General features: G+C 41.6%; 1 protein-coding gene across 1 annotated transcript; it reads right to left on the reverse strand.

Moving 5' to 3' along the window:
* Nucleotides 1-9,512: 9,512 nt before the first annotated feature.
* LOC117715169 (pregnancy zone protein-like) lies at nt 9,513-50,824 on the reverse strand. The gene is made up of 36 exons (XM_076940623.1): nt 50,664-50,824; nt 49,248-49,431; nt 47,447-47,600; nt 47,246-47,298; nt 45,992-46,012; nt 45,292-45,460; nt 44,370-44,454; nt 42,813-42,936; nt 38,796-38,910; nt 38,026-38,135; nt 35,353-35,514; nt 33,729-33,956; nt 32,538-32,601; nt 30,012-30,154; nt 26,716-26,865; nt 25,446-25,610; nt 23,224-23,311; nt 21,107-21,287; nt 20,447-20,675; nt 19,806-19,932; nt 19,291-19,412; nt 18,932-18,986; nt 18,097-18,180; nt 17,435-17,611; nt 17,102-17,192; nt 16,488-16,644; nt 15,988-16,062; nt 15,533-15,710; nt 14,721-14,971; nt 13,732-13,953; nt 13,428-13,558; nt 12,684-12,774; nt 12,117-12,185; nt 11,569-11,671; nt 10,819-10,860; nt 9,513-9,683 (listed from the first exon to the last, which is right to left on the reverse strand). Exons 1-36 carry the CDS (start codon nt 50,747-50,749, stop codon nt 9,661-9,663), a joined length of 4,509 nt encoding a protein of 1,502 aa, XP_076796738.1. The 5' UTR covers nt 50,750-50,824; the 3' UTR covers nt 9,513-9,660.
* Between the last annotated feature and the right edge of the window lie 12,014 nt (nt 50,825-62,838).

Consider the following 62,838-nt stretch of genomic DNA (forward strand, 5'->3'; position numbering starts at 1 on the left):
AGGACTTGGCCTAGGAGGAGATACTGTGGAATCTATCCTCCCTGCTAACCTTAGAATCAGGAGTTGGATTTTGAAATATTAAGGAAAAAGTAAATAAAATTCAGGAAGCAGTTCAGAAGGAGTATTCATCTTTTCGTTCTGTCTGGTCACAGAGGCCATTGTTTGTGGAGACAATGGCAGGGGACACTCCATACCACTGTCACATCTGGGGAATTCCCAAAGCAAAATGAGAACAGCATACCTTGCAAGAACAAGAAGAGGCCTAATCTATAGGAACTGAGGGATGAGAAATGAACACAAAAGGTGTAGACAGAGGTCACAGTCAGCCTGAGCCTAGGCTAACCTAGCCACAGAAACTCTTATTTATTGATTTTTGTTGTTTCTTTCGTTTTTAATCCTGGGAACTGGACAAGTCTCTGGCCATGTCTGTGCCCTATGACCACAGGCCCTGACCACATGAGACACAAACAGAAGATCACAAGATCTGACTTAGTTAAGCCGGGCGGTGGTGGTGCACGCCTTTAATCCCAGCGCTTGGGAGGCAGAGGCAGGCGGATTTCTGAGTTCCAGGCCAGCCTGGTCTACAGAGTGAGTTCCAGGACAGCCAGGGCTACACAGAGAAACCCTGTCTCGAAAAACCAAAAAAAAAAAAAAAATCTGACATAGTTGAGGTGTGACCACATCAAAGCCCACAGTGAAGTGAGAACCAAGTGACCACAGCCTTGTTCACAGTTGGTTCCCCACAGCCTTTCCTCTTCTCTCTTGACACACATTCAGCCTCTCAGACTCACCTCAGGCTCTCGAAGATTCTTAATGGTCTGTTTACTTCTCCCACCACACTTTAGGAAGTTTCTCCTTTAATTAACCCATCAATCTCCCAGGTCAAGAGTTTGGAAAAATGAGTTTATATTCAGATTCTTCCCCTCCTCCCCATATTCAGATTCTTATTTTTAGTAAGAAAAGACCTGCAGCTAAGGGCACCATGAAGTTGATTTGGCATGGAGACACACATCCCTGCTGTGTCTGTGCTGGAATAGGCAGGCTGGTTGTGGAAGGGATCCCAGAGATCACAGGAATGGGGTGCTGAAGGGCAGAGGTGTGTTGGTCTCACTAGTTCTTCATGTCTGCTTGTGAACACACAGATTCCTTCAGACATTGATGCTAAAAGCGGGGAATTTGGGGCTTCCTGGGGTGACAAGGGAGTGACCTGGACATATTTTGTGACATGTTTTGTGCTTCTCAGACTCACACAAGACAGCTCATGCTACATACAGAAGGAGTCATGAACATACTGAAGCAAGTCACCATAGAGGTGACATCGCCAACAACCCACCTCTCACTTCAAAAATTAAAATCTGAGAATCCTTGTGACTTGTCCCACCCCTGAATTCAGGCCCTCAGGGTGTTGCCTTTACATGTCCTGAGAGAGAGAGAGAGAGAGAGAGAGAGAGAGAGAGAGAGAGAGAGAGGAGGCCACTGTCCCTATATAGGGTGAAAATCAGCGGTAGCAGCAGCAAGACGAGCTGGTCAGATGCCTGAGATGGTGTGGCTGGAGGAGGGATTGCTGTCTTTCTGTGTTCCCATTGAGCCTCACTGACACCATCTCTAGGCTCCAGGGGTTCACCCAGACTCCCCTAATTACTTGGAGTTTCAGCATGGCTCCCTCATTTCCCATCTGTACGAAGAAGAAAAAATTACAAGAGAGATCAGAAAAACTCCGTGCCCTGGAAAACTCCAAACCATGACTATGGACTCAGAGAAAGGTGAGTGACTCGGGAGGAAAGGACTGATGCAGATTCTTACCGGTCCCTGCAGATCCCTGGTTGCTGTCAATAAGGCTGCCATCCCCACAGTCACCAAGTCCTCTGTTTCTCATGTGTTTACAGCACCAGCACAGGCCCCAGGCTGGAAAATCACGCACGAGATGCTTCTCATTATTGAGGTAGAACACACTTCTAGAGTGTGTTCATCTCCTAGATCTGGACTCTTCAGAGGTAGTGGTCAGGGCCCTGGTCTTCAGTGCTTGTATGCCTGGTCCCTTAGTTTGGGGTGTTGCTTAATGTTCAACCCTGTGCTGGTTGAGCTAAGTGGAGGGTTGTTCAAAAGAAGCTCTGGACAAGACACGGAGGGTTTCCTGGTGGTCAGCAGCACCTCAGTCCTTGTGATCCCAAGAGGCAGGACAGGCTGCACCCTGGTGATTGTTCTTACTCCAGGCTCTTCGGCTCCAGATGTGCCTTGTCTTTCCCGTGTCTCTGTCTAGCATTTAGCAGGCTATACATACTTAGATCTGCATGCAAAGTGCTCTGCTGAGTTGGGTGTGAGTTATATCTCAGTTCTGTGAGAGCAGCTGCAAATAGGCATGTTTTCCAAGGTAATAGTTTGGAATGAATTTTTTTTTAACCCAATGGCATTCTATCCACAAACCCACATGGGATGTTTCCTCAGATACATTATTTTTTGTCTCCCAAAGAGTTTCTTTCTTTCTTTCTTTCTTTCTTTCTTTCTTTCTTTCTTTCTTTTTTTTTTTTTTGGCTTTGATAAAGTAGAGGAGAGGTCCATCTTGGCTCATGATGTGAAAGGATGCAGGGCATCATGGTGGCTATGGCAGTGGGGAATTCCTAGAGGCAGCTGTGTGGCTGGGACCAGAAAACAGACAGAGATGAGTGCTTGTATTCAACTGACCTTTGACATTTTTTAAGAGGCTCAAAATATCCAGATTTTGTTTATAAAGCTTTTTTTTCCTTGCTGTTATACTGAGAGTTGCTACAGTCACAGCGTAACTGTTAGATACAGATGGCCCACTCACCCATCAGTTGTCCATTCCACAGCAAGTATCACATGAAAATATTTACAGTTTCCTCCCCCCCCCCATAGATTCTTCTCTCATACAATACATCCCGACCACAGTTTTCTTTCCTCCACTCCTCCAAGCTCCCAACCACCTTTCCCCCTCCCCCAGATCCACTCCCCTTCTCTTTCTGAAGAGGTCAGCTCAGGAACTTTGGAAAGGTCATGGGACACTTGCCTCTCTGGAAAGGAGAGGCTAATTAACATTCCTCAGACTGGGGGTGGGGTGGGACCAACCTTTGGGTGGGGACACATTCTGCAGGAAGGACCTTTAGCCACCTACAGACAAGGGAAGTCCACCTTATTTCCTAAAGACCAATCAGTTTAAAAAGTCACACTGTTCTGCCAATCACATTGTGCCTAATGGATGCTGCCCTAAAAACTATAAAAACTGGCCAAATGATCTGCCTGGGGTTGCCCACCTCTCCTTCTGTGTAGGGCGACCCCAACACATTGGAACAATAAACTCCTCTTGCTTTTTGCATGGATTCCTGGCTCCACGTGGTTCACATAGGGGGTTCCCGGTAAGCCAAGGCTCACAAGAGTCTTACATTTCCCTTCAGAAAGGAGCAGCCTTCCAAGAGACAACAACCAAATACTACAAAACAAGATACAAATAGCTTTTTTCTTTCCCTTTCATTATTCAGTCTGTGGCTTATGGTATAGAGCAGTATACATTTGGAGTGGGTCCTCCCTCCTCAGTTATTTTCTTACTGGAATTCTCTCACCCCCACCCCCAAGTGTATCTCTTGGGTGACTCTAAATTCAGTTAAACTGATTATGAAGATTAGCTATCACTCAGATCAGATGCCACATTGATCACGTGTGTGCAGATTATACCTTTGGGAGCCAGAACCGCAAGGTGGGAGTGATGTGCCATGCTTGCTATCTCAGGAGGCTGGAGGCTTCGGGTTCAAATCTAAGTCAGAGCTTGTTTTCAGTAACCTCTGGAAAATACAATGAGATTGGGCTTTGACAAACTCCTAAGAGAGGAGTGCAGGAAACTAGTTTTTCTGGTCCTCTGCCTGTTGGTATCTGTCACTCAAGACTCCAGTTGCTAATCCCTGCTAATCTGATTTCCCCGTGAGAGCTCAAAAGCTGCTTTGTTTTTGATTGAGATCAACCTTTCAGACAATCATGAACACCCCCCCCCCCAAAAAAAAACCACCTCGAGAACTCCTCTTACCGATCTCAGAAACAACCTGACTTGTTCCTTTGAACAAATCAGAGAAAGTCCAACAGAGTAACAAATGTCTTTTTGGAAGTTGTGTAAAAACTCGAGCGTTGTGGACACGCCTTCCTTTGACTTGCCCGTTTAGTTGGTAATTCCTGTAACTATCCTCGTTCATTTCCTCCAGAATTCAACAAATCCAGCTCCAAATGGTTTCTTCACAAGTTGACAATGTCCTCCTGGTATGTGAATTCAAATACCAGTCTCTGACCCAAAGGCCTTCTCCTGATTACCCACTGCCGAACAAGACCTTCTAACCCGATCCAGCTGGATTCAGCTGGAAGTTGACTGCTTTCTGACTTGGATGCTTACTGATCTTTGGTATCTCACCGCTTCTATAAAATAATTTATCTTTTTCACATCTGAAAATGTTAGAGACCCCACGTCCTCCAGTTTACTAGGTCGTAAGCAGAGAAAGTTACAAGAGAGCAACCACCGCCCCTGCTCTCAGGGGTCAGTGGCAGCCTGCCTACTGTTTATGGCTCACACATTAACTAGGCCCCATTCCCTTACCCAGCTAGATTGACCCCTGTCATCTAACCCAATGACCTATTCCCCTAGCTTGGTCATGCATCGTAGGTCACATATTAACTAAGCCTGCTTCCCTTCCCTTCTGTTTGAAACCTTAAACGGCAGACACCCTGCTCTGCTTGTTTTGTGTTACCTCAGTACCCTGCTGCACTGCCTGATCCCCTGTTGCTGCTGTTAATAAATCTGTTGAAACTCTTTTCCTTTCCCACCCCAAAGCTAAACAGTAATGCTTTGAGGTAGTGATGTTTACTCAATTTGGGGGATCCTGTTTAAAATAAAGAATACAAAAACAAACAAATAAAACCAATAAACACAAAGTCAGATACAAAACTGTGTAATTGACCAGAGGAACGTGGACAGTTGAGGGGCCTAGGTTGTCAGTCTCACTGGCCTCGGGTGACTCCACTTGAGGCTTCAGGGTGACAGGAATTCCCAAGGTCTTCACCCAGAGGAAGCAGGAGGTGGCTGAGTAGTGATTTCTGGGGTGGGGAAAGGGGGTGTCTTTCTCCAAGCCAGTGTCTGAGAATCTCTCCTTGACTCTGGGTCTCCACTGTCCCCTGTCTCAGGTGAGAGGCACAGTCTTCAGTGACTGTCCCTTCCTTTGCACGCTGTCAGCGTCCCTCGCCTTCTCCCCCGCCCCCAGCATGTAATGGAAGCAGCCACACACTAACATGATTCTCAGTGTAGGTAAGAGGGTTTAGAGCAGGCAGATGAGGGACTGGGTACAGCAAAAGACATCTTGTCTTATGCTGTAAATATCTTTCACTGGAGATTTTATTTGAAGTTGTAGCTTGTATCAATGGTACCTCAACAAGACAATAATACTTCTCCAGGTCCTGATAACCTGGGTTATTGCTTTTTAGTTCTGACAAAGACATTTTAAGCAAACATGTGAACACAGAGAGAAGATTTTGAGGAATGCCCTGACACCCCAAGTTCAGCTACAGCTATCAAATGAAACCTCCCTCCTCATCCATAGCTTCAACGAATCCCAGAGAGTAGGTTTCCCTCCTGCTCCCGAGCAGAGCTCCCGACCCCCTCTCACTCTTTTTCTCTCTTCCTTTTTTTTTTGTTTTTTGTTTTGTTTTTTGGAGACAGGGTTTCTCTGTATAGTCCTGGCTGTCCTGGAACTCACTCTGTAGACCAGGCTGGCCTCGAACTCAGAAATCTGCCTGCCTCTGCCTCCCAAGCGCTGGGATTAAAGGCGTGCGCCACCACCGCCCGCCCGGCAAGGCTCTCTCTTCCTTAAAGAGAAAGTGAGTTAAGGGGACCGGAGAGGGAGGTAATTACAAAAGGAAAAGATGTTTTAAGGAAAAAGAGCTCAAAGACTCCAGTGCGGATTTTATGTCGACCTCTCTGAACTTCTAGACAGTCAGTGAAATGAAGATCAGCTCCGGGCAGAGAAGTCAGGGAAGGAGAGTCTGGTCTATAAATGTTTTTCAGAGCCCTGTTTTTACTGATTTGAATCTCCGGCAGAGACTCTGTGCTGAGGACGTCAGTCTCCCTCTAGCTCCCCCTTGCGGCTGATTTCCTCTTGGTAGAGGGGGCGGGAGTCAGGGACACGAAAACAGAATGGCTCTTACCCCCTCTGCTGGCAACCCGCATTGGACGACAGGCAAAGGCCCACAGCAGGGGTGCACCTAGGAGAATGTTTCTTGACTTCCGTTTCCTTCAACTACCCCCAAGCCCCCAGCAGACAGACAAACGACGGGAACATGGTGTGAGGAAGGGTCTCCTCAAAGTTTTATCCTCCGTCTTATCTACAGGCCTGCAAGGCTCCAGGGATGGCAAAGCTTCCAGTGGGCCACAGCGGACCAATGCCCATGAGGGTTAGCACTGGACAATGCTGGGAGGAGCAGACTCTTGCTGTGTTTCTGACATTTGCATGACAGGCACCTTTGATCCCATCATCCCTTTAAATTAAAACTCAGTGGCAGAGCCTAGTTGTCTCACCGTGGATGCAACTGCAGGACAGAAGAGTCTTTGTCACTGGATGCAGCAACGCGTGCCAAGGGCAGGGGTCACTCATCCAGCAGGAAGTGCTGCTGACCATGTCCTCTTCCCATCCCCCCCCCCCAACCTTGCTCCTCCTTCTTTAGACACGCTTTCTCTACCCACTGGACAGAGCAGGCCCCTAGTAGCTGTTGAACTATTGGGCTTGTTTTTGTCAGAGAGACTGTCTCTGATTTACCAGGCCTCACAGCTGAGCAGGAGAGAGCTTCAGAAGAAGGCAGCTGTGTAAACAGAGCCAGGATGAGATTGGCCTGGATCCCCCTAGGCCTCCCAGTGGGATCTCAAAGATGGCATAGTCCAATATGGATCCATGATGGAGACATCCTCCCAGCCTTGTCACACAGCTGCCTGGGATTTGAAGGCAAGACTTATCTTCCTTTTCAGTGCTTGCCTTCTTTATATTGCCTCAGACAAGTACTGTGGGGCATTTGAACAGGTTTCCTCTGTGGTCCCCTCCCTGTAGGGGACTCCACTGAATCAGTTCGTTTTCAGACATTGAACGGCATGGAAAAGGTGACATGTTAGTGAACACGGAGGATCTGGGGCTTTGCAGTACCACACTCTGTACCTTCAGTTAGAGATAGAAGGTGGCAGGTGATCACTGTCACAAAAAGGCATTCTTGGAGGCCAGCATGTGCCTAGGACTCAGCTTGGCTTCTGAAGACCATGAAGAGTGGAGGGCCTGACACAGACATCTGAATCTCTCCCCAGACCACAGCTGGATTCATTTCTTCTTAGTTCTCAGGTGTACACGATTCCGATTCCTGACATTTGAAGCCAGTACCTGTGCCCCTCATCCATGCCAAGATGCTAGGATACAGTCCACAGTCCCTCTCCTGGTTTCTGTACACACTGCTCCTTCCTCAGGCTCCTCCAAGTGGAGAAAGGTGGGCTCTGCAGGCTCTGGCCTTTCGTTGCCACACTCCCCTCCCTGTCAGTTGTCATCTGAGTGTTCCACTCTGCTGCTAACAGGATCCTCATGATGGCAAAGCACGCCAGGCTAAAGCAGGACCCACTTTCCACCTGAGGCCTGGCTACAGTTCCTCTGTTTCCAGTCACTGTGTGGAGCCTGAGAGCACCGCCCAGATTCCTTTACCAAAACACTGCAATTGTGAAACTCTTCAGAAATGTCTCTTAATGAGAAGCTCAGTATTGGGCAAATTGATGTGACTGAGCTGTGTACGACCTGAGTTGATGCACCCAAGCAGGCTTCACATGTGGTTACAGTACAGATGTGATCAAAAGGGAGAAGCCAAACCCATCTTGCATTCTGGACTAGGCTGGGTTAGATGACAGCAGGGCACCACCAAAGGCTGGTTATTTGATGCCTGGACAGATGGCTTCATCAGATATTTCCTGAATCAATGTGTACATCTATGGTTCATGCTTGGTGCCCTGCCGAATTGTGAAGGAAGCACAGGATCTACATACCAGAGTTTAAAATGCATTTAGAGTCTTCCATGCCTTGGTTTCCATCCTCGGGCAGAGCTCACGAATCTTGAGTGACTGCTATGCTACTCATCTGACGTTGACTCTGCGGCATATCAGAGGATGAGCAGACACCCTCGGAAATGCCTCTGCATGTTCCTGCTGTCTATCCGTGGGACTTCGTGACCCACCCGTGTGGCTTTCTTTGGAAATAAGTATCCGTCCATGCCTCAGGCTGAGTAGTTGTGATGAGCTTTCCTGAGAGGTAGGCAGTGACTTCTGGGAGTGAACATTAATGAGACAAAGAGAACCAAAAGTTCAGCCCGAGAGTTTAAGTGTAGGTTCTCTCATCAGCTGAACAAAGCATCCAGGATGGTCATGAGCCCACGAGTGGGCTCCACCTGCTCCTCCACAGGGAGACAATCCACACTGAAATCAAACAAGCTGTCCCAAAGCCAGAGGACGAGGCTGCTCAGAAGACAAGATATTCTAGAAGCAACCAAAGCAACAAAACCTTCTGGGAGCACATTAAGCATAAAAATATGCAAATAAAATAAAGTTCTTGCCTTAGGGTTTCACTGCTGTGAGCAGACACCACGACCAAGGCAAGTCTTATAAGGAAAACATTTAATTGGGGCTGGCTTACAGTTCAGAGGTTCAGTCCATTACCCTCAAGGTGGGAACATGGCAGCATCCAGGCAGGCATAGTGCTGAAGGAGCTGAGATTTCTACATCTTCATCTGAAGGCAGCTAGGAGAAGACTGGCTTCTAGGCAGCTAGCATGAGGGTCTTAAAGCCCACACCCACAGCGACACACCTACTCCAAGGCCACACCTACTTCAAGAAGACCACACCTCCAAGTAGCACCACTCTCCGGGCCAAGTATATTCAAACCACCACAGTTTTGTTGGTTGTTTTGTTTGTCAGCATTTTAAGTGTCCCCATGAGATACATCAAATGAAATTATATATTTAAGTTAGAAACAGTTTTAAGGATAAACTGGAAAAGAAAGAAAAAAATAAACAACCTGGTCACCCTCACTTCTGATACTATCTCTTTATCTGGAGCTCTTTTAGTTTACTGAAAACCACCTGTAGGCAGGTGAGTTTATTGATTGTTTGCACCATCTAATATTGTGCAATAGTACTCTGATATGTATATGCCACTCTGAGATATATATATATATACACACATATACTCTGATATATATGTATATATGTATGTATGTGACCATTATTGGCCTTATTGATGAGCATTTGACCCATTTTCCAATGTTAGAAAACAGAGGTTTGCTTTTCCCATGTCCTTGTGGGCTAAGCTAACAAACACTTTTTAAAAAAATTTTTCCTTTGTAGTATTTCCTATTGTTTCTCTTTTTGTAACTTACTTATTGTTAAAAGTGCCACAGAGAATAAAACCCTTATTTAAGAAAATAAACGTAAAGATAAAAACACAAAATGAAGACAGTTGTAAATGTCATAGCTTTATTCAACGTATAAATTGTATGGGTTTTTAACTCCCTCCCAGTTATCTCGCTGCCTTTCTTCTGACGGGTCTTGGTTCTTCATGTGTGGAAGAGTACTTCTGGGGAAGTCTATAGGTTCCTATTTTTAAGCATTTCCTTGTTCAGAGCCTAAAGAGAAGAATAGTTAGAAGACATCAAGGAAAGTTGCACACCTACCGAGAGAACTAATTTTAATATTCAATTATAAATCTTTAATTGTCTTCAACAACGAAACAGTTCTCAGGTCTTCTTCAAAGTTTAAAAATGAGAACCAAAGTATTGTAGAAAATGATTTGTTGTGCAAGAGTGATCCTGCAATCAACCTAAAGGATTTTTTTTGTTTTTTTTTTTCGAGACAGGGTTTCTCTGTGTAGTCTTGGCTGTCCTGGAACTCACTCTGTAGACCAGGCTGGCCTTGAACTCAGAAATCTGCCTCTGCCTCCCAAGTGCTGGGATTAAAGGCGTGCACCACCACTGCCCGGCACACATTTTTCTAAGATACTTTTAAATGTACATTGGTAAATTCAACGTCACTGCAATTACCCATGTGGCACAGCAGGGGAAATCTCATATACAAGAAATTCCTTGCTGGGCGGTGGTGGCACATGCATTTAATCCCAGCACTTGGGAGGCAGAGGCAGATTTCTGAGTTCGAGGACAGCCTGGTCTACAGAGTGAGTTCCAGGACAGCCAGGACTACACAGAGAAACCCTGTCTTGAAAAACCAAAAAAAAAAAAAAAAAAAAAAAAAAGTGTGTGTGTGTATAATGGTATAATGTAAACACTAGATGGTTTAATTTTTACATCTCATGAATTATATATATATATAATTATATATTATTATAATATTATAACATAACATAATATTATATATTATATAACATATAATATATATGTATTTATTTCTTCATTTGAAGAATTTTATGTATTTTGGCCATATTCTTTCTCCTATTCAACTCTTCCCAGGTCCTTTCTACCTTCCTCTCTACCCAACTTCACATTCTCTCTCAAATACATCTCTCAAATTAAAAAATTTAGATAAACACAGATCACTTCGGTACTAGTAATTATATTTCACTAGTATTTTTTCTATTAAGAAATTCTACAATGTATCTGATACAGCCCAGTTAATAATACAAAATGTTACACTCAAAAAAAAAAAAAAAAAAAAAAAACCAAAAACCCCAAAACAGCCTAGCATAAACACTCAAGCAGGTGCTCATTTGCCTTCTTTAAGTTGGCATAAGATTTGAGTGTACTGTACCATCACTGAAAGGGGCACTGTATTCTTCAATGGCGAATTCATCTAGAACACAGAAATTATTGGGCAGAAAGTGGTTAGTTGTGGGGAAACCCATACAAGTGAAGAAAGAAGGCATAAATTGTAGCTATAGAATTCATGAAAATACAGGCTAAACTAAGTTATTTTGATTGGGGGTGGAGCCTAAGAGACCCAGGGCTAAGGAGCAGAACTGAGGGGCAGACTCCAGCCTCGCTCTGACCACGTGTTCCCTGTGTGTGCTCAGTTAAGGAGGAGACATCATCAACACTGGTATAACCAAGCATAGTATAATCAAGTTCAGAGTTGGGACCAAATGGAAGAAACTCTTGGGGGGTGGGGTGGTGGATTATCTATAGCACATAGAAAATAGATCAAATAAATCAAGGTTTTATGTCACACATAGGTAGCAAGATGTGATTTTAAAAAATATTGCTATTCTACCTTTCTAGAAAAATCTAGCTCTGAGCAAGCAATTTTAAAGGGGATTTTTGAATTTAAAGGGAAAATTTAGAAATTTTATGACTAAATTTTTCATGATGTCTTCATCAGAATGGCTCTAAGGCTTGTTTAAGGTGCACCCAATAGGTCAATATACAAAAACACAATTATAAGTGACCACAATCTCACTTTTTTCCAGTGAAATGTTTTGGTGTTTTGTTTAAGGTAACCTTTTATTAAACTAGGCACTGTCTCCTATCAAAGCTCGGCGTGTCATGTCTGGATTCCACTCACCTGTTTCATAATAATCGTAGACTTTTACTGGGGCTGGTTTTAGGTTCTTAACGGGAATGTCTTGTTCCACCATGAAGGAGAAACCCAGGGTTTGATTGGTTAGCTGAAGAGGTGAGAGGACAGAATTGGGATCAATGGTTAATTTAGTCATTAGTCATCCCCTTGTATTCTTAAGATATACCAAGATGTATGAGTGTGCTGTCTCCCACTTCACAGCCTGGAAGAGAACAGGACATGTTTTGATCTGTATAACATAGCTACGTGCATGCGTGTGCGTGTGCATGTGTATGATAAAGAAGTAGTGCGTAGCAAGACTGACTCTGAATTCTTAATGGGCTTTTATTGTTATTGTTGGTTTTCCCTATGTGACCCTGGCTGTCCTGGAGCTCACTCTGTAGACAAGGCTAGCTTGGAACTCACAGGGATCCTCCTGCCACTGCCTCCCAAACACTGGGATTATAGGCATGTGCCACCATCACCTGGCTCTTGATGGTCTTGTTAGACTCTCCCTCACTTCTCACAGGGCCCACAGAGTCACAACGTCTTACCTTTTCAATGTAGGCTAGAACATGGTTGGTGTTCGTTTCAGTCCTCTGAATGTTAGGATGGTCTTGGAGCTGTTGATGGAGTGAGGGACATTTATGGTAGGAGCAGTCTGCAGGTATTTATCAATATAAAAGGCTTCTATGGAGAATATAAACTGGTGATTTTTTTCTTTAGGAATACTAGTCATAATGATGATACTTATTGAATGCTTCCTATTCATATGTATGTGTGTAGATACATATATGTGATATATACATACACTAGGGATGTATAAGGAGATTCATATGTGTGTGTGTATACATGTTTTCGAAAGTGTGTCCACATACCCCATAGCCAATGGTTTGCTAGTACATTGGGTGTGAAGCTAGAAATTAGACACCCTAACGAGTACAAACAGTAGCTAATGAACTACACTCTGGAGAGGCAGGTTTGCGGAGTAAGCTCTGTGAAAACTACATCAATAAAATTAAATAGACAAATAGTACGGCATTCCCACCAATGGTTTAAGGTTTTCCCTTTTCATCAATGGTTTAGTGTTAGACCTCTTCTACTGGTGGCCCAGGCTTTACCTTTTTCACAGATGGCTTCACAGGTATGAAGCCTGATACCATCTTCACATCAACAATGACCATGTTGGAGCTGGGTCGTTCTCCAGTGTAGCTGTGTAGATAACACACAGAGATCAGTCCTTACAGCATCCCCAGGACTCACTGAAGCCAGAAGTCTAAACTTCACCACTCGGCTTCTTTCTATTATATCTGTGTAGTTGTTTGGAAATCTCACCATTTTTCTCTCTTCAGATAGAACACACACACACACTTGTGTGTGTGTAGGTGAATGTTTATGTATATATATGTGTGTATTCCTGAGATATATTCTCAATGCTAAGGCCTTTCAGTAAGAGTTAAGAAAATGTACTTGTTAACAAATACAAGAGCGCCGGGCAGTGGTGGCGCACGCCTTTAATCCCAGCACTTGGGAGGCAGAGGCAGGCGGATTTCTGAGTTTGAGGCCAGCCTGGTCTACAGAGTGAGTTCCAGGACAGCCAGGACTACACAGAGAAACCCTGTCTCAAAAAACCAACCAAACAAAACAAAACAAAAAAACCAACCAAAAAACCAAAAAAACCAAAACAACATCAAAAAAACAAATACAAGAGCCCATTTTTAAAAAAACTTTGCACAGTGTGTTTCTTTCACAGAAGTTAACACACTTTAAAAAGCATAACTTTGTACAATGAATTTCTTCCACAGAAGCTAACCCATTTTTTTAAATGTGTTCTACAAGTGGACTGGTTGTAATTTAGGATTTACCTTACATTGATGTGAATCTGGAATGTTCTGTGATCTTCTGCCTTATTAAGGTTTAAGGGGAGAGTGTTGACCTGCAGAATGAAGGGTGCTTCTCCTTCTGTCTCTGGGAGGATGTTGTACTTTAGAGATGTCTGAAAACAACAACAGCAAAATTCTTTATCCCAGTGCCGGAATACCTCGCAGCCTCTTTTAAGTAACTCAACTATTCCCTTAGCACAGACTTGCGTTTTGGCTGTGCAATGAAGTGTATTCATCCACATATCCTCTCCCACATGCCCATTCTCTTGGGCCCTGGAAGCCTCACCTGGAGGTACACACATCCTGAGCCGGACCCTTTGGTGATGTAATTTCCGGGCAGATTTGGCAGCTTGACTTCCTGCAGCAGCAGGCGATTGCCATCATTAACATGGAGAGTATGAGAGAAGGTCCCTGGAGACTCGACGATGGTGACCTTCACTTCTTTCTTACTTTTCGTAAAAGTGGCAGCTCCATATTTGGAGAGGGCTTGAAGAGCCACCACTGTGTCCTGAGAAAAACGAAAGATACAGAAATTGCAGCGAAAGCAGCAACAGCAAAGCCACACTGAATGTACAGTGTTAGCACTACTTCCCTTCAGCATTCAGTCCTGTGTACTAATGGGGACCCAATCTAGCTACTTCGGGAGGAATAAGTTTTATCATTTACACAAATTACAATATATACAGAAATATGAACTGAACATATGACCCCAGTAATTTATAAATCTGTGATGCAATATTTGTTGCAAGTTAGAAATGGGGAAGAGGATGTAGGCTAAGAGAAAAAGGAGACTAAAGATGAGAAATAAGATAATTCTTGAATAATAAAACATATTTATGTAGAAGGAAAGGAACATTTTGGAGGATGTTTCAAATGGTCCCAGAAATGGCAGTAAGCCCTTTTCAGAAACAGCATAAACTACTCTGGACAGGAAATAGCTTAGGTAGAATATTGGAGAATTTTAGTTTGTGGATGAAAATAAAGTTACTTTTTTTCTTATGGAGGTAGTAGGGATTTTTTTGTTTTTTAAATAAAAACAGTAAATAAAAACTGACCCATGGTGATGTTGAGGACCCATGTGAGGAGAAGGTAAGGGGAGGGTAAGGAGGACCGAGTAGTGCTCCCCATGTGAACTAGGTGGGACTTGGTGATGGAGGGATGGAGAAAATGTAAGTTAGAAGTATTGATGATCCAGCTATTTAGTTCCCAGAGTATGTCTGTGTTTATGTATAGATTCATTGATTTCTCTTTCCCTCGTAGGGTCTCTCCACAGACCTGAGTGGAGGAGAAGCCCCCATTGGAGTTTTGCTGCTTGCTGATCCAGTTCACAATCTTGGATGCTGTAGACAGGTCTGATGAAGACAGGTCCCGTGTAGGCCGGGAAGACTCAGAGGCAAGATAGGCAAGAAGCACGTAAGACGTCATCTCCACTTCAGCAGAAGGGGCCCGTGGTTTATAGGGTAAGGTTACAGACCTCCTGGCCTGAACATTCCCAGAACCAGGACGTTCCCAGTGCATCGAATCCTCTTTCAAACAGAAAGGATGGGATTTTAAGCTTAAAACAGGTTTTAAAAGCTAGCCTATGAATGACAATTAGCTCAGCTAATGAATGGGCACAGATGAAATTCACAAATGTTTTCCACAGTCACAAGCACCCCCCCCTTTTTTTTTTTTTTTTTTTTTTTTTTTTTGTTTTGAGACATGTTCTCACTATCTAGACCCATTCTGGCCTTGAACTTGAACTCAGAGATCCACCTGTCTCTGCTTTTTAAGGCTGGGATTAAAGCTGTGAGCCACTTTGCCTGGCCTTGAGCAGGTCTTTAGCAAGGGCATACACCAAATGCCCAGATGATCACAGGGGGAGTGTTTGCGTCTCTTATATACTTGTGTAGCACCAGCTGATTATGTAAATACCGATTATATAAAATTAGTAGTGTGTGTGTCAATAAACTGGTTCCTGTCACTCAGGTGTTGGGTCAATGACAGTTTCTCATGTTCTCCTTCTGGTAAAGGTTGGACAAGAGGGACTCTGCCTTTGTATCACTGGCGATGTCTTGTTAAGTATACTCTGCAGCGGAAGAGCCTACCTTCCTTCACAGCGTCTTTGTTTAGAGATTCAAGCAGCTCGCTTCGCTTGGCTTTGTTTCCTGCCAGGGCAAAGGCATAGGCGAGCAATGCCTTAGTATAGACATGACTTTCTTGGCTCTGTGAGATGGACGCCCAAGCCGTTTCCAGGCAAAATAGAGCATTGCGAACAACACTGTGCTGTAAGAGAAGATGAAAGGCAAGTTCAGAATTACAGGACCAGGCTAAGGAGCTACCCACCAGGCTAACCCCAGGTCGAGAGCCACTCTGTTACAACCAGGGAGGAGTTTCCTCTAAATCTTCTTAAAAGGACTTGCTCAACCCTGTCGCAGTGAAATATACCAAGATTGAAGACCATCAAAACTGGAGTTTTCCTCAGGGGGTTATGGTTCTGTGATTTCTTTTTTTCTTATTTCTTACATTTGTGAAGGAGGTATAGGGATGGGCATATACATACAGTGACAGGCAGGTGCATCTCCAGCAGAGTGATGGTGATGTAGGCTGAGAGAGTCACTTCATCATCCACACCGCCCTGGAAGGAATGGAGGGAGAACTCTCACACACCTCAGTATTTGTTAGTTAGAGTCTGCTAAGTCTGTTTTAAAAGCATTAGACCCTCTGGGTTATGTCATTAGGACTGGAAGACTCTTCTCTTTTTCTTTTTAAGATTTTAAAATCATGTGTATATGTGTGTATCTATGTGTGGGTTTGTGCATGCATGCAGTACCCACTGATGCCAGAAGAGGGGGGGCAGTGGGTCATCTGGAGCTGTTGTTAACAGGTAGTTGTGAAAGGCTTGAGAAGGATGCTGGGAACCAAACAGGTCCTCTGCAATAGCAGTAACCACTGTTAACTGAGGACTCATCTCTCCAGCCCGAAGGACCAGAGAACTCTTACAGAAGCCTCCCTTCCTAAATATCACAACCTTGAGACTCTAGTGGGGAAGCAGAGCCTCACCTTCATCGCATTGTGGAGCAGGTATCCAGACTGCTGGAAACAACCGTTCTCCTTTTGTTTCATCGAGAGCCAGTTGAAAGCATTTGTGATGTGTGTCTTCTCTATAAAGATGTATGACTGAGCTTGAACAAAGGCCTTAAGCACAAATGCAGTGAGCCTGTCCGGCAGAAAAAGAGAAAAAGACAGCAGGACAATGTTACTCTTAAAGCTCACTATGTGTTGTCTGTGGACACTGATCTTCATGGTTCAGTGGGACTCATTTTGGGGGTGTTAGTTGATAGTGTCACTCCTTTGGTCTTCTAAAATAGATATATTTTTTGAACTGTTATAGCACCCTCCCATCAAAACTGCCTTCTCCAAAGGGCAGTGGGAACCCTTCCCCATCACTGTGGACAACTGCACTTCCCACCTCACACCTCTGTCTCTTTGATTTCACTGTTAATAGCTGTGCTGGTGGAGCAGGCAGGTTTTTAGGGATCAGTAGGGTTGACATTTAAGGTTTTAATAATAAGTAAATCTTCTAGAAAAGAATTCCAGGTGCAAGAGAACAGCTATTTCTAGACTCCTGAAGTGACCTCAGATCAGCAGAGCAGGAAGAGAATATTTCATCTTACCAAGTATTTCCGTGACTGTTCCTACCACCACGGTCCCCGAATGTGCTGTACGAGCCATCGCTGTGCTGATAGTTCAGCTGCCTCTGATACCCTGGAGAGGGAATGCCAGTCATTTACAAAGTAGAGTGACATTAGGCAATTACTATTTGTTTATCTTAACTCTATGAAAGAGCCATTGAGTAAAGATGTTCTAATCACATGCTTCTAAGGTAATCGACACTATTGAGAATCCTTATTCTCAAGAGGGGCATTTGATTGGAAATCACACCAACAATAATGACCAAAAGCGTAACCGAACAGAAGGCATTTAGATGTGTTGGTAAAGTTGCTTACCACTGGTGAGGTAGCTAATGGCTTTGGACTTGATCGCCTCTGTCAGCTGTTGTGTCTCATTCAGATAGTTCAGAACATAGATGTTAGGGACAAAAAGGACCATGTTTTGTTCCCCACAGCCATAGGGCATCTGGAGAAGATTCTGGAGGTTTTGGAGTGCAGAGCCTAGTATATCACCTGAGGAATATAGAGAAATATATAGAGAGATAGAGATGGCTTGTCTTGTAGTAGGAAAATATAGCCAAGGGACTATGCTATTAATAGAAGGAAAGACAAAAAAAGTTATATAAAAAATGATAAAAACAGATGGCTCCAGGACACACAGACAGCAGGAAAGAAACTGAATGCTGAGAGGTGACATCTTTTCTGACGGGCCATGATGTCTGGAAAAAAACGGAATTATTGTTTCCATATTCTTTCAGACCCACTGTCACCCCATGGGTTACTGCAAGATGAGAACACAGCCCATCTTAGCTGTCAGAGTTGACCAAAGCACACTGCTGCGTACAGCATCTGTTCAGCCCGCTGCTCATTCATGCACAGGGTAGGCCTGAACTTGCTGCTCCTTTTCTTAGTCTAACATCCGGTGGTCAGTGATGTCATTAGTCACACATAGTATTACAGTGAGGGACGGCTGCTACAGCTTGGGCTGAGAGACTTACCCAAAACGGAATGTGTAGCCCTGGCAGATCCTTCAACCACATTGGGTGGAAGATCCAGTGACCAATTATCTTGTAACTCATTATCTAATGAAAGAAGACATTAGACAATTACAGTGTGTGTGTGCTGCAGGGGGGGGGGGTCCCCCAATTACGTGTGTGTGCAGTCCTCTGGGGTTCTTCTGCCCCTGTTCCTCAGGTCCCTAGAGATACTCTCAATCAAAGCACAAGTATTGGTATATTTAAATTATGAATGTAATAGTGCGACAGACCAATGTCACACCCATCCTTCCATCCTCAACAGTCTGAGGAGTTTTATAGACATGATGTATTAGAAAGAATCCTGTCCCAGTCAAGGGTTTAAGTTCTCATCACTAAGAAGAACATCCTGGCAATGTCTTCACCATGCCTCTTCTTTATTCTTAAAATATGGTAATAAAAATGGCAATAATGAGAAGCCTCGATGGAGCTTATCCTGATTACCCTGGGGAAATGCGCCCACCCTGACTCATTTCACCCAGAAAGGGCTTCTCTCCATGAGATATCTTTGGGTGTGTGTGGAAAGAGCATGCAACTTTCTGTTTTATTTTCTTCTTCAGAGTAATCCATATTCCAGAGATGATTTTTCCACAGTTAGAAATTCTACTAGTCGGGCAGTGGTGGCACACACATTTAATCCCAGCACTTGGGAGGCAGAGGCAGGCAGATTTCAAAAAAAAAAAAAAAACCAAAAAACAAACAAACAAACAAAAAAAACAAACAAAAAAAAAAAAAAAGAAAAAGAAAAAGAAATTCTACTAAGTGGCTTAAGCTGAGGATTCTGTTTTGTCACACTTACCACCTTGTGGGCATAACAGTGTGTTGTACGTTTGCTCCTTCTCGATTCCTTCAGGCTTAGTGTTGGAAGAAAAAAAAACCAGAAGGTAAAAATGACAAGCAAGTAACATACAAGAAAAAAATGACACATCATGTAAAAGTAAAAAACAAAAACAAAACAAAACAAAACAAAAACCCAGACCAGTCACATTTAAGTATTAGTAAAGAGAGAGAGAGAAAGAGAGAGAGAGAGAGAGAGAGAGAGAGAGAGAGAGAGAGAGAGAGAGAGATATGTAGGCCCATACACAAACTTGGAAATGTGATACAGAAATGTCTCCCAGAATATAAACATGTCATATGTCAGACTCAGTACTCACACACCTCGACTATTACGGGCTTCACTACAGTGTCCTTCTGTCCAAGGGTTGGCACTTCTGTCAACTTATTGCCACACAGTTCTGGAGACTGCAAAGCTTCTGCAGTAGCTGTGAAGTTCACCTCCCCTGGGAGATAAAATTTTGATGGCTTTAAATGGTAATGCCCAGGCCAGTGAGCTAACTCAGCTGTTGAAGATGCTGGCTGCCAAGCTTGACACCCTGGGTTTAATCCCTGGGACCCACATGGTAGAAACAGACAACCAACTCCCCACAAGTTGTCATCTGACCCCCACATGTGCTTCGTGGTACACGTACAGCAAATAAATGAATTTAAAAATTCGGAAAAACACAGTTATTCTGTGTTAAGTGTTATACCCCTCTTTTCCCACACACAATGTACACTTTTCTGCTTGGTTGATCAGTTAAGTTCAAGAGGATGAAAAACATGCACTGGGATCAGAGCCAGAGCAAACCATTGCAACACAAAGCATGAAATCAGTCAACAGCTTTGCCACTCACCCAGCGACTTTGGGGTCACAACCCAGGCCACGGTTTTTCTTTCATTTCCACAGATGCAATGAGAATTTTCATGGTCCCCGACTGGGGCTGCCAGGAAATCAGGAGAATTCTCTAGGTCCACACGGATCTGTTCCCAAACCCAGACAGGCAGAAAGAATCAGGGCGAGGGGCAAGAAGCTGAGAATGCAGACAAGTCCAGAGACTGAGATGTGCCAAAATGGGTACATCCTAGCATATACTTTGAAGTTTAGATGTTTGCAACATGAGGCTTGAGGGTTATAGCAACAGTGTAAATGCCGAGGAGTTCTCTGTGTCAATGGAGGAAGAGACGTTTCTTTAGACAGACTTTAAATATGAAGTAGTTTAGTTGGGCGTGGTGACACTATAATTCTAGCACACTGCTAGTTGAGGCAGGAAGGTGGGAGTTTTTAGGTCAGCCTGGGGGGCTGTGTGCGCAGTGAGACTCAAGTCTGTCTCTCACATACTTACAAATTAAAAAAAAAGTCTGTCGTCAGAGAACTTTTTCTCTGAGTACTTGCTCCCTTCCAAAGTCAAAGTGCATCTCACGTAGCATTAGGAGGGGCCTGATGACTCCTAGGTAATGAGAGGTGTGGGATTCACTTGCAGAGAAAGGCCCTTACCCGAATGCAGTGAGACATGTAGTTGAGCACGGTGGCTTTGAGGGTAAAGGCTTCTCCTCGGACCACAGAGTAGGGGAGAGTGAGTTCCAGGAAGAAGGGCTGGAAGGCTTGAAGGGAGATGGTGGAGGATAGACCAAGGCCAGTAGCTTCAGACAAGCAGAATGCACTGGTCTTCCACTCAGTGATGGTGTCGGGGATCTTTACTGCCAACTCACCGTCCCCGGATACGCTGGTGTGGAGGAAAAAGAACAGGAAAGACAAACAAACAAACAAACAAACAAACAGACAGACAGACAACAAACCAGAAAGCGATAGCTCAGAAACCAAGCGCAGAAAACACGGGACTAAATCTAGGGGGCGGATGCTTCTGTTGGTCTCTGGAAGTTCTCTGCTCCCCTCTTCTTCCCTTCCTGTCTGTCCCTCCCATTTTTAAATTTTCTTTCTCCCCCTCCCCCACTCTCTTTTCCTTGTTTCCTTTCTTTTTCCCTGGGGGAGAAGATAGCTCCCTATTTTCTGTTACTACTGTCGACTGGGAGCCACATAAGGGGGAAAAGGATTGTTCTGCTCTGAGGTTGTAGAACGGAAAGGATCCGGACCCAACGTCCTAGAGTGGGACTCACACCTTCACCTAGGCTAAATCCCAGGGGACACTCAACTCACTCCAGCGACACCAAGTCCCAGATCCAGGTCTCCGGGAAGTACTTCCGCACTGTCTCTCTTACTTCCACCACCGGAGCATTTTCCGGGGTACTCATCATCATTGCGCTGCCCATCACAGGGCCTCTTGATCTGAAGCCGCTGACTCCTGGGCTTGCAGCCATAGCTAAGGCTTGAGGCATTGCTGTGAGAAGAAAACAAATGACGAGCCCCTGTTCTCCTAACTGTTTTTCTGGATGGTTGTATGTTCTCAGGTTTGCATTGCCCATTTCTCTGGGACCTTGGACCTAAGCATGCAACATATGCACTTTTTTCTTTCTTTCTTTCTTTCTTTCTTTCTTTCTTTCTTTCTTTCTTTCTTTCTTTTAAGATTTATTTTATATATGTGAGTACACTGTAGCTGTCCTCAGACACACCGGAAGAGGGCATCAGAGTCCATTATAGATGGTTGTGAGCCACTGGCTTTGGAAAAGCAATCAGTGCTCTTAACCACTGAGCCATCTCTCCAGCCTGCAACATGTGTACTTTGAACCCTGACTCAGATTCCAGGCTGTCGTGGGTTATGAACTACAGCCGTTTTGTCTTATGTATAAAGGTTTCTGCTCTAATAGAAGCATAACAGCTTAGTTACAACTGCCAGGAATTTTAATACTTTCTATCACAAAGGTACCAAACTAGTCTATCTTTAGGTTGTATCATTTAGAATATCTGAGTTTAAAAAGGGCTGTCATTTGAGTTGTCCGTTTGAGTTTGATAAACATATGCTTTGATGAGTTTTAGCACGGTGTTGGCATACAACGCCCACTCATTTCTGAAATGGCCACAAACATGCATATACTGTTTTTACTGTGTATTTACGTGAAGTGCCACTCTCAGAATTGATGAGTATAAAGTCAACCTATCAATCAAGATTGAGAAACAGTGAAGGGATTGCCGGGCCGTGGTGGCGCACGCCTTTAATCCCAGCACTTGGGAGGTAAAGGCAGGTGGATTTCTGAGTTCGAGGCCAGCCTGGTCTACAAAGTGAGTTCCAGGACAGCCAGGACTACACAGAGAAACCCTGTCTCGAAAAACCACCCACCACCCCCCCCAAAAAAAGAGAAACAGTGAAGGTGCTTCAAGTATCCAATATATGTCTAAAATTTAATTCTTTATGCAAATATAGACTAGCACGTTTATCTTATTAGTATGCAAATTTACTTTTGTCTTTAGTAAATGGCAAATGTATAGGCATACCAAAGAATCGTCTTAAAATAAATTTCTTTATGATTTACTCTCATTGAACATTTGATATTTGTAACTGTGTGATACAGGTTCCTGGCAAGGTTACATTTGAAAAGAGGTTATGAGTGTGCCAAGTTTAAGAAGTCTGTTATACATTGCTGGGATCAGCTGTAACCTGATCAGGATATTTCATCCTGTGGAACTTAAGGTGGTTCTTGGTTGATGGGAATCCAGATGGGGAGGAAATTCCAGGGCAGTGACTGTGCAAGTGTGTTCACTATGACGGGAAGGCACCTTCAGAAGTTATTGAAAAGCCCCTCTAGAGTAAAAAGTCTTTTTCAGGAGTATGCTTACCATAGTCAAGCAAATTTTAAGTGTAATTATAGGATAAAACACCAGGCAATTAGAATTAAGGTCTTTTGAGGCAAGAGTCAGGAAGAGCAAAGAAATGGACTCACAAGTAGCTTCTGTGTGAGTGTAACATGGAAAAAGCTTAGAAAGGCAACATGAAGCCCAGCCGCTGAGATGGGGGTGCTCGCTCTCATGGAAGCCTCAGATGCTGGCATGGCTGACTTAGATGTGCTGTCTACAGAAGACAGGGGAAAGATGAAGAAATGAGATGATAGGATAAAAAGGCCAATTTTGACAAGGGAAGGGAGAAAGGAGAGGGAATCGAGGAAGAGAGAAGTCTGGGAGGGGTGAGGACATGCAGAGAGAAACAGTAATCACGCCCATCTTTGGCGGATGTGACTTGGGACTACTTTGTCAAAGGAGCAGCGAGGAGCCTACGATTCAGTATGTATAAAAATGCTCTTTAAACACCCACCCTATCTGAGAGAAGCATCAATTATTTTTTGCTCCTATTATTCTGGAAGACAAATAAATCACACACTTACCTCCTTGCATAGGCGGATAGTGTTGATACATTGGACAAAAGTGTGGCTTGTGGATTTTGGAGTTGGTAAAAATATTTAATCCTATAGACTGGAAAAACATTACATGTTAAAGGTGTTAGAAAGTTCAATCGTGAGACTGTGATTCTTCTCTTGGGCTCATGCTGCGATTTCATTACTGTTTGACACATGGTCTCTAGGATCAAGGTAAAGATTCTGTATCAAATAAGGAAAACCTATAACACACAGTGTTGTCCCAGAAGGTCAAGGTCACGGGGCTAATGAGTGTGAAATGGGATTCAAGTCCATTTCTTCTGCCCCACTTTAAGATAATTGTCTCTGTGATGGTTTGTATATGTTCGGCCCATGGAGTAGCACTCTTAGAAGGTGTGGCTCTGTTGGAGTAGGTGTGTCACTGTAGGTGTGGGCTATAAGACCTTCATGCTAGTTGCCTGGAAGTCAGTATTCTGCTAGCAGCCTTCAGATGAAGATGTAGAACTTTCACCTCTGCCTGCACCATGCCTGCCTAGATGCTGTCATGTACCCACCTTGATGATAATGGACTGAACTTCTGAACCTGTAAGCCAGCCCCAATTAAATGTCTTTATAAGAGTTGCCTTGGTCATGGTGTCTGTTCACAGCAGTAAAACCCTAAGACAGTCTCCTGTGCCTATTGCTTCTGTAATGGTTTTCCTTCCTTCTTTCCTTCTTTCCTTCTTTCCTTCTTTCCTTCTTTCCTTCTTTCCTTCTTTCCTTCTTTCCTTCTTTCCTCCCTCCCTCCCTCCCTCCCTCCCTCCCTCCCTCCCTCCCTCCCTTCCTTCCTTCCTTCCTTCCTTCCTTCCTTCCTTCCTTGTTTCTGTCTCTCTCTTTCTTTCTTCCTTTCTTTCTTTTTCTTTTTTTTTGTCTTATGTTACTTTCCTTTTCCTCACAAAACACCTGCATCTATATGTTTGTATGAATGGATGCACTAACTAACCTAACTTATGTACTTAATGATGAAAGAGTTTGTTCTTTCCCTGCCTTTTCTCTTGAAACCATAGGCTACGTTAGTTACCCCTTCCCCGAGTATCTGTACTTAGCTCACCCTCTGAGGATTTTCTCCCTCTCTTTTCTTTCTCAGTTTATTGTCATTGAGATCTTCTCTCAAGTACTCACACTGTGATCACCTGAACCCTCAAGTCACCTGTTCTTAAAGTTCCCTTTAAATGTCAGTCACAAATAAACACCCCTCAATGTCTTAAACTCGTCCAGCCACTATGGAAATGTGGAGGGCTCTCAGAGACCTAGAAAGAGGCAGATATCCTATATGACTATTTTACCTCTTTACCCAAGTACTGCGTGTCAGACCATCACAGTCACTTGCATTTCAGCTTTTATGGAATCACTGTTTGCAATAGCTAACTGACAGAACCAACTTAGCTGTCTGGAAATAGAGGCATAAATAGGGAAAGTAACACACACACACACACACACACACACACACACACACCATGTATCATATATATGTCATATAAACAAATATATATATATATATATATATATATATATATATATATATATTAGTTTTTTTTAGTCATAGAGAACAATGAAGTCATGTCATTTGCAGGAAGATAAATGTAACTGGAGATAATAATATGAAATGAGAAATAAAATTTACCACATTTTCTGTGATTCTATGTTTTCTCTCATTTGTGGTTCCTAGACTTTATGTAGATATATAAAGTCTTGCCTGCTAATATTAATTAAAGTAGAAGTGAAACAGTCTAGGGGACAAAGCTGCTCATGGAAATTGTGAGGATAGAGAGTGTGGGATGTTACCAGAGGGATATGATCAACAATGTGTATACAGATGCTTTAAAACATTTAAAGAATTTATTGTGCAAATGACTTATATTATGGCTTCCAAAAATGACTTATATATTATCTTATATATTAATGACTTATATATTGACATATATTAATCTCTAACACACACACACACACACACACACACACACACACACACACACAAACACACATAACCACTTGCTATTTAAGATGCCTGAGAAATAATCCTGGTAGATGTGTTTGCACACAAATTAACCCACTCCTCTGAGACTCTTTTCTCTTATTTATCATTTTGTTAAAGAGAGGGAAGGGTTAGGTTGTGGTGCTTAGAAGCATTGGATTTTTGCATCTTAACACAGACTTAGAACTCAGATCTGCTACGTTTCAGGAGGGATTACCTGGAAAATGCTGTGTGCATCGTCGTCACTCAGAGTTTGCTTTGGTGTGTACACGAGCCCGTTGTGAATGATGTCTTCTGAACTGATGCATTTCTCACTTTCGTAATTCCCTGGGGCACGAATCAAAATAACCGGGGAAGCCTTTCCTGGCAGCAAATTATATATCTGTATATTGGAGGAGAAGAAAGGGAAACTGTTTCTTGTTGTACTGCTTAAAGAATTTTAATGTAGCAGGGCTCAATATAGGATTTAAATCACCATGGTTTTAGTTATTAACATAACTAAACCGTGTGTTATACAAGGGACGAGGCAGGGAGTCACAGAAAGAGACAAAATGTCAAAGTTTCTAATCCTCATGGAAAAATATAATACTTGAAGAGATAGGAGGTTGGAGATGTAGCTCAATTGGTAGAATGCTTGTCTAACTAATACGCATGAGGTCTTGGATTTCATCTCTAGCACTACAGAAACTGGGCATGCCTGTGCAGGTGTGTAATCCCAGCACTTGGGAGGTAGAGGCATGAGGACTGAAAACTCAAAGTCATCCTTAGCCGATGAGTCCAATGACAGCCTGGACCTTTTTGTGATTCCTACTGAAAAAAAAAAATGAAGTGAATTTATCAAAACCGATCTGAAAGTAGGAGAGTCTGAAGACCAAAGTTAGTGGCTGGCAGTGTTCTGGTTAATAGTGCGGAGAGAGAGGATGGATAATGGGTACTCAGAGACAAGAGTCACTGCTGAACCATTCGTCTCTACAGTGCTGGACTTGGAGGGAAGATGCAGAGGATGACTGTAAACCCAGTGAAGAACCCGAGGAGCCTGTAAATGACGATGTTTCTCTGAAAATACAAAGGCTTTTTAAAGACATGTTTGAGAAGAAGCTGTTCTTGTCCACTCTTGAGACCAATAAGTGTTTGATTTCAGGGAAAGCACAAAGATGTGGCATCTTACACAATCATCTTGAGTTGTGGCCGCTTAGCAAATGGTTTGGACGAAATTAATTTCTCTCAAACGTGTTGTAGTATAATTAATGCATTCTACTTGTGTTTCTTAAAGTGGAGTGATAAGACCTCCCCCAAATTATTATTCACTTGTTAAGAAACACCAGGGTAAAATGAGACGCATCTGTAAAGCACTCTGTTCAGAGACTGTTAGGGGATGACGTCACGCTTATCACTGTGAGGATCTTGTCCTTTGTGGTTATGGTTTACAAAAAAATGGTCTGGTCATGTCAGCATCTTTTGATTCTCAAGACTGCAATGGGACTTACTGATTGAGGTGAGATCTTGGCTTCTGGCTTCAGTAGCAGCACACTCTGGTCTACTCCAGTGAGGGCGCAGAGGGACAGAGGTGTGGCTTTGACCTTCAGGTGGGTGTCAGAGGCTGGCAGGCTCTGTGCTGATGGGAAACTCAAATCTACCTGCAAAGAGCACATGATTATAGCAGTATCTTAAAAAAAAGAAGAAGAGTATTAATTACAGTCTGGACACTCTCCTCCAGCCAATGTTGAGGGTTTTTTTTTTTTGGGGGGGGGGCTTGTTTGTTTTTGTTTTAAAAATGTTCTCTTTTGCCATTTTAAAGCACAGTTATTTTCCTAGGACCTCCCCATTCAACATCCTGAGAATGACCTGGAAATGTGGCACCGACTCACTTAACTTTCTTTCTCCTTCTATAACTAGCAGAAACCACATTGATTTTGATCCCACTGAAATAGAATCTGGTATGGTATTGGAAATACTCCTAAGAAGGGAGACATGAAACTCCATATTCCACTTCTATTCCACCTTAGCCACATGGAAAATCAATTCACGTGGGGTATGTTGACTCCACAGTAGCGGAAGATGAAAGCTTTAACTCGGCAGCTCTTCATCTCAGGGACAGAGCGGACTTTCAGCTCTGCACTCAAAACCAACCTTTTTTTTTTTTTTTTTTTTTTTTTTTTTATCATTTGGCTTCTTTTAAAATTAGAGACAGGATCTTGCATATATCCCAGTTTGGCTTTGAGCTCATGGTATAACCCAGGCTCCTTCTGAAGCCTCCTGAGGGCTGATGTCAGAGGTATGCATCCACCATGCCTGACCTACACTCTCTTCTCTCCTTTGCCTTTCAGCTATATGCATACAGGCATTCGCGGGGCTAGCTGTCAGAAGAAGAGCCACTTAAACTGATGCATATTTAATGTGTACACACTGTCTTAAAGGAAAGACGTTTTAAAATAGAAAACAGTTTTTCTCTGTCCAATAAAAGACTGAAAACAAAATACTGGGTCTGACCCCAGCCCTTCCTCACTCTCTCAGGCTCCTCTTTGCTCACCATCCAAGTGTGTGTGTGTGTGTGTGTGTGTGTGTGTGTAAATTAGTAATTGCCCTAGATCTGTCCTGCCGGCATTTGCATGGCCATCAGCCTTCTGATGAGTGGCACACCAATCCTCATGTGGGTTACTGTCAGTGCTTCCTTCTACCTTGGGTCAATGGTTAAGTGAAAAGGTGTTTGATCTGAAGTGAACATAGCTTTGAATGCAGTTTGGCTTCTATTAAGTATTTTTGTGTATTACACAGAGATTTCCAGAATCAGAGAGATTATTTCCAGTCAGGCATTGATTCTGAGTAGAAAGTAATTTTTTTCTGTCAATTATATGCTCTCAGATAGCTTTCATGTCTGGAGTGTGAGGAAGCTAACTCACCAGGCTAAGGACTGCTGCCCACCGCTAGAGGGGAGGGGTCTTCCCAAGATTTCCCCTTGAAACTACATACAACTTGCAGTGAAGACCCCGGAGGCTGATGCAGGAGACTCACTAAACAGGAAATTCATAGAGGAACCAGCATGATGCCCCTGGACACAGTGCCCAACTTTAACAGCGCTCCTTAGATGGAAGTGAAGATTTACGCAGGAATGCACCGTCTTTTGCTTAGATCATTGCACAATCACTATATGTGACTATGTAATGTGAGTATACAAATGACCGCTTGCTGTAAATAGACATTATCCTCCTAGTTATAGTTTTTTAAAAAAAAGTGGCTGAAGTTGACATCTACTAGAATAGTAAAAATAAGAAAGAAAGAAAGAAAGAAAGAAAGAGAGAGAGAGAGAGAGAGAGAAAGAAAGAGAGAGAGAGAGAGAAAGAAAGAGCCGGGCGGTGGTGGCGCACGCCTTTAATCCCAGCACTTGGGAGGCAGAGGCAGGAGGATTTCTGAGTTTAAGGCCAGCCTGGTCTACAGAGTGAGTTCCAGGACAGCCAGGGCTACACAGAGAAACCCTGTCTCGAAAAACAACAAAACAAAACAAAACAAAACACTCAACCCCCCCAAAAAAAAAGAAAGAAAGAAAGAAAGAAAGAAAGAAAGAAAAGAAAAGAAAAGAAAAGAAAAGAAAAGAAAAGTCAGACAAGTGCAGTGCTAATTCTGCTTCGGTAAAACTTACTTTTAGCTTAATGGAGCTCTCATGACAGCCTTGAAGTCTTTAAAAATAACAGAAGATCTCACTGACAAGTTAATTTTTAAAAATATTTTAATCCTTAATGGTGTGTCAAAAGCCTGTACATTTTTCTCTTTATATTGAAGAGCTAACTTTAGAAGTTTTCTTAAAGGAATTATTTATTTATTTTATTTATATGATTACATTGTAGCTGTCTTCAGACACACCAAAAGAGGGCATTGGATCCCATTACAGATAGGTTGTGAGTCACCATGTGGGTGCTGGGATTTGAATTCATGACCTCTGGAAGAACAGTCAGTGCTCTTAACCACTGAGCCATCTCTCCAGCCTGAGGGACTAACTTTAAACTGACAGCAGCGCACTCTCCTGCAGTATATGGAACAGAGGTTTGCTACAGAATTGGTAGCGTGAGACAGACACAGTTTGGTGAAACAGTATTTGTAATGGAATGTTTGATACCAAAATATTTTAAAATAATTTAAAAGTTTGATATGGGGCCTAGAGAGATGATTAAGCTTTAAGAGTACTGGGCACTTTGCCAGAGGACCTAGGTTCATTTCCCAGCACCCACATGGCAGGCAGCTGACACCATCTGACTTCAGTCCCTGGAGATCCTGTGTCCTCTTCTGGCCTTTATAAGCACACAGTACAAAGTACACAGGCATATATCCAAGCAAAACAGCAATATGCACAAAACAAAAGACAATTATATATATATAAAGTTTTCTGTGGAATAGATTTTGAAATCCACATGAACCTTTCAAATTAAAAAGCTGTGCCTGTGGCCACCTCCTTTGGGCATTGTCACTAGACTGTTAAGGTGTGTGTGGCTCTTCTCACTAACTTGAGAGATCCTTGGGAGGGGATATTTAATAGCCTTATGTTGTGGTTTTAAAATAAATATTAAGCCTGGTGTGATGTGTATGACTTTAATCCTGATACTTGGAAGGCAGAGGTAGGAGGATCTCTGTAAGTTCTAGGCCAACCTGGTCAATACAGTAAATTCCTGGACAGGCAGTGTTACATAGAGAGACCATGTCTCAAAATAAAAATAAAATAGCTAGTACTTCTTTATTGTCCACACTTATAAAGGAGAGAACAAAAGGGTCAGTCTTAGACACAAACACCCACCTTATTGGCAAAACACTTCTCGATTTCGAATTCCTGAACATCAGCGACAAGTTCTTCATTAGGTAAAATAGCATACACGAGGAGCTGAGCCCCGGGAGCCATGCCTGGCTCCACTTGAATTGGGAAGGAAAATACTCCTTTCACTGGAGAATAAAGAAGAGTCAGGATTATGGATTTGGAGTGGATTCTTAGCTTTATATCATAACAGTTGTTAGAACAGTTTAAGAATTCATATTTCCTATCACGTAAAAAAGACTTGCACCTTTGCCACTGTGCATGCAGTGGTGCTTCATGAATGCACGCTGAACGAATTGTATGCAGTGGCGCTTCATGAATGCATGCTGAATGAATGACGTTTTTATAGATACGGCTTTAATTTTCTTCCCCGGCTAAGTAGGAAAAAGCACTTAGTATATGTTTCTATTTCTAAAAAGTTTTTATATTTTACTCTATGTTATTTTATGTATGTGAGTGTTTTGCCTTCATGTATGTCTGTACAGTGTATATGTGCAGTGCCCATAAAGGCCAGAAGAGAATATTAGATCCCTTGGGACTGGAGTTACAGATGGTTGTGAGCCACCATGTGGGTGCTAAGAATTGAACCCAGGTCCTCTGAAAGAGCAGTCAGTGCTCTCAGCCACTGAGCCATCTCTCCAGCCCCCACCCCTTTTAAAATTTCAAACACATGGATAACACAACTACAGTGAGACTGTAGAGACTGAAGAGATGCTATAGCCCTAAGGACCCCATGGTGAGCCTGCTTTTAAGGGGATACTGCATCTTTATTAGACTGGTAGAATCATGCTAAAAGTCCTCTAGAAAGTATGCCAAGTGAGAGTCCTGGTGTAGTAGACATCTTAGAGAAGACTTAACATGGTATAAACAGACAGGAAAAACATAGAGATGAGAAGTAATGCCAGGTGTTTGGCAATTCAGAATGGCGGGCAGAGGCAGCCAGCAGCCAGTTCTCTTCATGAGGAAAGTCAAATCAACTAGAGAGCAGTTACTTTCAGACGTGGGTGATTGTGGAAACATGTTAACTTCAGAAGGGAAAACACACCTACTCAGTGGGAGTTATCTTCTACAGCTATTCACCGAATAGAGTATTGAGATACAGAATACATATGAGGAAAAAAAAAAGAACAACTTAATCATAAAATGGGTGAGTGACATGTGTGTAAGACGTGGAGAAGCTCACAGTTGATGAACATGAACAATGTTCAGTGTCTGTAGCCATTTGGGAAATGCAAATCATATTTACACTGAGATTCCACCTCATTCCGTTCAGATAGGCAAAGAAAGAAAGAAAGAAAGAAAGAAAGAAAGAAAGAAAGAAAGAAAGACAAACAACTTGAATGCTAGTGAAGCCGTGGAGGAGAAGGACCCTTTTTAAATGCAGACCCTGAGAATGCAAATCAGTGCAGTCACTGTGGTAAATAACATGGAGGATTTGCAATACACTAAAAATAGAATTATCACAACCACCAGCTTTGCCACTCTGGAGTATTCATCAGAAGGATGGATGGTTTTTGTTGGAATCTGGGGCCGTTTGTCTGGGTGGATTTCATCTCTCTCCAGACAGATGATTTTCACACTGGCCATTGATTGTATGCAAGGCCTTGGTGCCTAATCTATATGATTTGAGATGATTTAATTTGGGACTGTTCTGCAGATGATATATGAGATTTGGGGACTTGAGGGAAGGCTGCGATGGACTGAGGTGTTTGTTGATGAGAGACGGAATTTGACTTGTTGGATGGACACGTGGATTTTGAAGTGCTTGTGGTAAGCAGAATTCTAATCCTGGTTATCTAGACCTAAAAATCTTTGAGTATGTTATTTTGTATGGCGGTAAAGCCTTTGCAGATGTTAAACCAGGACCATGAGATGTGAAAATTGTTTTGAATTATTCAGGTGGCATCAATGTCATTATAGGGATGATTATAAAAGGGAGACAGGCAGGTGAGGTTTGAAGATGGAGTGCTGCCTGCTGCCTTTGAAGGTAAAGGAAGAGCGCGATGGAGGCATTTAGGAAAAGCAGGGACACTGGGTCTTCTCTAGAGTTCAAGATCTAAGGCTGTCCTGACAAGAACTTGTCTTGGGCCCAGTGAGACTTCTGAACAGAAATATAAGATAAGAAATCTGTGTTGTTATGTGCCAGGAAATCGGTGCTAACCCATGACGACAGCAACAGGAATCTAACACATAAATACACGAAGAAAAATTTTCTTCTGTCATTTTTTTTACATTTTGATTATTTTTTGCTTTTCTTTGAAAATAATTATGAAGTTAATATATTTTGCTTCATAAATAAAATCCAAAAAATCCAGAAATTTTCTAAGCAACTTCCTCACTGAATAACAGAGAGGGCTACCACGCACTTCCTGTAATGTGAGAGAGGCTCCAGTTTGCCCAGTTGTTGAGGTTTGGTAAGATGAGAGGAAATTAAAAAAGAAAGAAGGAAAGAAAGAAAGAAAGAAAGAAAGAAAGAAAGAAAGAAAGAAAGAAAGAGCAAAAGATGCTTACTGTTTCCTTGTTCAAGGGACAACAGGTGGCTTCCTGAGTTGAAGATGCTTCCCCTTGCTTTGATCTGAAGACAGAAGGAAATACATCCATTACCATTGTGAAATCTGTCTGCCCAGACAGGTCAAGGTATGTCTGTTAGTGTACTCATGATATATAAATAACTATCATGTTACTGCAACTCAGAAGTAATTTTTATTACTATATTTCCTTTCCATCATATATATATATATATATATATATATATATATATGTTTCAAATAACAAGTACATAATTTTATGCTTTATTCTCTTTAGTATTTGTTATTCCTAGTAATGTGTAAAAAGTATGTACGTAGCCGGGCAGTGGTGGCACACACCTTTAATCCCAGCACTTGGCAGGTGGATTTCTGAGTTTGAGGCAAGTCTGGTCTAAAGAGTGAGTTCCAAGACAGCCAGAGCTATACAGAGAAACCCTATCTCGAAAAACCAAAAAAAAAAAAAAAAAAAAAAAAAAACTTATATACGTATTTTTGGCACCCACTGTATGTGAAATATGTATAATGCAAGTATCCTCTATTGTTACTCTTCTTTTAGTTTTTTTTAAACATTTCATTTATTTATGAGTGCACACCAGAAGAAGGCATCAGATCCCATTACAGATGGTTTTGAGCCACCATGTAGTTTCAGGGAATTGAACTCAGGACCTCTGGAAGAACATCCAGGCTCTTAACCACTGAGCCATCTCTCCAGCCCCTGGTTACCTTTATTTAAAATAAACAAAATGTATTGTTCATTCTCTGTGTGTCCAACTCTGAGATAAGATAATTTGAACAATTCAATTGTTTAATAATTATGTAGACTATTGTTTCAAGTATTCAGATAAGATGACTGATACTTGTTTTTGAGGAAGAAGCCTAATAAATTATCCAAGGTCTTAAGACTATGAAGAGATGAAATGGAAATTATAACTATTGTAAATGTGGTATTTTTTATAGAAAGAAAGAAATATTATTTAGAGTCAATATTTCAGTAGTGAACAAGACAGTGAATTAAAGCATGAATAATTTCATAGGAAGCAGTTTATCTTCCAGTATAAAAAACAAAACTCAAATATTAACAACAGTGTTCTATAAAAACCCATTATTTTGAGAGGAACCTAGGAAATTTGGAGTCTATACAATTAGAAAGAGATTCAGTGACTTTCATTCTTACCAGATAGTAAAAGGTTAAGTCTTTTTCATCTTTCATGATGTCCTCATTCAAGAGGTAGTGTACCCGAATCTCCTGAGTTTGCCCACAGGCCAAAGTACCAAGAACAAGTTCAAGTTGAATATAACTCTGGCTTGGGGAATAGATGCGAGTTGCAGAATGATCTGTCTGTGTGTGATATTCATCAAGCCACCAGTTATCATAGCACAAATTGTTGTTCTTGTAGATGACCTAATGGGAGAATGAATCAGACATTTGTATTTAGTGTTTGTCTGTTTATTATCTATCTATCTATCTATCTATCTATCTATCTATCTATCTATCTATCTATCATCTATCTATCTATCTATCTATCATCTATCTATCTATCTATCATCTATCTATCTAGCTATCTATCATCTATCTATCTAACTATATCTATCTATCATCATTTATCTTCTGTCTGTCTGTCTGTCTGTCTGTCTGTCTGTCTGTCTATCCATCTATCATCTGTATCTAGCTAGCTATCCATCGATCACTTACTTATATGATATCTTTTTGTAAAAAGGTAGTTTTCTTAAATCTATAACCACTTACCCACCTTCCTATTAAGATTATTTAAGCTTTTGTATCTCAGGCTGGCTTTAAAGCTCACAATCTTGCTTCTGTCTCCTGAGTGCTGGGATTAAGAGATGCTCACTATGGTTGCAAAGCCCATGTATACTTTTTCTGTTCAGATTTATTTCATTAGTTGCACATATGAACAATTATTTTACTTATAATATTTCACACACATATTATTTGACCGAGTTTTCCATGAATCCTATTACCCATCTCAGAATGTCTCATCTTTCAGAGTCTTTGTCCTATTGCGCCTTTTTATGGTGTGTGAACCATTGTGTTTAATTAGGCTTGTCTCATGAGTATCCATTGGGGGTTATTTGATTGAGTGGGGGCAATGTACACATGGCTACATCATTGAGAAATATGATTTCCCTCCCCCCGACAGCTCAGTGTTTTGCAACCCCTTTGGGGAGGTCACACAACTCTTCGACAGGAGTCAGTCTCATATCAGATATTTACATTATAGTTCATAACAGTAGCAAGATTAGTTAAGAAATAACGATGAAAATGATTTATTAGGAACTGTATTAAAGGGTCACAGCACTAGGAAGGTTGAGAACCACTGATTTGGCTCCTCTGCCAGGGGTGGGGCCTTCTGAGTTCCTCTTCCATCCATTATGCTAGGTCTAGCCTTGTACACAGGTCTTGTGTAGGTAGCTACTGCCATATCCTTTTACTGCTTTATTACATAAGATTACTTGACTGTTCAAGCACAAACAATTGTATTATGCTAAAGGAATCAGGTATAGTCTAACTGGTAATAGAACTATGAAAATACCGAAAACTTCAAGGCAATCCCAGGAGAGTCTTCCCAGTGTTACAGAAGCAGAGCATGCTGTAAGTGTACCTGACACAGAACTTTCTGCCCTCTGTTACCTGTTCTCTCTCACGTTGCTCAGTTTGCCTTATTTTCTAACACATTTCTTCTGTCCCTGGAGTTCATGTGTCTCTGTCTCACACATTCTTAGGTTGCATAGTCCTGTGACCTAAGCCTTTTCAGCCTCACGTGCCCATTTCTACTTACCACGACTCTCATAAACGAAAATGTGAAGTTGGAAGTGTCAATGAGAATGTTGGCCAAGCCATGCTCATCCGTAGTAAAAGTGGGCTTGTGCCCAGCTATATCCACATAGACAGATAGCTTTTTGTTGGGGATTGGTTGATCCTTCTCATCAACAAGAAGAACCTAGAAACAAGAAAGTGACAGCCAGTTACAAATGGCAGCTAGCCACTCCATCTTTCCAGTCTGTTCAGTTTACATCTTTGTCTCTTGCTCAGTCCCTGTTCTTTCCTGAAGATCTTCACATCTGCAAATGAGACCTATTTTCTGAGTTTTAAATTGTGATATTTCTTTAAAATATTTCCTCTGGTTTTGAAAACTGGTGGTTTACTCTTATTTCACTTCTTTTAAATGATTTTATTTACATTTTATTTTACGCACATGGGTGTTTAGTCTGCATGGATGTCTGTACACCATGTATGTGCCTGGTGCCCTTGGATGCCCAGAAGAGGGCATCAGATCCCCTGGAATTGGAGTTTCACATGGTTGTGAGCTGCCATGTGGGTGCTGGGAATTGAACCTGGGTCCTCTGAAACATCTCTCCAGCTCTTTATTTTATTATTTTTAGTTCAAAAAACACATTAATGTTGTGCAATTTTAAAGTACAGTGTTACATCGTGATAACTGCATCTAAGGTGGAATGATTATATCCAGCTAATGAACTTTTCCATTTCAGCTTGTGCCTTTTAAAAAACAAATATTTTTAATGAGATAGGGTCTTAGCTGTTAGTTTTATGTCAATGTGACACAAGCTGGAGTATTTTTAGAAGAGGAGAACATGAACTGAGAAAATTTTCCCCACCAGACTGGCATGTGGGCAAGCCTGTGGTGCATTTTCTTGATTGATGACATGAGAAGGACTGGCCTATTGTGGGTGGCCCTACTCCTTGGGCAGGTGGTGCTGGGTTGCATTAAAAAAGCTCAGAATTGAGCAAACTCTGAAGAACAAGCAAGTTAGTAGCATCCCTCCATGGAATTTGCTTCGGTTCCTGCTTCCAGGTTCCTTCCTGCCTTGGGTTCCTGCTCTGACTTCCCCAGCTGGCCAGCTACCATCTCTCTTTCTAAGTTCAACTTCTAGTGAACTCACATATTACAGTTGTCAAGTGATCTTCTCTCTACCTGTGGTGACCCTGTCAAATCACAACAAACTTATCAGTGTCTTTCCAACTTGATATGAGATACTAAAGTGAATGGAAAAAAGTATAAAAGTCAAATTCAGATATAAAATTCAAAATATAAATGAAATTGCTCATAAATTTAGACCAAAGATTATTTACTGTAAAAGCAAACTTGAAAAAAAAAAATCCCTAAAACCTTAGCTAAGCCATATAAATGTAATTGAGAAGTTTACTTAATTGTATTATCTGTCTTGCATTTACCAACATTACCAACATTGTTTTAGTACGAAAAAAGAAGTCTAAAATTTTTTCAGTAATTAAAATTTTTATCATCTAGATGACATATTACTGATACCACTTGGCTGTTAATTGTCTTGCAAAGGCCTGGACCCCAAAGTGGTGCTATAAGTGGGAAGAGATGGATTTGATGTTCTTAGGTCACTGGAGGTGTGTTGTCAAAGGAGACTGGAATCTTTGGCTCTCTTTTTCTTTTTGTCATGAGAGGGAGAATTTGACCTGCTCTATGCCTCCATTTTAATGAAGGGTATCAACACACACACACACACACACACACACACACACACACACACACACACCCCTCATAAAAGAGACTTCCAAGACTCCAGGCCAAAATAAACCTTTATAAGTTAATGGTCTCAAGTATCTTGTTATAGTAATGCAAAGCTGGTTAACACAATTACTTTTTAAAAATTATTTCTAATTTCATCAAAAAGGCTTTGTTTACAAAGAGGGAATCAAAGAGAATATAGGCAAACTACAAAAAAATATATTACAGAGGCATGGAAGGAGGTTGACTAAAAACGTGCTTTGCTTTTCAACATTTCACTATACTTGATAAATGTAAAGCTTGTTTGTTTTGGTTTTTTGAGACAAGGTTTCTCTGTGTAGCCCTGGCTGTCCTGGAACTCACTCTGTAGACCAGGCTGGCCTGGAACTCAGAAATCCGCCTGCCTCTGCCTCCCAAGTGCTGGGATTAAAGGTGTGCGCCACCACTGCCCGGCTAATGTAAAACTTGTTATAATTTCTTTTTCTAAATAATCGTTGTAATATATTTTGATTTTGCAATTAAGTTTTTTTTTTTTTTTCTCAAAAGATCTTATGCCTGGGGTTGGGGAAATGGCTCAGTGGGTGAAATGCTTCTTCTGCTGCATGAGGATTCAATTCCCAGCACTACATAAATGCTGGGGGGTGTGGCAGCTTGCCTAGGATTCCACAGCTTAGAATGTAAAGACAGGGATATTTGGAGCAAGCTGGCTAGCTAGACTAGCCAGAACTCCAAGTTCAAGTGAATGAATTCTGCCTCAGGTAGAGAATGCCTGAGGAGAACACCTGACATCACTTTGAGCCTCCCTCCATACATGCACATGACATGCACACATGTACCTGCATATATGTGTGTCCATATTTATGTAAAGATATATACATGTATATACGTACACCCTGCACAGACAAGAATATTTAATGTCCCTTAGTATGATTACAGGAGAGAATATTTTACCTGCCCAAAGAAAGGTAGCCCGGGCCTGTAATATTTATTTGCTTTAGTAAATTTCAGTTTGCTTAAGGTATTTTTGATTTCACAGGATCCAGTACCAGTTAGTTCTATTCCTGAAAAACAAAACAGAAAAACAAAACCAAAACCAAAAACCGTGAAGTCAGTGTTGTGTATTCAAAACTCACCTTCTGCTTCCTCCCCAGGTCTCCCTTATTATTACAGGATGCTACAATGATCTGTGAACACCCTGTGAGGTATCATATCCAACACATTTTAAAATTTATCCTGTATCTTTTGTTAGTATTATTTTAAAATATCTGTTTATTTAGGTCATTATCAAACACATCTGAAGGTAGCCCCACTTTCCAGAGCCTTGTCTAAGCTCCTCACTGTTTGACTCAAAATTTTCCATCCTGAGAGTGTGGTCGAGTGCTTTCCTCCGCCCATCTCTATTCTCTCCAAACGTCCCTCTCCCTCCACAAAGCACATCACATACAAGCCTAAGAACCTCTCTTCTGCCTCTGCGTTAGAATTAATTACTTCCCTTCAGACCCACTCTTCCCTTAAGTTTCATATTCCTTATGGAAATTTTATCACAGTGACACACAAACACACAAACACACCCACGCACCTTCTGTTTCGAAATACTTAATTTCTTGAGATTGGCGACCTGCCACTTTCAGAAGATGCAGAAACCATAAAGTGTTCAAAATGGGATGGAAGTTCAGTCAGTTTCCACTTAATTGACATTTACTTAAAAAAATAATACAAACCTGTTCCCTCTTCTTTGATCCTGGCTTCCACCTTAATCGCCATCTCAAACCCTTTTCGTCTGGGCTGGAATATTTTGGTTTTTACAACTTGCCTGAAACATCCTTTTTCATCTGCCTGAAGAGAAGGGGAGAGTTCCCAAGTTCTCTGATTTTCCATAAAAATGCTGGTTATAAGTTCACAAAAAAGTTCTAAGTGTTCAGGTACCTTTTTGGCTGTTTTATTTTTCCCAACTCCAAGGATAACACCATTTCTTTGTTAATCTCTGGATTATTTATAGCCAGCCTTTGCCTCCCCTCTTCCAAAAATGGATTCTATGTGCACCATGTCAGCTCTCCTAGAGCTTCCAAGTGTGCAGTCACATTTTGTAATTATAGCTCTTTGTACATGTTACTCCTCAAATGATAACATTCCCTCCATTCTTCTCTCATCTCGGGCATAACATTTTCTAAGAGGCTTCTATTTCTATAACCACCTCTAGCTAAGTAGTGACTATTGGCCATGTGTTCTCTCTCTCTCTCTCTCTCTCTCTCTCTCTCTCTCTCTCTCTCTCTCACTCTCAATTTTATGTATATGAGTACACTGTAGCTGTCTTCATACACACCGGAAGAGGGCATCAGATCTCATTATAGATGGTTGTGAGCCACCATGTAGTTGCTAAGATTGAACTCAGGATCTTTGGGAGAGCAGTCAGTGCTCTTAACCACTGAGCCATCTCTCCGGCCCATGCTTTCTTTTAATATGATTATATTTAAACATATTGGTCTACATTCCTTGTATATGGTATTGGGTTTCATTACTTCTTCACTGCATGTGAGTATATGATTTACTTTAACACATTCTCTCTCTCTCTCTCTCTCTCTCTCTCTCTCTCTCTCTCTCTTCTCCTCATTCTGCTCCTTACCCTTAATTCCTGTGTTCACTTAGGTCCATGGTTCTCAACCTGTGGGTTGTGACCCCTTTGAGGAGGGTGGAATGACCCCTTTACTGGGGTCACCTAAGACCATTGGAAAACACAGATATTTATATTACTATTCATAACAGTAGCAAAATTACAGTTATGAAGTAGCAACAAAAATTATTTTCCTGGTTGGGGTGGGGGTCACCACAACATGAGGCACTGTAGGAAGGTTGAGGACCACTAGCCTGTGTAGTTCTCTTTCTGCTTTCTTCCCTATCATATGTAAACACACGATTTTATATCTCTCTATAAAAGATGGGAGTCACAGATGAAAGCACAACATGTGACGCTTGCTTCTGAGGTGGACTTACTTCACCACTTATCTCTAGTTGTGTCCACTTTCCTACAAAGTCACATAACTCACCTCTGTTCATGGCTAAGACATGTCCTTCTGCAGATCCCACCATGGTTTCTATATCCACTCCTCTACTGACAGACCCCGCATTGGTTTATAACATGACTGTTGGGACGGTACTGTAACAACTGTGGTTGTGCCAGGGTGGCATGTTGACTCTGTGGTGTGTGAGTCTTTCGGGTAAACATCCAGGTGTGTCATACAATAGATCTATTTTTATATTTTGAACTTCCCTTTTGAGTTCCTTAGTGGCTGGAGTAGCTTATATGCCCACTGCATGAGTGTTCCCTTTTCTCTGTGTCCTTGCCAGCATTTGTCACTTCCTGTATTTTCTTGATGTCTAAGACATTGGGAACATGCATAGCCGTTGACTACACAAATCCTTATAGCAATCAGGTTTCTGAATTAAATGTTGTGACCTATGTTTTAATAAAGATTTGTTTCTGATTTGTACCTACTTACATACTAATATTCATTGCATAACAAATTTAATTTATATCATAGTTGTACATACTGATAAAAATTTGCAATCCCAGAATTTGGGAGGTTGGAGCAGGAGAATTATTTGAGGTCAGTTTGGAATACATAGTGAATTTGAGACCAGCCTAGACTATAAAATTTGTCTCAGCACACACACGCACACAGGTACAGACACAGACAGACACAGACACACACACTCCTACTCCTCCTCAAACTGCCATCATAATTAATGAATTTATAGACATCATGAGTCATTTCTGGACATCCGGAGTATGAACTGACGTTGTTTGTCAGTGTTTCCCATTGTTTATCCTCGCACTTCCACTTCGGCTTCTCACTGATTGGCTCCCTGAAGCTTTGGTGACTTCCCTGCAGTTTCTCTACAGTGCCCACTCTAATAGCCATCCCTGCATATTTACCTATCCTTCCTCTGAAATTAGGATGCATGCATACAACCTCCAAGGCCTGACACTATTACTAAGGCTATGGAGTACTCACAGAAAGAGACCTATCCTGACTGCCCTCCGGAAGACCCAACAAGCTGCTGAAAGAGTCCGTTGCAGATATTTGCACCCAACCAATGGACAGAAGCTGCTGATCCCTGTGGTTGAATTAGGGAAAGACTGAAAGAAACTGAGGAGGAGGGCGACCCTGTAGGAGGAACAGCAGTCTCAATTTATCTGGACCCCTGAGATCTTTCAAACACTGGACCACCAACCAGGCAGCATACACCAGCTGATATGAGGCCCCCAACACATATACAGCAGAGGACTGCTGGGTCTGTGTTCAATCAGAGAAGATGCACCTAACCCTCAAGATACTGGAGGCCCCAGAGAGTCTAGAGGTCAGGTGGGGTGGGGGGTGGAGGATGGGAACAGCCTCATGGAGACAGGGGGTGGTTTGGAGGCATGGAATGTGGAACAGTAGGAGGATGGAGGTGGAGAATAAAATCTGGAGTGTCAAAAATAAATAAAGAAAGAAAAGTAAAAACAAACAAAAAGAATCTTTAATTTTATTTTATGTCTGTGGGTGATTTGCCTGCATGCGTGTCTATGCACCATGTGAATGCAAAGCCCATGGAGGCCAGAAGAGAGTGTTGGATGCTTTTGGAATGGGAGTTACAGAAGGTTGTGTGTTGTCATGTGTGTGTTGGTAATTGAACCTAGATCCTCAGCAGGAGCAGCAGGTGTTCCTTAACTACTGAGACAGCTCTTCAGGGTCATTAGTTCTTTTTGAGACTAGTTCTTATTCAGCCCACATCAGCGTCGACCTCATTATAAACCCAAGAACTCCTCTTCTTGCCCTTGCTTCCTAGTGACTGGGATTACAGGTCTGAGCCTCCACACTCAGCCAAATCCAGTGTTTTTTTTTTTTTTTTTTTTTTTTTTTTTTTTTTTTTTTTGTGTTTTCGAGACAGGGTTTCTCTGTGTAGCCCTGGCTGTCCTGGAACTCACTCTGTAGACCAGGCTGGCCTTGAACTCAGAAATCCGCCTGCCTCTGCCTCCCAAGTGCTGTTATTAAAGGCGTGCGCCACCACCGCCCGGCAAATCCAGTGTTTTCAATGCAATTTTCTACTCTCAGATGTTTTCCTCAATTATCCCTCCTTTGAGACATAAGGACCTCTAATTCCTGTCTTCCAGGTCTTCCTTTTCTGGGCCAGATGCTCATTTACTGTTCAGTTGTTTTCTCTTTGTCATTTGGACATGACGTGCTTCTGGATTCCCACAGCCCTTAACACCTGAGTCATTCTACTGTGATAAAATAACACTACTTTATTCTTTTAGAACTTGACATATTGGGGCTGGAGAGATGGCTTGGTGGTTAAGAGCACTGACTGCTCTTCCAGAGGTCCTGAGTTCAATTCCCAGCACCCACATGGTGGCCCACAACCATCCATAATGGAATCCGATCCCCTCTTCGAGTGTGTCTGAAGACAGCTATAATGTACTCACATACATGAAATAAATAAATCTTTAAAAAAAAAAAGAACTTGGCATATTGATTGCTGTTGGCAAGAAAATTACAAAGTTGGTCAAACGGACCGAGTTACAGATTCGCAATCTCCTCCTTTATCTGGGCTCCTAATGCCACTAACCATTCTCATTTTTTCTTCTCCCTACTACAAAGTCTTACTTGATGATACTTCAAGTGTATGTCCTATTGCATTGCACTTAGCACTGTAGCTCATGACAAAGAAAGAACTAGGGAGTGGCTTCTACATACCTGTTTGCTGAATTCTTCACAGATACTTTTTGTATTTTGGCCATGGCAGTTGGAATAGTATTGTGAATAGACTCTGCACACTTTTATTGTCACCAGACCAGGAACAGGCTTTCCATATGTGTATCTAGAACAAGAACACGATTGAATGTGAATGTCACAGATGTTTTCTTTACCTGACTGGACCCAGTCACTGTTCCATCATATTTGTCTATCTCTCTAGTGTTTGCACTCCAGGAAAGCTCGTGATACCAGGCTTCATCCTGTCTAAGTGTGAATGTGCAATAATTTTAAGACAAAGTAGTTGATGAACCTTTTGAAAATGTCTCTAAATGGAAAGATACTGATTTAGTATTTTTCTAAGGTTCTTTCCTTCCTTCTTTCTCTTCTTCCTTCCTTCTTTCTTTCCTTCCTTTCTTTTCTTTCCTTTTTTTTTTTTTTAAATAAACTTTGGAGATAGGGTCTCATTATGTTTTCTGGGTTGGCTTAGAACTTGCTATGTATACCAGGCTGATGTAAACTCAGAGATCTGCTTGCCTCTGTCTCCTGATTACTGGGATTAAAGGTCACTACACACAGCTCTTTCTCTCCTTTTCGTTGAAGTTTTGCTATAAGATTGTCCTGTTCACTGGAAAGATGGTAGATAAGAGCGATTGATGCTCTTCCAGAGGACCCAGGTTCGAATCCCAGCACCCACCTGATGGTTCAGAACCATCTGCAATTTCCGGGGACTCTGATGCCCTTTTCTGGCCTCTGCAGGCACCAGGCACACATGTGGGACACTGACACATGTGTGGGCAAAATGTCCATACACATAAAAAAGAGGACTTCCTGCTCTTCCAAAGGACCTGAGTTTTGTTTCCAGCTCCCATGTTAGGTGGCTCACAACTGCCTGTAATCCCAGCTTTAGTGCTTCAGTAGATCTACTGTCTCTGGGCTTCTTGGGCATCTGCCCCTGTATGTAGCACATATGCACATATCCACATAATTAATTAAAAAATGATTGCCTCTGATGTCAGATTACCAATGTTATTTTATCTAAAAAAAAAAAAAAAAGAGAAAAAGATATATAAAGACTGTATTTCTAAGTATTTTAAAATAATAAGTGAGAAATTGTTTGGGAAAGCAGTGGCTACAAAATATAAACATGATTTGTAAATAACATCATGATGACTCGGTTTGTTTCTGCTGAATATGGTGGAAGGGTCCCATGCAAGGGTGGGATTCGTTTTCTGTTTTAGAATGTCCTGTGGCCCATGTTGTGGTACAGGATTTGTTACTCTTGCCTTAGCTTCGTAACTAGAATTTCTGAAGGTAGGGCTAGGGATTCTAATTTTAATTAAGCTCCCCCTGAAGAGCTGATGTAGGATAATGTCCCTGAATCTTCCCTTAGGCCAGTTGTGAGGTCATATCTTTATCCGCATGGCCGTAGATTTCTGCTCGTACTCCCTGTCCAATGCCTGTAAGTGCTGATAAGTAATGTATTACCAAATATTATTTAAAATACCACCTCAAATAGGATATGGACACCAAAATAAGATGAAAAAAAATGTCACTCACAAGCCACAAACAGTTACAGGAAGTTCCTCTTCCAGGAAAGACATAGTCTTGGGCATTTTTATTTGCACCTCAAATTTGGGTAAGACTGTTTGGAATAGAGAAAAAAAAAGTAGGTGAGAGTAGGTAAGAGACCTTCTAAATATTACCAGTGGATTATATTAGAGAAATTTATGACATAGAATCACATAGAAGGAGCTCCAGGGTCAGTACTAGGAAAAGACGTTGCCATTCATATTACTGTGAACAATTTGTACCATGGCCACTTGGTGAAACTGAACTACATTTCCCAGACTTCTCTTCTCTGATTTTGTGCAAGATTTCAAAGGTGGGTGAAACATCACTGGGTCTGAAGACCATCACAGTAAGTTGAAGGAACAATAGGGCCAGTGGGTTCAAGTTTGATATCTCTCTCTCTTCTTCCTCCTCACTCTCTCATTTTAAGCTCTTCCGACTGACAGACATCGTCAGCCCCATTATCAGATACATGGTTGTAGGTCTACTGAACTGAAGGTCTGCAGACTCTTTCACTGGTTCCCATGAATCTTCCACTCTGGAAGCTTCACTCTGGAAGTTGCACACCCCCACCTCTCTCATGCTCTGACTAGCCCATGCCCGCTTCAGAACTTGCTAGTCATGTTCGGTGATTTGCCACTTCCCCCTGTAGATTCCTTCCTTTTCCATAGGTGTGAAAGGTATTATTTTATTATGTGACTGTCATAGAAGCTTTGGGGAGCTTTGAGAATCATGTTCTATGATTGGTTTCCTGATATCAACTTCTCCCATCTACATATGCACATACAGAGTGAGAACATACCACACCCCTGACATGCGCACACATGCATATACCACACACAAATACAGATAAGTAACTTTAAGGGTCCCACCATCATAAATCCCTTATACTTGTACAATTGTTACTTACCATATTCCTTCACCTCAAAGGAGTGTTCTATTTTCTTCCCTGAGTCCTTCTCCACTACAACCTTGTAGGTACCTAGAGCTGGCTCAATAGACAGTGGTAATGAAAGCTGCTGGAGTCCTCCTGGTAGATGAACATTTTGCCATTGAAAAATTCGGTTCCTCTTGGGATTCTACAGAAAGACATTATAAGTTGTATAAACAATTGAAACATATACTTTAATTAGAGGTCAGCTTATCAGGAAATAATAACAACATTGGGAGTTTAATAGGCAGTTTGGTGAATTAATTATAATGCCATTAACCAACTTAAAAAAATTGTAGACCCGAATAATGAAAAGTGAGGTCACCAGCTACAGGATCTTTGAACCCTACAGCTATGCCATCCTGGGTGCTATAGTCTTGTCTGATCTTGGAAGCCAAGAAGGTTAGTACTTAGAAGGGAGACCCTACATATGTGTGTCACGATGGACTTCCTTTTGATATATGTGTCTGTTTTAGCCAGAAATATTTGAAGAGCCACAAAATCACACCGTCATCCAGTACCGCCCTCCTTTACTTTTACTTCCCCAAAGAACTTGAGGTAGGCAGAGAAGATAGGATCTGTGTGGTAGAGATGAAACGGAGTCTGAACGGAGACACGAGATCCTGCCGAACTTGGAGGGTGTTGTCATTTCGACTGAGATGTACGGTTTGGTACCTACCTGGATATAAATGACAGGAAACTGAAAAGAAAAAAAAGCGGCGTGAGTGTGCGGTAGAATTTAAAAAGAAAGCATCTTTGTAAAACTACAGTCTTTAAATGTTACTGAGCTTACTGCTGCCTTTTTTTTACACAATGACTTACATCCTTGTTCCATACCAGGTTTCCTTTTGAATTAGTTCTTTGAGAATTTTGTAAAATGAGTTTGGACCATATTCATCCCTCCCACACTCCTCCCAGATCCACACTCTCTCCTTTACCCACCTACCTTCATGTTCCCCCTCTCCCATCAAGTCCAGTGCTTCTGCCCACATAGTCACGGATGTCAGAGACAACCATGACATCACATAGTCACGGATGTCAGAGACAACCATGACATCACATAGTCATGGATGTCAGAGATAACCATGACATCACATAGTCACAGATGTCAGAGATGACCATGACATCACATAGTCATGGATGTCAGAGACAACCATGACATCACATAGTCACAGATGTCAGAGATGACCATGACATCACATAGGCACAGATGTCAGAGACAACCATGACATCACATAGTCACAGATGTCAGAGATGACCATGACATCACATAGGCACAGATGTCAGAGACAACCATGACATTGGGTGATAGAGTCTACCTATATCACAGAGGAACAAAGTCACTCTTTTTTTTTTTTTTTTTTTTTTTTTTTTTGTCTAAAGTAGGTAGCGGTCCTCTGTTTGATCTATTACCTTTTCACATGTTCAGTTTGGAACATAAATCTCTTAAGAAGTCATGGCTTTCCTTTTATGGCTAGCATACATTTGAAGAAATCTATCTGGATAAAAGATCTGAATGATAAGTATATTATTTTGGAATTAGTACTTGCTTAAGAGAAACCAATGTTCTTCTGGAAGTGGCTGGAATCTTTTAAGAGGACATTTTCAACTGAATATCTTTTTGTTGTTATATTTTAAACACTATGTGGTCCAGGCAGGCCAGGGCCTTGTGATCCTTCTTCTCAGCTTCCCACCTTCTGGGATGAGAAGCATGGGTAACCTGACCCAGCTTGATTTTAAATGCTTTATCTACTGTAAGATGCAGTTGGTGAATTGTCTCAATGTTACCATTAGATATACTTCTGTCATGGAAGCTCTCAAGCAATGTTCTGTGGTAGAGTCAGGTTTTCTAAAGAATCAGACTTAGATGTTTGTTTACTTTTCTCATTGTAAACAATCATTCTCGTTTCTCACCCACCAACAGGAGACTCACCGTTTCCTTCAATGGGCGAAAACCGATGTCCAAAGAGACAACTCGGAATTTCACTGAAACAGAGATTTTGCTGTGAGACCCCCAATAGTGAGAACCCGTGGCCAGAGGTCCCATGACTACAGCTTAATCATAAAGAACAACACCAAACCCCACCCTCCACCCCACCCCCGCAGTTGTTTTTGCCCAGTAAATTCTTTATACCTTCCTGTCCTGGTTTGTATATGGGTTTGTCTGTCTGGACAAAGACTGGGCCCTCAAGTTTTATTATCGTCATTGACTTCTTCTTTATGAAGTGCTGCGTTGGTCCTTTTATCTCCACAGTAAGGAATGCCGAGGGTGAAGGCAAATTTGAGATCTGCAGAAACCCATAGAGAGTGTGTTCAGATCCATTTCTGGATGCCCAGCATCCACAGAAATCTGTTTTCCTTGTGAATCCTTGAGAACTGGTAAGGGGGTGTCAAGGACTCAGTTTCCTGTTATATCCGTAGTTATGATTGTGTAACATGGTTTTAGGAGAAAACATTGCAAAACAACAGATCATTCTTCAGTGCAGTCAGGACAGTGAATAAGATGGTGTCCTTGTATTTTCACAGGGAAGTGTTGCTATTAAAAATAATTTTTCTATTCCACCTTCCGAGGCCAGAATCTGCCATCTTTCTTACGTGAATAATTTGGCTTTTAAGAATATCAATATTCAAAGGCTGGAGACATGGCTCAGCACAGAAGGGCACACACTGCTTTTGCAGAGGACCTAAATTAGGGCTCCACATCCATGTCAGGAGGATCCCAGCTCCCTACAACTCTAGCTCCAGGATGCCTCTTCTGGCCTCAGTGGTCACGGGCACTCATGTGCACATACACAGAGACACAATTTAATCTGAAAATAAATATTTTTAATTAATTAATTAATTAATTAATTAATTTTGGTTTTTCGAGACAGGGTTTCTCTGTATAGCTTTGGCTGTCCTGGAACTCACTCGGTAGACCAGGTTGGCCTCGAACTCAGAAATCCGCCTGCCTCTGCCGCCCAAGGGCTGGGATTAAAGGCGTGCGCCACCACTGCCCAGGGATAAATCTTAAAAAGAATCTCAAGGGGCTGGAGTGTCGACCTAACAGGAGGTCTAATCTCCATTCCACCTTCACCCTTCAGTCACGTACACAGGTGGAGGGCTCGAACAGGCCCTAGAGAGATTTACATACTAATGAGGTACCTGAAGGCCAGAGGTGGAGCCGATTAAACATTCCTCCCCAGTCCCTCCCCCCTTCTCCCCTCCCCTTTTTAACTCAGATTGATCCTGGGTTTGGGGGGGGGGGTATGCATCAGATCCATCCACCGTCCACCATGTGAATAAACCAGTTTTGGAAACCCAAGGACTTCCTTGTTGGGGCCTCGCCGCCATGAGGAACCGTGAGGAGCCGGGGAGAGGCCTTTAGTTAATGAGCAGCCGGGCCCAACTTCCAGCTGGAGGAACCCAGAGCTTTCCCAGCCAACTACCCACAGCATGGCGGGAGGAACCCTGGGATCCCCAGCCTTATTTTTTTCCCTACACTGGAGAGATGACTCAGTGGTTAGGAGCACTAACTACTCTTCCAGAGGACCTGAGTTCAATTTCCAACAACCACATGGTGGCTCACAACCATCTGTAATGGGATCTGATGCCCTCTTCTGGTGTGTCTGAAGACAGCTGCAGTGTACTCATACACATTAACTTGGATAAATCTTTAAAAAAGAGTATCTCAATATTTATGTCTGTAAGAGGATAAATACTATTTACCTCAGAAAATTAATTTAAGGAAAAATTAAATCTTTCTTACAGCTACGGCAACCTTTTAAGCCCTTCATTAGACCTGTTTTTAAGTATCATGAAGGCAATTTGAAGTGTATTTTGTATTCATTATTTTTGCTTAATTAAAGTTATTTCTTTTTGACAAATGAGAATATAAAGTTCAACTCGGTTGAACTTTTTCTACCAGTGCAGCACATCCAAGGAGGGACACTGACCGTGAAAGAGCTGCAGTAGAAGGAGTCCTTATCCACGGTCTGGCCTGTGAGGAGGTTTGTGTGCTGCATCCCCTGCTCCAGAGTTATGTTGAGCATTACGGTCTCGTTCACGTGGTTGAGGTTGACACAGGCCTTTTCGGGAACTCCTGCATAGAGCTCTGAAGGGACCAGCACCACGTATTGTCTGTGGAGAAGAGGACCAACCATGAAGGATTCAAAAGATGTCGTTACTGGGAGTATTTTCTAGTATTTTTCATATTGCCGTCAATCATAGGTTTCAGGAGGATTGGGTTCCCTGGAGGTCAACATAAAACCCAAGATTAGACATGGGTGTAATTCTCTGGTGTTCAGGAAATGTTCACCCACAGAATATTAGAAACACCAGGCAATCAATTCAAGTTATTGCCATGTAACTCTTTCCTTTAAATCGAAACATTCCTTCCTGGGAGGAGGACGGAGGTATGAGATACAAGAGGTAAATTTTATGAGCTGAGGCTAACAGAATTGATGCAGTCATGGTTACAGAGGCAGTAAATAACACTGGAGAGAGGACAGGAGGCAGAGCTGCCTCTAAGAGACTCCTGGACCAGCCAAGTTGCATGGAGGAGACTCTTCTACCAGCTGAGCTACCTTCAAGTCAAGCAGGGAGAAAGTCCCAGGAAGGCAGCTTTCATGAGTCAGCACTGAGACTGAGGTGAGCCTTTTTGTGACACAGTTGTCTTGGAATCATCCATGTTCTTGTAAGCAAACCCTGTCTCATTCCTGGAGGTAACCCAACAAACACATTGGTTTACCAAGTTGGACTTAGATAGAATCACTAATGTTGGTTTCCTATCCGGGCTGGGTAAGTGTTTGTGTCAGGTCTCACCACACACACACACACACACACACACACACACACACACACACACACACATCTGATGTGACAGCTATTATGTATTTCAGTTAGAAATTTCAAATTTCCAAACCATGAGCTAATCAGTGGTTTATTACCGGAAGCCTTAAAAAACCCAACTGCATGTGGCCTTGGGTTCCATGTGAGCATCACAAATCATATCCAGGAAGCACTAGAAACTAACACACAACATGTGAGGAGAAGCTGAATTGCTTTTCAGTCCAACAACTAGTCCTTCCAAGTTCTTTGACAACAGATTTACTGCATAGGAGACCAGGAAAGAGATAATATGGTGGGAAGGAGGGACACAATAGAATTTTCTGGAAATAAGAATAGCTTACGGGTTGGGCGGCGGTGGCGCACGCCTTTAATCCCAGCACTTGGGAGGCAGAGGCAGGTGGATCTCTGAGTTCGAGGCCAGCCTGGTCTACAGAGTGAGTTCCAGGACAGCCAGGGCTACACAGAGAAACCCTGTCTCGAAAAACCAAAAAAAAAAAAAAAAAAAAAAAAGAATAACTTACGGTTTTGCAGTAGCTGCGGTGGCATCTCTAGGAAGAAGCAGGAACAGTAAGAGGAAGACTGGTGTGGGCAGCTGGTTTCTCCTCATGGTGGAGAGGAGCAGAGAAGAATGGGTCTGAGCCCTCAGCCCCTGAACTCTGATCCTTGTCCAGATCTGCTGGTTTTTATTTTACCTGATGGGCAGTGAAAGTAAACTGCCAACCGTCTATTTTTGTAACATATTAACTACTTCAGTATTAAAAAATCAATTCCAGATCATTTCCAGAACTATCTATGTTCTTTTATCCACTTTTAAAAGTTATCCAAATGTTTGACAGATGGTGCTTACAGGCTGCCACTAGCTCAGGTGAATACACAGGACTTTAAACGTTAAAAAAAAAAAGATGAAATAAATCACATGGGTTGATGAAGTCACTCAATATACCTCTCCAGTTTTTAAAAAAGGATGATGAATGCAAATATACAATATCAATCTCCTCTTCTTAACTCGGAGTGTTGCATTCACTCAACAACATAATGTAATTTACCACTGAATGATAGATAAATTAAGTTTGGAGGTATGTGCTTCATTATTTATTTCTTAAGAAATTGAAAAAAAAAACAAAACCAAGTTAGGCTTTGGTAGAATCATTGCTTTGGTTTGTCATTACATCCTTATCTGGGGTGAATAGATGTTCTTCCTAGGAGAAGTCTGACACAATAGAAGTGTGCGTGTCTGAGGGTGCATGTGAGTATGCAGAGCTTGTCATCAGGTAACTTCCCTATTTCCCTCCCTCCTCTACTCTCCCCTCCCCCTCCTCCCTCTCCTTCTCATCCTCCTCTTCCTACTCCCCACCACCTCCTCTTCCTCTTCCTCCTTCTTTGTTTTTTGAGACAGGGTTTTTTTTTTTTTTTTTTTTTTTTTTTTTTTTTTTTTTTTGTATGTATGTGTAGCCCTGGATATCCTGGAACTAGCTTTGTAGATGCCTTGAACCTATTTTTTGAGGCAGCCATCTCTCACCTGACTCTAGAGCTCACCAATCAGCTAGACTGTGTGGCTAGCAAGCTGTTGGGCTCTTCCTGTCTCTGCTCCACTGGACTGGGACTACAGCCACAGGTGCATACCTGCATGCCTGGCCTTTTATGTGAGTCCTGCAATGCAAACATAGGTCCACAGTAAGCTTGAACTACCTCCCCAGCCTAGCCTCCAATGTATAAGTTTGGCTTTTAGTTTTGTATGGTTCTTCTTATCTTTGCTTATTATAAAGTAAATAACAGTTCATTTGAGCTTATGTTATACAATACGTATTTAATAAATCACTAAACATGAAGGAAATGAATACGATGGATTATTCTCTAAGAAAATTATTTCTACTTGATGGGCAGCCCTATTTCATTTTTCTAGAATGAAATAAAATATTTTAAAATCAGTATTCATTCATCGTCCTATTTGCTTTTCAAGACAGGAGTGTTAGAATCTATTTCACAGAGTCATGAAAGTAAGAAAAATCCCACCATTACATTAATATCAGATCACCACAGGATTAAAGTTTGTGTATTTTGCTGGCTATGATGGTGCATGGCTGTGACACTGGCATTGATGAGACTGAGGCAGGAGGATATAACTTTAAGGTTGGCCTGGAAGCAGGAGCGAGATGAAGCCAAGCCTGAGCATTTTATCAACTTTGCCTCAAAATAAATGAAGAGCTGGGTGGGGCAGGGTGTGGCACAGGCACATGCCTGTCATCCCAGCACTTGTGTGTCCGAGGCAAGAACTCACTAGTTCAAGGCAAGGTTTATCTATATAGTGAATTCTAGGCCAGCTAGGAAAACAGAGTGAAATCCTTTATCAGATTAAAAGAAAAAAAGACTGAAATATTACTACTCACTGATCATGCATTTTCTCTCATGTGGAGGGTCAGGAGAAGTTTTTGTTTGAAAATTATTTCTTAATGCAATTACATGCATGTTGCATTTGGTTCCTGTGAAGAGATTGTGTATCTTTGGATAGATATTGATTATTGACAGTTTGAGACAAATTTTTGACAATCTATTCTTTACCTTTTTTTTCTATTCTATTTCCTATTGTGTAGACAGAAGCAATAAGAAAACTCGTTCATCTAAAAGGAGAGAGAAAATGAGAGGCTCTGTTCAATCATTTACATGTCATTTAATCATTTATACTTCAAGTTTGGAAGACGGAAGTCACATTATGATCTTCAATAAAAATTAATTTTAAATTTTAATTTAGTATCAACTATGCCGTCAGTCATTCTTATGAAAGAATGGCACTAAAAACCACTCAGTTGCAAAAGAGTCTGGAAATTTATCTGTTAAGTCACTTTTACACCAAGTTCCATGACCCAAGGCTCACTAGAACTTAATAGCTACCAACTGCCACTTTCTTGATTAAAGACTCAGTTTTAAGCCCAATATACTTACAAAATCTGAATAAACTGAAATATCAGCTTATTTATTTTTTGTTGGAACACAAGTATAAATAGGCTTTTGTTAATATAGCACTCTATGGAATGCCCTTATTTTATCAGAACTGTAATCTACACTTTAGCCTATTATCTATCTATCTATCTATCTATCTATCTATCTATCTATCTATCTATGCCACATCTGCTAATAGTCTATTTATCTATTTATCTGTCTGTCTGTCTGTCTGTCTCTCTGTCTGTCTATCTATCTATTTATTATCTATCTATCTATCTATCTATCTATCTATCTATCTATCTATCTATCTATGCCACATCTGCTAATAGTCTATTTATCTGTCTATCTATCTTCTATCTATCTATCTATCTATCTATCTATCTATCTATCTATCATCTATCTATGCCACATCTGCTAAGTCTATCTATCTATCTATCTATCTATCTATCTATCTATCTATCTATGCCACATCTGCTAATAGTCTAGTTTCAAGTCCAGTACTTGTTGTTAAATTAGTTTTTCTTTTCATGAACTTACTTTACTTTTGCACTTCTCAGTTCTAGGGTGAGGTTCTACTAGCTACAAATGTAAGACATCTCACCTAGAGTTTGTTCCCATGCTCTCTGATTAACTACCGTGCAGTTCTCAGCAGCAAATGAATGGCAGTTGGAAAAGACAAAAGATGGACTTTTAAGCAAAAATAGTCATTTAGACATGACTATAGAAAATTTCAGAATGGGCCAGAAGAACAATTTCTTATGTCATGATTTTCTCATACTAGAAGTAAATTTGAGTAAAATGGGTATTTGAAGCTTAAGACAAACTGAAGATTCCATTGATATTTTAAATTGTCTTTTAAGAAACTAGGAAGCCTGGCAGTGGTGGCACACACTTTTAATCCCAGCGCTTGAGAGGGAGAGGCAGGCAGATTTCTGAGTTTGAGTCCAGCCTGGTCTACAGAGTGAGTTCCAGGATAGCCAGGGCTACACAGAGAAACCCTGTCTCCAAAACCAAAAAAGCAAAGCAAAGCAAAACAAAACAAAAAAGAAACTAGAAAGAAGGTCTCCACTCCAGGGCACATGTAAAACACATGGGATGATGGGAAGAGTCTTTCACATACAGAAATAACTCTCAAGTCATGCCTAGGGTTAACTGTAGGGAAGTGACAGCTGCAACAATCATAAGATTATTGATCAGACACAGTTTCAAGGGTTCCAGAAATGATGTTGAAATAGACCGAGGCCAAAGTTGAATCTGCGTGGGAGATTTTTTGCCAAATGTCAAACATAAACCTTGTAGAGTCAGGGAGATAGCTCAGCAGGCCAAGGCTTGTGTCCAAACCCTGACGACTTGATTTTGAGCCTCAGATCACATAGTAAAAGGTAAGTAATCATTGTGCTCTGATCTCCACATGGGCACTATGGCAAGTGCCCAACCCCATAAAATAAATGTGTAAAACGATAAACCCGGCAGCATTCCAATGACTATCATGCATTTATCAAGATTAACAAATCTACACTCGACTAACCGTTGAAACTTTAATGGCCAAAAGAGACTGTTGTGAATGAAAAGCGAAACTGTGGCTGAATGAATAATAGTATTAAATATTTACACCAATAAAAGTTAGCAGAATTGGTTTTTTTCATTGCTGATAATTGTGGTATGCTAGTTAGACAACAGATCTTTTAAAAACAGCAGAGTAAAACTATTAAAAAAAAAACATGGAAACATCATTACCTTTGGACATAGTTCCAAGCTAATGTCATTTCCCGAGATGAGTGTTTGCTGAGAGTTGAGCAATTTTGAGTGGGCTGAGAATGAATGTGTCCTCCCCACTTTAGTGTAGCTCCCCACTACACTGGGGGAGCTTCATTTTGAACTACTTGAGGCTGTAATCTGAGCTACATTTGTGTATATTGAGATAGAAACTGAAGCTTATATGAGTACACATAGCATTAGAAACAAGGGTTCTAGAGAAAGACGGAAGTGGGAAGATTCCTTGTGATAGACCGGCTAGCACCAAAACTGGGTGTGTTTCCTCCCATTGTGACTCTTGTTCTGGCAGAGAACAGAATGGAAAAAGAAGATTACACAGCCCTCAGTGTATGCTCCTGAGCAGACTCTGGGAGTGAGGAAGAAGGACGAACAAAATGCATGCACGATTTTTACTTTGCAAAGACATATGCTTTATGTACAGTATCAGCATTCGGAGATCAAGTCGGGGTCATCAAGGGAGACAGAGTTCACGCATTCTGTCTTTTTTCCAAGATCTCAGTGGCATTCCCTTTCTCCAGTACACTTGATGAAAATGCTCTTTTAGAAAATTAACCTTCTAACTGGAGTAAGATAGTTTAGTTTGCATTTCTCTGATGGCTAAGGATGTTGCATATGAAAAAAAAATGTTTCTCAGCTATTTTTATTTTATCTTTTAAGAACTTTATGTTTAGTTCCACACCAAAGTTTTAAGTGAATTGTTTGTTTCCTTGGTGTTTAGTTTTTTGGGGTTCTTTGCATGTTCTAAATAATAACTCCCTGACATATATAACTTATGAAGATTTTATTTTTCCTATTCAGTAGCACATCTCTTCACTCATATCGTAGCATCCTTTGCTGTTCAGAAACTTTTTAGTTGCATGGGGTCCCATTTATCATTTGTTGATCTAAATGTTGATACTGCTAGGATCCATATGGACCAAGAACCTCAACGTAAGACCTGGAACCCCAACTCTAATTAACATAGAAGATAATAGATTCACTTGAACTCATTGGTACAGGAAAGGGTTTCCTGGACAAGATCAGTACAAAATGGAGGACTGTGTTTTCTTAGTGGACCTTTTCTTCTCTGCCTGATCTGGGGCACCCAACCCATATTTTACCTGGGGAATGTCACGTAATCCCTGGCAAAATTACAGGTTCAACTTCCTGGAACACTTCTCTATGCAAATAAGGTATCTCCAATACCTTAAGCCTCAGCAATGAAACTTCACGCTAAGAGGAACCTTTCCTAGTCTCTAAGGTTCATATATATATATATATATATATATATATATATATATATATATATATATATATATAAAACCCTGGTTCACCCCAAATAAAGTCTATGTGTACAAGCCCACCCTGAATAAAGCGCAGTATGCAGTGGCATCTGGACACCCTGAGAGGGAGGAAGCAGAAGACTCTGAATCAAAGCTGGACCCAACATGCATACCACGCTGCCCCCTTAGGTTCTTAGCCATATTATAATGCAAAAATGCTTTCAGTCCAACTTCAAAAGTCCATATAGTGTATTACAGTCTCAACACTGTTTAAAAGTCCAAAGCTCAAAGTCTCCGAGACTCATGGCAATCTCTTAGCTGCAACTCTCTGCAAAATCAAAATAAAAAAGCAGACCACTTACTTCTAACATACAATGGTCCAGGATCTGCATTATTATTTCCAAAGGAAGGAACGGAGCATAATTAGGAAATACTGGACTAAAGTGAGACCAGCAGGGCAAACTCCAAAATTTGAATCTCCATGTCTGATGTCAAAGTGCTCTTCAGATCTCCAACTCCTTCGAGCTTTGTAAACTGCAACATTTCCCTCTTGGGCTGTATGTAGCTTCTCTGGGCAGGCATCTCATGACTCTGGTGTCTCCAACATATTGGACTCTCCAAAGAAATCTCGGCTTCAGCTTCACAGCTTCCCAAAGCGGTCTTCTTGGGCTTTCATGCAAAGACAACCTCGACACACACCTGGCCTCAGTGGGTTTTCCTAGCTGAGGAGGGAGATTCCACAACCCCTTTCTTTTTCTTTTTTCTTTTTAAAATTTTTATTAGATATTTTATTTACATTTCAGATTTTATCCCCTTACCCCATTCCCCCCACCACCCAGGCACCCCTTATCCCATCCCCCTTCCTCCTGCTTCTATGAGGATGTGCCCCCATCTACCGCCCCACTCCCACCTCCCCACCTTCATGGGACCAAGGATCTCCTCTTCCACCTATGCTGACAAGGCCATCCTCCCCTACATATACAGATGGAGTCATGGGTCCCTCTCTATGTGCTCCCAGGCTGGTGGTTTAGTAGCTCCTGGGAGCTCTAGTTGGTGGGTATTGTTGCTCTCCTCATGGGACCCGCAAACCCATTCAGCTTCTTTAGTCTTCTCTCTCACTCCTCCATTGGGAACCCCTTGATCAGTTCAATGGTTAGCTGTGAGCATCTGCCTCTGAATATGTCAGACTGTGGCAGACCTCTAAGGAGACAACTATATTAGGATCCTGTCAGCATGCACTTCCTGACATCGACATCAGCATCTACCTTTAATGACTGCACATGGGATGGCTACCCAGGTGGAATGGTTTCCAGATGGCCCCTCCTTCAGTTTCTGTCCCACACTTTGTCTCCATATTTGCTCCCTTGAGTATTTTGTTACTCTTTCTAAGAAGGACTGAAGCACCCACACTTGGTCTTCCTTCTTCACGAGCTTCATGTGGTCTGTGAGTTGAATCTCGGGTATTTCAAGCTTCTGGGCTAATATCCAATTATCAGTGAGTAAATACCATGTGTGTTCTTTTGTGATTGGGTTACCTTACTCAGGATGATATTTTCTAGTTCCACCCATTTGCCTAAAAATTTCTCAAATTCATTATTTTTAATAGCTGAGTAATACTCCATTGTGTAAATGTACCACAATTTTTGTATCCATTCCTCTGTTGAAGGACATCTGGGTTCTTTCCAGCTTCCGGCTATTATAAATAAGGCTGCTATGAACATAGTGGAGCATATATGTTGGAGCATCTTTTGGGTATATGCCCAGGAGTGGTATAGCTGGGTCCTCAGGTAATACTATGTGGGGAAGAAATCTCGCGGGCAGGGGCGGGGGTGAAGAGGGAGTCCGGTGGCTGATCCCGCAGTGGTCTGGCATCAGGGTCCCAGGCGGGCTTCCCATGCCGCCAGCGGAGGATCCCACATTGATACAGCTGCCTCAGGCTGGCGGTGGGCGGCTCAACTTTCCAAAGGCTGGGAACCTGGCGGTGGCAGATCAGGTGACATGTGGAGTCCGGTTTTCCAAAGCTTTTATTGTTTATGGCATGGTAAATGGATGTAGGTGGTACGCGCTTCCCCCGCCAAAGGCCAGGGGAGTCTCATTTTATAGGGAAGGAAAAAGGGGAGGGAATAACTTAATTAGCTACGCCCCTGGCCTTTTGATAATTCATTAATATTTAAATCTCTGGAGGTAGAGACTTGTCAATCACGCCCTCTACCTGTGTCCTACGTGACTGAAGGTAACAGGTTAAATGGAGTTACCTCGTCCAAGGCCCAACAATACTATGTCCAATTTTCAGACTGATTTTTCAGAGTGGTTGCACCATCTTGGAATCCCACCAACAATGGAGGAGTGTTCCTCTTTCTCCACATCCTCGCTAGCATGTACTATCACCTGAGTTTTTGATCTTAGCCATTCTGATTGGTGTGAGGTGAAATCTCAGGGTTGTTTCAATTTGCATTTCCCTGATGACTAAGGATGCTGAACATTTCTTTAGGTGCTTCTCAGCCATTTGAGTTTCCTCAGTTGTGAATTCTTTGTTTAACTCTGTACCCCATTTTTAATAGGATTATTTGGTTGTCTGGAGTCTGATTTCTAGAGTTCTTTGTATATATTGGATATTAGCCCTCTATCAGATGTGGGATTGGTAAAGATCTCTTCCCAATCTGTTGGTTGCTGTTTTGTCCTATTGACAGTGTCCTTTGCCTTACAGGAGCTTTGCAATTTTATGAGGTCCCATTTGTCAATTCTTGATCTTAGCGCATAAGCCATTGGTGTTCTGGTCAGGAACTTTTCCTCTGTGCCCAAATATTCAAGGGTCTTTCCCACCTTCTCTTCTATTAGTTTCAGTGTATCTGGTTTTATGTGAAGGTCCTTTCCACTTGGACTTGAGCTTTGTACAAGGAGATAAGAATGGGTCGATTTGTATTCTTCTACATGTTATCCTCCAGTTGTACAGCATCATTTGTTGAAAATGCTGTCCTTTTCCCACTGGACAGTTTTAGCTCCTTTGTCAAAGAGCAAGTGACCATAGGTGTGTGGGATCATTTCTGGGTCTTCAATTATATTTTATTCATCTTCCTGCCTGTTTCTGTACCAATACCATGCAGGGTTTTTTTTTTTGTTTTGTTTGTTTTTTAATCACTATTGCTCTGTAGTACAGCTTGAGGTCAGGGATGGTGATTCCTCCAGAAGTTCTTTTATTGTTGAGAATATTTTTCAATATCTTGGGTTTTTTGTTATTCCAAATGAATTTGAGAATTTCTCTTTCTAACTCTGTGAAGAATTGAGTTGGGATTTTAATGGGGATTGCATTGAATCTGTAGATTGCTTTTAGCAAGATGGCCATTTTTACTCTATTAATTTTGCCAATCCATGAGCATGGGAGATCTTTCCATCTTCTGAGATCTTCTTCGATTTCTTTCTTCAGAGACTTGAAGTTCTGTCCTACAGATCTTTCACTTGCTTGGTTAGATTCACACCAAGGTATTTTATATTATTTGTGACTATTGTGAAGGGTGTCATTTCCCTAATTTCTTTCTCAGCCTGTTTATCTTTCAAGTACAGGAAGGCTACTGATTTGTTTGAGTTGATTTTATAATCAACCACTTTGCTGAAGTTTTTTTTTTGTTTGTTTTGGTTTTTTTTTTTTTTTTGTTTTGTTTTGTTTTTATCAGGTTTAGGAGTTCTCTGGTGGAAGTTTTGGGTTCACTTAAGTATATTATCATATTATCTGCAAATAGTGATATTTTGACTTCTTCCTTTCCTATTTGTATCCCTTTGACTTCCTTTTGTTGTCTAATTGCTCTGGCTAGGACTTCCAGTACTATATTAAATAGGTAGGGAGAGAGTGGGCAGCCTTGTCTAGTCCCTGATCTTAGTGGGATTGCTTCAAGATTCTCTGCATTTAGTTTGATGTTGGCTACTGGTTTGCTGTATATTGCTTTTACTATGTTTAGGTATGGGCCTTGAATTTCTGACCTTTCCAAGACTTTTACCATGAAGGGGTGTTGAATTTTGTCAAATGCTCTCTCAGCATCTAGTGAGATGATCATGTGCTTTTTTTTCTTTGAGTTTGTTTATATAGTGGATTTCATTGATGAATTTCCATATAGTGAACCATCCCTGCATTCCTGGGATAAAGCCTACTTGATCATGATGGATGATTGTTTTGATGTGTTCTTAGATTCGGTTTACGAGAATTTTATTGAGTATTTTTGCATTGATATTCATAAGGAAGATTGGTCTGAAGTTTTCTTTCTTTGTTGGGACTTGGTGAGGTTTAGGTATAAGCGTGATTGTAGCTTTACAGAACAAATTTGGTACTGTTCCTTCTGTTTCTATTTTGTGGAATAGTTTGAAAAGAATTGGTATTAGGTCTTCCTTGAAGGTCTGATAGAATTCTGCACTAAAACCATCTGGTGCTGGGCTTTTTTTTTTTGGTGGGGAGACTTTTAATGACTGTTGCTATTTTTTTAGAGATTATGGGACTGTTTAGATCACAACCCCTCTTTTTTACATTGACTTTAAAGCCAAACCACTTCTGCCAAACTCTGCCTGAAACTACCAAGTTCTGCTGCTTTCTGAGGCTGGTATGTGGCTTCCTCCTTTAATTAAATTTGTACCAGGCATAGTTATTGATGGCTGATGTGGTGGTTTGAATATACTTGCATGGTGCTATTAGGAGGTGTGGCCTTGCTAGAGTAGGTGTGGCCTTGTTGGAAGAAGTGTATCACTTAGGGGGTGGGCTTTGAGACCCTCCTCCTAGCTGCCCATGAGGCAATCTTCTATTTGCCTTTAGAAGAAGATGTAGAACTCTCAGTTCCTCCAGTGCCATGCCTGTCTGGATGCTGCCATGCTTTTGGCCTTGATGATAGTGGACTGAACTTCTCAACCTGTAAGCCAGACCCAAATAAATGTTGTCCTTATAAGAGTTGCCTCTTCTCGGCATTGGAAATCCTAACTAACACAGTTGTGTTGACCAATTTTTATGTCAACTTGACAAAAGCTAGAGCTATCTGAAAGGAAGGAACCTCAATTGAGAAAATGCCTCCAAAAGATCTGGCTACAGAGCATTTTCTAAATTAATGATGGATAGGCGAGAGCCCAATCACTTGTGGGTGATGCCGTTCTTGGGCTGGTGGTCCTGGGTCCTATAAGAAAGCAGGTCAAACAAGCCATGATGAGCAAGCCAGTAAGCAGCACTCCTCCATTACCTCTGCATCAGCTCCTTCCTTCATGTTCCTGAAAACACCCCCAGAGCTGTCTATACCACCTGCAGACATCCCCACAGCCTTGACATCTCTTCTTTCCACAGTTGCTCTGAATCTCCTCACTCTCCAGGAATTGTTTCTTTTTTACATTGTCAGGGTAGGGTATGTGACTTTTTTGTTTCCCTCCTGAAAGTCATGAGCCTTCCTTTCTATCTTGAAGGGAGTGTGTGAGTTTGGAGGAAGAAAATGTCATGTAATACAGTTTTCATTGTACATGTCTTTTACTCTCTTGGTTGGATTTGTTCGTATGTATGTGTATATACATATATCTATATGTATAATATATGTATATATGTATATATTGAACACACACACACATGCACACACGCACTCATGTACTCTATTATGTAGGTAATATTCCCTCCAAATTATTATGATCCTTCAGATTCTCCTCAATAACTGTAGTCAGGTGGTCATGTTAGAACAACCAGTCAGGTACCTACCTATCTACCTACCTAAAACTCTGCAGTGAGTTGGTGAGCGCTAAATTCCTAGTGATGACCCTCTGTCCCCTACCTGGTCTGGCATCTGGTGCCCAACCTTGATTTCCTCTGCTGCTCTAATTAGACTTAGCTACACCTCCTTGATCCCACAGCACACCTCTACCTTATGTGTCTGTTTCCTTTCCTTGCTGATCTTACAATAGGAATGGTCTTTCCTGAGATATCTATATCATGAACTCCCTTTCCTACCTCAGGTCTTTGCCTAAATACCATTGCTGTGTGAGATTATCCTTAAAGCCATGTCTCATTTTTCAGTCTTTCCTGCTCCTGACTCTCAGGGTGTCCTGGATCTTCTGACCCTTCTCTACACTTTATGGCTCCTACAGCCGTTAGCACCTTCCCATTGCTCGTATTCTATTTATCTATTGTGTCTGCATACATTGTCCATCAGAAGGTAAGACCACAAGAATAGCTGTTTCTGTGCTTTGTTCATTGTTATTCACTAAACACCGAGGGAGTATTCAGCAACTGTGAACACTCAAGCCTAGGGCTCTCTACTAGGTCAACATGACATGGTAGACAAATGCAGGGATCCTTCCATCAGTCTATCAGAAGGCAGATCAACAATTGGCAGTTGTCTATTGTTGTCAGCATGCCCTTCTTCCTTGCCTATAATCTGAGAAACCATGTTATTATATATATAATGTAACTACTGATTACACACACACACACAAAAACTGAGAATTAACTTGAAATAAACTTGATCATTTGTTTAGGGAGAAAAAGAAATTTTCTAGAAACATATCAAAACAACAGAAAATCAAAATGTCTCAGTGTTATGCTATAAGGGGCATATTTTTTTTGAGTGGAATCTTTGACTACTCAGGCAGACTGTTTTTTTTTTTATTATTTTAATATTTTTATGAGTGCTGATGACCTGCCTACATGTTTGAATTGCTGTGTTTGATAAAAATAGAAAGACAGAATCATAACTAAGTGGAGTAAGCC

The sequence above is a fragment of the Arvicanthis niloticus genome, chromosome 9, assembly GCF_011762505.2.
Source record: "Arvicanthis niloticus isolate mArvNil1 chromosome 9, mArvNil1.pat.X, whole genome shotgun sequence".
Lineage (NCBI taxonomy): Eukaryota > Metazoa > Chordata > Mammalia > Rodentia > Muridae > Arvicanthis > Arvicanthis niloticus.

What these genes read in the sequence shown, in the direction of transcription:
- LOC117715169 (XM_076940623.1), bottom strand. Translation starts at nt 50,749, where the DNA reads ATGAGGAGAAACCAGCTGCCCACACCAGTCTTCCTCTTACTGTTCCTG. An exon ending in ATGCACACAGCATTTTCCAG is followed by an intron (nt 23,312 to 25,445) that starts GTAATCCCTCCT and finishes ATGTTTTTCCAG; the next exon opens with TCTATAGGATTAAATATTTT. An exon ending in CAGATTCACATCAATGTAAG is followed by an intron (nt 12,775 to 13,427) that starts GTAAATCCTAAA and finishes TTATCTACACAG; the next exon opens with CTACACTGGAGAACGACCCA.